This window comes from Gouania willdenowi, chromosome 8, assembly GCF_900634775.1.
Source record: "Gouania willdenowi chromosome 8, fGouWil2.1, whole genome shotgun sequence".
Taxonomy (NCBI): domain Eukaryota; kingdom Metazoa; phylum Chordata; class Actinopteri; order Blenniiformes; family Gobiesocidae; genus Gouania; species Gouania willdenowi.
Window position 1 is genome coordinate 24,041,922 of NC_041051.1, and position 72,089 is coordinate 24,114,010.

The following is a 72,089-nucleotide window of genomic DNA, read 5'->3' on the forward strand; positions in this document are numbered from 1 at the left end:
TTACAGAAATGTTGCACTAAAATTGTGTCACTGTTCATAGGACACTTTCAATTTATTGTCTTTCAGAGATATAAAATAAAAATTATATTTTTTCATTGAATCTTTTTTTTTTCTTGTTATGTCATAGATTATCGCAGATTGATTTCTGACCAAAATATCAATAATCGCAGTATTGTCATATCGCATACCAGAGGTTCCCACCCCTAAACAGAACCCTGTTATCAGATAAAGATAAGCAGGTATATAGGGCCCTATAAAAACCATTTCATTTTTTTCAAAATTTAGTTTTTTTTACTGTGATAACGGCGCTTTGCAGAGATTAAATTACAAACCTTCGTTCATTGTTTTCCCAAAATACGTTTGTGTTTTTGCACAAGAACTCTTGAAATGTTGCTAAAATGGAGGCAAACCCACTATCTTTACTACTGGTCTGGACAAGCGCACTATTGTTACAACCTTGGCATGGTGCAAAGCTGGAGTATAACCATGGGCGCGATATTGTTTCTTCAAACACAAACAGAAATCAAAGAACAAACATGTCGTTGTGCTGCAGTAAGAATTACAGTAAAATGTCACGTTACCTACACATCCGTCTGTTGTGTTCCTCCTGGAGGTGGTTACGGTAAACATGGAAGTCATGATGAACAGAATGTGGATTTCCCGTTGTCTGCTTTTGTCGTGTTGTGTTTTCGGTTTCTTTAATGACGTGTTTTTCTTTACGCAGACGGATGAGATTCCATTAGGGGAACAAAGTGTGACTCAGGTAATCTCTCTCCGTCTCTCTCTATCAAAATGTTTATGAACGTATGAAATTGACACGTGTTTGTACGTAGAAAACAACAACAAAAGAATCAGTAAAATTGTCAACAGTTTGACAATAAAATCTGATATTATAAAGGAGTAGACATGATTAACCACGAAGGACTGGGCATTCTGAGGACAGCAGGGCCTCAGAAAAGAGACAAAAGATATATTATGGAAACAGAAATGGTATTATTATTATTATTATTATTAATAATCATATTCTGTTTATGATGATGATGATTTTCATTAATAATGATAATAATAATGACAAATTCAATTGAGTGGTTACACTTGATTTAGTGTTTCATACATATTTTTTGAAAAATATCCCATTTACATGCAATTTTCACAATATGATGGGCCTTTTCTTCTAAAATGGAATTAGTTACATTATTTTTATTTCAATTAATCTATTCTGTTCAAACAAGCACAAAAAGTGGCTCCAACTGTAAAAGATATGGCTCATTGCAAGTTTGAGAATGGGCTGAAGGAAGCGAATCACACACCTTTAAAAAAAAAAAAACAATATTTTTCACTGTGAAACAGGTGTTCTAACAGATAAATGAGTTCAGTTCAATTAACATAATTATTTTAAGTCTCACAGACTTAAAACCAATGTTTTGCATTCGTCCATTGTAAAATGAAGGCATGTCAACTTAAAGTTTCCAGTAAAATACTGCTCCTCTCCATCTTTCCTTCCCTTCTGCCCTCTGAGAGGCAGATAGAGGGTGGACATCTTTGCTCAAGGGCCCAAAGCGATGAGCCGCAGTTGGGTTTGAACCAGCGACCTGGCCACCACTCCACTTCTAGACTTATACTATTGTTTATTGAAAATTACTCTTCTTTGTAGTAACCTTAACTTGTTATTAGGCAAACTAAACTTTAATTTGAGATTTCAAGTTAGCAGAAAGTATAAAAATAAGCAAAAGCAGATGTGTTTTTCCCACACACATTTTTCTAGAAAAGGTGGACGTGTCATTGCGTCAGACGCACAGCATCACCAGAAACCTACTTATTTCAAGTTGACGCAAATAAAAATAGCAGGTTGTAGAAATCTGAATGAAACTCACTCAGAACTTTGAGTTCAGACTGAAATGCCATTTTTAGAGTGAAACAAACTAAGATGAAAATCAGCATATGTAATGTCATCATGTTAAACACTGTTAACGGTGCAGAAATGTCTCATACACTTTTTTTTTTTTATGAGTTGTCACAAACATTCATCCTAATGTGTTTACGAACAGCAAAGATGGCCTTTGATTCTAAAGCTCCTCTCGCTGTTTGTTCTCTGCAGGACAAAAGTTTAGAAGTACAGTACATTTCATATGAATAAATCACAGATTTAATGGTAATCTGTGTTTATCTGTCCTGATAAGTAACTTTTTATAAACTGCATTCTCCAAATTCCATCTGCTGTTTAGAAGGAGAGCGTTGCTTTCTGTGTGTATCGGCTTTTCTTTTGCTCCATTTAAAGAATTACTTCTGCTTGGTTTGTTTTTTTTCTGCTTCATCCTCGACAGCATCTAACAGAGAAACTGGCTCTGACCACTAACGTAAGTGTTTCCTGTCACTCACTGCAACCCTTCGCTCTGTAACACAACATGTTTCACCTGAATTCTGACTAACAATGAGCAACAAGCACCCTGTGGGTTTCTTCTATTTGGTTTTCTCTCAACTAGTGGGTTTTTACTTCCATTTTGTGTTGTGTTTTTCTCTTCTTTTGTGTGTTTTGTTATTGTTTTGTGGGGTTTTTCCTCATTTTGTGTTGTTTTTTGTAGTTGTGTGAGTTTCTATTATTGTGTGTGTTTCTAATGTATGTTTTTCTCAAATTTTGTGTATCTGTTGATTTTCCTGTGTTCTAGGTGTGATTTAGTATATTCTCTAACTTTGTGTGTTGTTGTTGTCTTTTTAATGGTTTTTCTGTCATTTTATGTGTTTTGTTATTTTGTGGGTTACTTCTGTAATTGTGGTTTTTTTTTTTTTTTTTTTCAATCATTTTATTTGGTTTTCTCTCAATTTGTGGGTTTATACTATCATTTTGTGTAGTTTTTTCTCTGTACTGTACAAGGTCCTTCAGAGAGCTGTAGTAGGTTGTGTGTTTAAGGGAGAACATGCAAACTCTGCACAGACAGAACGTTTATCCCATCATCTCTTAAACTTGCCTAAATGCATTTGTGGTAGCTTCTTTTCCACCAAGCATCTGACAATCATGTTGAAATCACAGAAACAATTAAATTAAATTAAATTAAATTAAATTATATTTGATTTATTTTCCAGGTTCTGCAGTCGGCGAAGGAGCAGATCAAATGGTCTTTACTGAAATGAGGCAAAGCTTTAATATTTGAGATAACTGACGGTCTGTGTGCATGGGATGTTTGTTACATCATGAATTTGTTGTGAAGGAATGACATCAACCTTTTGACAGATAGGAATATCTATTATGTAGCTGAGACAGAAGTTACAGAATGAAGTAGTGTTGGTGTTGCACTGTTTGAATAAATGCACAGAACGACTTTAAAGGGAATTATTAATAACGGCTTTAAAAAAAAAAAATCATCCATCATTGTTATGACGAATGTTTATCATATAAATTGGATATTAAAATATGTTTTCTGTATTTATAACAAAATAAGAAATGTCTATTTTTACACTAAACAAACTGATGGTACCTGTGTGTGTGTGTGTTCTGTCATTAAACCAGAGGTTGAAGTTTGATCTTTGTCGTTTTTTCCCTTTTTAAAAAATACTTTAACCGCTCTAATGCATTTAAAAACTGACGTTTTCTGTTGAAGATTCCATTAATTTGTTATTTCACAAACATTAGTAATGAGCAACATTCATCCCACAGTGGATTAGTAGTTCTCAAGTTCATGTTTAATGATGTTCTGAACTGATTCATGTTATAATTTAACTTCAAACATTTAGCGTTAGCGTTAGCTCACTGGTTGGAGTCTTATGTGTCCGACTCTGGTTGAATTCTAAAAAAAAAAAAAAAAACACCGAACAAATTTTTTTTTCTAAAATAGCTGTATATAATCTTTTTTAAAACATAAGCGCCCCTGTCTAAAGAAAAGTTTCTTTCAAAATAAAAAAACAGGTCCAACATGAGAGATATTAAGTATTTATTTTTGACCAGCTGTCCGCGATCCACTTTTGGGTCCCGACCCACCAGTTGAGAATCACTGATTTGATCCTTAATACTATTTTTGTAAAATACATAACTTCCTCTTTACTTTCCTTCTTTTCCTCTCTATTCTAATCTCCTGATGATCAGATCGTGGGATGACCTTTGACCTCCATGTCCTGTGATTGGTCGAAAGGTCAGGCAGCTGGTTTCTCATTGGTTTGTCAATCAATACATTGACTTACCTACGTTCCTCACCCGTCATCCATCACTGTCACTATATGACTTCTATTAGTTCCATTATTAAAAGTTCATGAATTTTGGGGATGGAACGTGAACTTTAGATAATGATACACACGATAACGTGATCAACTATGGTTTGTAAGAAATAATGTCACATGATTACAACAGAGCTACACGACAAAAAAGAGCCCGACTAGAAAGAATCAAACTCATTCTAAATTCAATCAAAGTATCTTGTAACAAGCAAAAAATATGTATAATTTTTTACTCGGCAAAAATCCTTTGAACAAGCACAAATATTTTGGCCACAAAAGACTAAAATTGGGCTTAAAACTTGTAATAAATTCTTAAAATCTATCCAGAGGATAAATGAGTGATTCATCATCTTTATTGTCATAATGTACAAAACAAAGTCTGGTCTCTGCTTTTAATCCATTTATGAGGAGCAGTCAGGGTTCAGGGACTTAAACCAGCAACTCTCCAACTACAAGTCTGCTTCCTCAACCATTAAGCCATGCATGATGCACAGAAAAATATGTAGATTTATGTTATAAAAAAGATTATATATGTGTGTTTTTTAACAGCTATTTCTGATTTAAAGGATCTGATCTTTTTTTTTGTTTTTTTGATCAGATAAAGACACGGTGTAGACCTTAGAGATCAATAAATCATTTGGTTAAAATTGCTGTGTCAGCTACAGAATGTAAACACTCTGTAATGGACCTTGTCAGAATAGGTGCACTGCATTGTGGGATGTGGAGTCTCGTAGACAGATGAATAAAAGTGTTTTTTACTACAGTGTCTTTATCAGATGAAACATTATCATCCCAGGCAGTTTTAAATAATTGATTATTGTAAATAAAAGCATAGTTTATCATCAATGATAAATGTTTTATCTGGAAATTTCTTTCTGTTTAAAGAAAAACTGTTAAAAGAGAGTTTTTTCTTCCCACTGTCGCTAATGCTTGTTCATGTGGATTTGTTGTGTTTTTTTCTTTTTTATTACAAATTTGGTTTTTGCGAAAGTGCTTTGACACGACCTAGTATTGATTCTTTTTCCCACGCTATGACCAACCGTGTTATCATCATCTGTAGAACACGGACAATTACCTTTGACCCCTGTTGTTGTTCTTTACTCTCATTTCACAGCCACATTTGTCCTAAATTATATTATATTGTATCTGAGAGTCAGAGATCACACACACACACACACACACACACACACACACACACACACACACACACACACACACACACACACACACACACACACACACACACACACACACACACACACACACACACACACACACACACACACACACACACACACAGCTGCCCTCCTCCTCTGAAGGGAATTAAACAGTTCACCACCAGCTGAGCTCAAACAGTGTGTGTGTGTGTGTGTGTGTGTGTGTGTGTGTGTGTTATTTTGATTAATGCCAAACCATCCTCATTCCAGAGAGCGGGGGGAGAAACACTGGGTAGGAGTGATGGGGGGGGGGGGGGGGGGGCGGCTGTGTCTAATTGTGAGTTTGGGGGGCCTCACATTCTGTCTGTCTTGATTGATAGCAGATCCCTGATTGGATGATAGCAGAGAGAGAGAGGCGGGGCTTTGGGGGTTTGTTTAGAGATGGAAATGTAGAAAGACAGAGAGAGAGAGAGAGAACTGAATAAGATAGAGCAAACCAATCACCTTGAAGTCAAATGGGAATTCTTCAGTGGGAAGCAAAAGGGACTGGTTTAAAAAAAAAACATTGGGTGGAGCCTAAGCCCCCCCCACCCCCCCACCCTACCTCCCCATCCCCCCAGCCCCTACTCAAAAGAGACAGGCTTCAAGTTGTAATTTTATTGCTACAAAATAAGAGCGTAGTTGTAGGATTTGAAGCCAAATGAGGTGTAAACAAAAATAGCAGCAGTTAAAGATTAGATTAGACTGAATTAGATTAGACTTATTGATTAATCCCACAACAGGGAATTTCCCCTAATTATTCAGCAGCTGCAAACGAAAAAAGCAAATACGCTATTATTTACCCCGAGTAGAAATGAACACAGACATTATAACAATATACTAAAGATATTAAAAAGACTAATATTTTAACAATATGAAATAATAATAATATTAATAATGTGTGTGTATATACACACACATATATATATATATATAATTTTTTTTTTTTTTTGATTACGCTATTTATCTGTTTAACATCTACTGCTGATCAAACAGCAGTTTTCCCCTTTGTGGAACAATAAAGGTTATCTTATCTTATCCTAAACCTTTAGTGAAGTAGGAGATATGTAAATTAGTATGCTACATAAATAAATGATGTGCAATTTATTTAATTTTATTTATTGCAGGTATGGATCCAAAAAGGAGGATTTCAAGCCAAAGTGATATTTAACATGGATATGAATAAATAATATTGTGCATGATATAACAGTAGGGTGTGAAAAACACTATAGCATCCACAAAACAACAACATTAGCCCATGTTTTAAAGGTTTGTTTCATTCATGGATTCATCTTTGTTCATTTTCCTGCACCTTTCAGCCTGTTTGTGATGTTTCAAGCTGCTGAATCTCACTGAATGAATACTATTGTCGAAATATGAACTATTTATTATTATTTTTTATATTCTGCCCTTTTATAAAATCTGTTTCAGCTTGTAGTGAGTTAGAAACACAGACAAAGGCCTTCAATAATCAGGGCTGGGAGTGACATTTTAAAGGCAGTGGATATGATGTTATGTTAGAGACTCAGGATGAGCTCCCAACCCCCTTTTTTTTATTTCTCTTTCTTCCACATTTCCCACATCGCACACACGCTACACACCTCATGTCATTTAGTGACCAGGCTCTGTGTGTACCAGGGGTGAAACAGAGGACAAAGACTGCCTGATGGATGCCAATGCAGCGTGTCAGCTGAAACCAAGGCCCAACCCTTAGAAACAAAAAGCACACAAAGTCCCCCAATAATTGTTAGAATTAAAAGCTGTATGAGCAACTGGCGGCCCGGGGGCCACATACGGTCCCAGGACTAGATTTTTGCGGTCCTCAAAGTATTTTCAACAGAGTGAATGCGAAAAACTACATCAAATATACACAATATTACTACAAAACAAAAACAAAATAAAATAAAATAAAATGCAAAATGACAGAAAAAAATACACCAAATGAATGCATTCTCCTGTTAGCACTTAAGCATTTTTCTTTTTTTTACATTAATGGAGTCAAGCACATTTCTCTTATGTTTTTTCTACCATCCAGACTCCTGACACGCCCACTGCAAGTAAGTAAACCAAATGCGCGTAAGGCTGTGAATGAAGACGTTCTTTGTCATGATGTCATTTTTTCCCCAGCCTTTTCTGAAATCATGTTTAATAACACTTGTCATTGAAATTCATGGATAAAAAAAAAGTTACGCTTTTAATTTGAAAAGGCCTCATCTGTGTTACTGTTTCACACACATGATTTAGCTATTTCTTGCTCTGGAGTTCAGATCAGGCCACATTTGCAGTCAACCTTTTTGGAGCCAAAATTTCAAATTTGTTCTATATCTCTGTGAATATTTATTGTACAAGTTCGATGCTTACATTTATGAAAGGCTCATCTTAAGTGGAGTATTTTATTTAATTGGACCAAAGCTGTTCAACCCACCAGTAAAAAGCTCGGTAGGGGTCAAAGTTCTTGACGTCGCAAAAAAGACTTTTTTCCCTATAACTTGGCCACAAATCAAGATTCACTGCTCAGACTGCAGGTACCATTGAACGACATTTCCTTTCAATGTGCAACCTTGACCTTCGCTCAAGGTCATTCTTCTGTTTGTCCTGCATTATTACTTTCAATTTAATTAGTAAAAAGAACAACATAAAGGGACATTACTCAACACTAAAATACACACAATAAGATGTATTTCACACGAACAATTCTATTTGTCATTTTTCAATTGCCAAATACGTATTCACCTTGCAAAAGATGGTCTTACAGTTTTAAATTTGAAACATGTAATGCCTTAAGGAGCTGATGGGACTGAGCCCAACCCAAACTCATTTCTAAATGTGTGTCCAAACTGACCGTGTGTCTGTCGTGATCACCGTCTTGTACAAACCTTCATTTTTTCAGCTGAAAACCATATGTTTTTTTTTAACCATAACTGCAGTTAATCATCATTCATACCTCTCTGATTTTTCCATTACATTTGTTTAATAAAATGTGTGTTTGTTCTGTCCATATTATTAAATACATGATAATGTCACCAAGATAATCAGCTTGACTATTTACATTTTTTGTCTTGTAATGGTTTGCCTTCTTTTCTTCCTTTCATCGTTCTACACACACGCGCCTGCCCCGCCTCTGTGCACACACACAAACAAGCAAGCACACACACCTATACACACAAAAGGACCAACTCGTGCTTTGACACAATAATGAAGAGCCGAGTCCTACAGGCTGATTTCTGTTGTTGTGTTTGTGGAAACGTGGAGTGGAAGTTAATACTAAATGTAACGCGTGTGTGTTCTGTTGACACTAATGCAGCATGATTACATGACTTATTTAATTCTCCATCCCTTTGTCCCTCTGCACTATTGGCAGCAGATATTAGTCTGGAACTATTGAGATTAGATGGACCCATTTCCAACCACATCTATCTCTGCACAATCAACTAATAAAGTACATGTAATCTTGGGAGAAAAGGTTCACTAATCCAACAGTTATTGTGTTTCTCATTTGAAAAAAAAAAAAAAAAAAAAAAAAGGTAAAGGCCCAAAACATCCATCCCTGGCTAAAGTTGCTATACTGTTTTTAATGGCCTGTATTCTGAAGCTGGATTTCCTCTTATTGCACTCCCTGGATTGAGTCTGTGTGTTGTACTACGATGGTGGCTAACTTCTTACCGGGTAAATCACTATGGTAACTTAGGCTGAACGGCTAACCTGGTTACGAGTAGGTTAAGATGTGGATGAGATATGAGTGAGTATAAAGCTCCGCCTCCTGACCAATCTCTTGGAAAATGACCTGCAGAATGGATCTGATGTGACGGCTGACAGGAAAGAATCATTGTTAAAAACAAATTACCAACATCTTCATACAGTGTAGATGCAGTTTGTGTATTTTGTGGGTTTTCCTCTTAATAACTAAATTTTCGGCAGCCATTTGAAATCTGAACGCAAACAGCTGCTCTCTGGTTATACCTAAAATTAAATGGCCCAGAGCATTGCTGTATTTTTTTTTTTTTTTTCAGCCAGTTTGTGTCTGAAATAATATTCTGTGTATTTTTTTTATTAATATACTTTTGTGTATTTTTCTGGAAGTTTGTATTTTCTTTGGAGTCATTTTGTGTATTTTCATATAGTTTTGCTTTTTTTTTTTTGTATATTCTAGTTGTCCTTGTGTATTTTTTCTTTAATGTATATTTTTCAGAGACATTTTTTGTATTTTTTAACATTTACTTTGATGACGGCACCAAATTTGACTGAGGCCGCAAGCTGTATTTCTTTAGTATAACACACACACACACACACAAATGCACATGAAAATCAAGAGGTTGAATTATCTCATCTTTAATAACACATTCATCGCTAGGCTCTGATCTGTTTACAGGGAGCTTTGAACAAGTGTTGATGAGTTCTAAAAATCAGGCAGGCAGAAGGTGGAAGTTGAAATAGTTCAGTGACTACAGGCGCCATCTGGTGAAACAAGTGAAAACCGGCCTTTCCTTTTACATCACAGCAATGAAGTGAAGTGTGATCTTTGCATGAGACACAAAGAGTACAGGTCCGTTTCTCCTTTCACCCACAGCAACAACGTTGTTAAGCTAACAGGTCCGTTTGTGTTCATTACCTTTATATTTCTTTAATGCATTTGTAAGTGAAATGACACCAAGAGGGTTCACACGGGGCACTCCGACTTCTGTATGCTTTGACAAAATGAGGAAAATGCTCAATGCACCCAAACACAAGAGATACAATCTGCTGTCAGATATATAGAGTCAAAATTAGACACCAAAGAATTTTGATGCACAAAAATGTTTCATGAAATTAACTAAAACAAGAACAACTTTAAGCTTTTTTTTTTTTTTTTTTAATCCCATGTTCCAATAAATGCCAACTAAAAATAAAAATAGAGAGAGAGATCAAAATTATCTTTGGAAGAAGAATGTTTTCTCTTATTTTCACTATCTACTTCAGTATACAGAGGTGATGCTACTCAGCTAATCATTACCTATATGTCTTTCAAGCAACTTCATTTTTTGTGACGTTTTTTAAAAAAAAAAAAAAAAAAAATTGTCTATCTTTTTTACTAAGAGGTAGATCAAAACAATTACATGGTTACAGATGTCATGCCTCCTTGATTCTGGAGGGGTAAACTAAGGCAAAGTGAAGAAACAGGGCGAGCTGAAGGGAGTTAGAAAGAAGTCAGAAAAACCTTAGCGCGAGAGTCGAGGTATTGAGGTTGTATTTCAGCAGTGACCACTTTCAAACTGTCCGCGTTTAGAAAAGAAACTTTTCTCAGCCAGGAGCAAATAAAAAAAAAAAAAAAAAAAAAATCGTCAAAAGTCGAGGCTGGTTTTCTGACGGAAATCTTTCAGCTGCGCCGTGAGCCACTGCACTACAATGTCTTTACATCAGATCACTTGTCTTTCTGTTTGTCTGCATTTATGACTTTCGTTAACAGTTCCATCAGTAGGTGAGGTACACTTGCAAAGACTAGAACATAAATTAAAACGTACAGAATGAAAAATAATGTTAAAATAAAAAGTTCCCCCTTTCTGCAGACTGCCTGTGCAGAAGTCAGACTATAATTCCTCACTCGTTTTTTTTTTTTTTTTATTGAAACAAAATAAAGAGACGTCTGGTAGAGTTCGCGTGTGATGAGGTAGCGTTCCTGGTTATGTGTCAAGAAGGCATGATTTGCAATGGTGTACTGTATGTAAACCAAAACTGAAAATGTTCTACTGCAACAGCTAAGAGCTAGGGTTAATAACATTTGCTGGTTTTGTTAGATGTTCTTCAAAGACTCTTCCACCAATTACAGGCTGAAACAGTCTTTGTAGACAAGACAAAACGAGGAAAGAAGAGAGATAAAACCCGCCAAACTGTTTTCCATCCATACTTAAAGGACACCTGCAGTGAGTTTTATTGCAAACTCATCAAAAAGGCTGCATATGAAACTAGAAGTTTAGTCGTGTTGTATTAAAAGCTCTTGTCCGGTGATTTGACAAAATCTGTGACCACAATGGTGGTTCCGGCAGATCTGAGTCAGTTGGCCCTGACGCCACCATTTTGCTTGGTCACAGGTGTTGTGAGAAATACCGTGACTCGACAAAAATGGTGACTGAAGTCCTTGAGTGAGCGCGCGCCACCGTTTTTGTTTGGTTACACAACACCTGCGTACAACTTCACACGAACACTGTGACCAGACAAAATGGCAGCAGAAACCTCAGAGTAAACAAGTTCCTTATCCACTGGAGCCATCGTTTTTGACTGGTCACAGATTTTGTCACAACACCTGCGTACGGCATAAAACCCGACTAAACCTTTAGTTTCATAAATTATGTTTTGACAGAGCTTAACGTTTTTCAACAGGTTCCCTTTACCTCTAGTTAAGTTAGTTTTACAAGCGTTTCATTTAAAGTGATTTAATTACTATAGCAGTTTTGCCAGTTGGTCACTGTAATGTCGAGTCTGTCGTCGTCCTACGGTCAAATTATGTCATTCTGTTATTTCATCTTCTATCAGCAACAGTTAAGATTTTTAGATCGAGGATAGATAATGTGCTGAGTCTGACGTGACCAATTCAGAAAGTTTTTAGTTACAATCTCACTCTACAAATGAAACACTAAATGTTTCAAATGTGTCATTTGCCTCCGATTACAGTAACCCTCCCTATTCTTATAACAAAAGCACTCGGCTCAGGTCCCAGGAGCAGAGTTCACTCTTAGATCAAGAAATGAATCCAAACAAAAACCGAATGATGTTTATAAAGTCTCGTAATGTCTTTGAACGACTAAGAACGAGAGCAGAGAAGCATCGCCGTCTGCTGCTACGTCGTGAGTTGAATGATCAGAATAGGTGGAATCTGTTTCACTTTCCAAACAATGGATCCATTCTTTTTGTTGTTTGTCTTCAAACTGCCTGATGACCTGAGCCATTTCTGGTTCACATGGCACAGTTACATATAATGACAAAATCGTGGTGAAATATGCTTAAATTTGGGGAAAAAAATACAACAAAAAAACAAAAACATAAAACTTTTTTTTTTTAAATGATTCTAAAATATGAATAAAGAAAAAAAAATGTAAATGTCAAACAGAAAACAAGCAAATGAGCACAATGAAGACCAGCATAAGAAAGGTTGAGGGATTCTGATGTTCCCGACTGCTCCAAAAGAGGTTTTTAGTTCTTTATAAAATGACAGAAGGAATCATTAAAGAGAGGTAGGACAGTAAAAAGCCGATTGCCTCCACTTCTTTCCTTCTTCTTTTTCTGTCGCTATAAGTCAAATATTTTGCATCAGGTGTTCTTGGTCGATTCAGTAAAAGCTTAATACTGTCGACATATATCAGTGTCAAATGTCATGTTCTAAAAAGGCTTGCTGGATTGTCCAAACCCAAAATCAAAGCGTGAAAAGAAACGAACCGACCAAATGAATCCTAACATTTTACAGAAGTGTTTTCAAAGCTGAAGATCAATCCTAAACAAAGGTTCTATTTTTTTGAGAACTGAGGTCTGTGGTTGAGGAGGAGAGGATAAGCGTAAAGCTAGCACCTCTGGACAAAAGGAGTGTCGCGAAGCCAGCGCAGGCCGAGTCGGTGAACTCTCATTACTTCTCCACATGCAGACAATAGTTTTTTTTTTTCTCAAAAAATATAAAAGTATTGAAATCACCTTTTTTCAACTAGAAAACTACAGTCGTTGTTTCACACAGCTCTGCTGTTGTAACGTTTAAAAAGTTCTCTGAAACCTCCCCGGCTCCTCCGTCCACGTCCAGACGGAAAGCCGGGGTTTGTCATCCCACCTTTTTTATTTTTTTAAAGTTCTACCTAAACACATCCCCTGACAAAAAAAGGGGGAAAACAAACGGAAGTCAACGCAAACACACACACACAAACGCAAACACACACACACACAAACACAGACACACACAAGCAGCCTTTATGTAGCCCTGCATGGATCATTGGGCTTGCTCAAGTCAACATACATTTGGTTTGACTTTTAAGAGCCCTTTTTTGTAGATGAAAAAGCTCCGATTCCATTGGTGCTTTAAACGCTCCTTTAAGGGATGGATCGCAAGCCACAGAATCAAATTTGAGCTTTAAAAATGACCCTGACTTTCTAAATCAACCAAATATGTTAAAGGTCTAATTTGATCACAAAACAATTTCCAAGAGTTTTTTGGGGGAATTTTGAAAAATGGTAGCTACATTTTTTTGGAAAGTCGTGAGAATTATCAACGTGTCACGATTAAAGGTTAGAAAGATCAATCCAACGCCTTGAGCTCGTCTCGTTTTCTATTGGCCGACATCAAGGTCTGCTCCAGCGAAGCGTCAAGAAGACAGAGAGCACGTTTCCCCGCCTCCAAGGCAAGATGGCAGACCACCCGTTTCCACTCAGCTTCACACTCAACCCACACACACACACACGCTAAAGCAAACAACTGTTCGCAAAAACAAAAATCTTTTTTCTTAAAAAAATAAAAAATATTTTTGACTATCAGCTTTTCCTTCTTCAATTATACAACACCAGCAAGCAAAAGAAACGGTTAGAAATACTGAGGTAACTTTACCCTGAGGTAGGCGTTTCGTCTCATCTGTTCTACGCTCGGCAGAAGCTCGCCTGCGTCGCTCGCAGTGCGGAGGTTCACGCCGCAGGTTTTTCTGCAGATCAGGAGAGGGAACAAGGAAACGGCTTTCCTCGTTTTAGGAAGAAAAGAGCCGAGGAGTGTCTGGAAGACGTCCCTGACGACCGTTTATCTCCAACAAACTGACATTGGTTCTTTATAAAAAGGCCAATGGGTAAATGTTGGACTTCTATGATTGTTTATGTTTCGTTGGTACGGGTACAGACCAGCTGTTAGAGTGAGTCGGGATCAGAGAGCTATTATTGCAAACTTTAAAGTCACATCCTACTCTGTATTATTCAGTAGAGTTCACTCAGTTTTTATGAATGTTCTACGACTGCTGGCCATTGAACGAAGCCCTTAAAGAACGCCTGCAGGACCAGTTGAGTTTACTGGTGTGTCAGCCTCGATACGGTCGAGTGTAGAAAGAAACGCGTTTCCTTGGCTAACAAGGCTCGGGCTGGTTTCCGTGCTCCCCCTCCCCGCTCCCCCTCTCCCTGCATAGCTCTGAATCAAACACGTCATCATAATATCTGGGAAGACTTCCCACACCGTTGGATAGACAGGTGTGTAAACCTGTCCTATCAGCAGCAATGTTCCACCTTTATGATGATCTAAGACACTGTGGGAGGACACTGGTCTCACATCTATCACAGTCTCATCCAGGATAACATCTGGATTGAAGTTGACTTTTCATCCGAACCTTGCTTTTTAGTTTTTTTCTTCTCATTTTTAAATTTTATTCAACATCTCTCAATGCTTTTTTTTTTTTTTTCCTTTTGAGAGAAGTGAACATTGTCCCTCCATTCTATCACTCTCTTTCTATCGCTGGGTCTGTGTGTCGCTCTGCTATTTCCATTTGTCTGTCTGTTTAACCGTCCATGCATGTGTCCCGTCTGTCCGTCTGTCTGTCTGTCAGTCCATCAGTCAGTCTGGGGGCCAGCGGGGCCCCCTCACTTCTTGCGCGGCTGTTGTTCCTGAGCCAGTCCCTGCGTAGGGCTGCCCATTTCTGTGAAGCCGTGAGGCTGAGGGCCTCCTGGACCCATTCCCGCGCCTCCTTTCTGCGTCTGTCTCACTTGTGTCAAGATGTCTCGAATCTTTCTCTGAGCCAGCTGAAAGGTAACAAACACAGGAAATATGGAGACCGTTAAAATAAACATTTACCAAGCTAAACAGAAGAACGTAGATCAGTGGTTCTCAAACCTTTTTAGCTCAAGTACCCCCTTTTTTGTATTTCTGACTCCAAATACCCCTTTGTCTGTCTATAACATTTCACTCAGAATACTGTGAAAAAACAACTATAGATCATAATGATGGAATGAATGAGTGATAACACATTTTAAAGAGTCTCATTTTGTAAATAAGTGGAATGAAAAAGTATTTAGTACCTCCTGAATAGATTTATTTGTACAGTTTTTATCATTTTCAGTCATCTCCCTCCTGGTGTGACTGAGATTGATCATTGTATTTTCACTTCACGTTCCATTATTGATTATCATTTAAATAGACATTATAAATGCCCTTATTGTCCATGCTTTATATTTAATAATTTTCCTCTCTCTCAAAAACTGCTTGTGGTGCCACTGACTCAGGACCCCATCTTGACAGAAAAAAAACAGAAATGTAGAAATGTTGGCAAATTTATTAAAAAGAAAAACTGAAAAATCACATGGTCATAAGTATTCAGACTCTTTGCTCAGTATTGAGTAGAAGCACCTTTTGAACTAGTACAACCATGAGTCTTCTTGAGAATGATGCAACAAGTTTTTCACACCTGGATTGGGGATCCTCTGCCATTCTTCCTTGCAGATCCTCTCCAGTTCCGTCATGTTGGATGATGAACGTTGATGGACAGCAATTTTCAGGTGTCTCCAGAGATGCTCAATTGGGTTTAGGTCAGGGCTCTGGCTGGGCCAGTCAAGAATGGTCACAGAGTTGTTCCGAAGCCACTTCTTTGTTATTTTAGCTGTGTGCTTAGGGTCATTGTCTTGTTGGAAGGTGAACCTTTGGCCCAGTCTGAGGTCCTGAGCACTCTGGAAGAGGTTTTCTTCCAGGATATCTTTTTACTTGGCTGCATTCATCTTTCCTTCAATTGCAACCAGTCGTCCTGTCCCTGCAGCTGAAAAACACCCCCATAGCATGATGCTGCCACCACCATGTTTCACTGTTGGGATTGTATTGAGCAAGTGATGAGCAGCGCCTGGTTTTCTCCACACATACTGCTTAGAATTAACGCCAAAAAGTTTATTCTTGGTCTCATCAGACCAGAGAACCTTATTTCTCATAGTCTGGGAGTCCTTCATGTGTTTTTTGGCAAACTATGCAGGCTTTCATATGTCTTGCACTGAAGAGAGGCTTCTGTCGGGCCACTTTGCCATAAAGGCCCGACTGGTGGAGGGCTGCACTGATAGTTGACTTTGTCGAACTTTCTCCCATCTCCCTACTGCATTTCTGGAGCTCAGCCACAGTGTTCTTTGGGTTCTTCTTCACCTCTCTCACCAAGGCTCTTCTCCCATGATTGCTCAGTTTGGTTGGATGGCTGGTCGTCCCAATCTTCTTCCACTTCTTGAGTGCTGCAGAAATTCTTTTGTAACCTTGGACAGATCTGTGCCTTGCCACAATTCTGTCTCTGAGCTCCTTGGGCAGTTCCTTCGACCTCATGATTCTTATTTGCTCTGACATGCACTGTGAGCTGTAAGGTCTTATATAGACAGGTGTGTGCCTTTCCTAATCAAGTCCAATCAGTTTAATTAAACACAGCTCGACTCCAATAAAGGAGCAGAACCATCTCAAGGAGGATCAGAACAAATGAACTGCATGTGAGTGAGTTAAATATGAGTGTCACAGCAAAGGGTCTGAATACGAATGACTATTTCAGTTTTTCTTTTTTAATAAATTTGCAAAAAATTCTGTTTTTTTCTGTCAGGATCGGGTGCTGAGTGTACATTAGTGAGAAATAAAATGAACTTTTTTGATTTTAGCAAATGGCCGCAATGAAACAAAGAGTGTAAAATTTAAAGGGGTCTGAATACTTTCCGTACCCACTGTAAATTCTCATCGAAACTTACCACATGTTTGCCGTCCCTTTGCAACCCTGGTACAGCTCCGTGTAGTTTGAATGACTCATATTGTTTATCTCACCAAAGACTCACACAGAAACACAGAGGGTGGGATTTACCTGGCTGGCGTAAAAATGTCCATTGATCTTGACGATAACTTGGTCATTTTCATCAGGCGTCTGTTCTCGAGGCACAACCACCTCAGCAGCCGTCAGGTTCTGCAACTCGTTCACCTGAACAACGTTTGCATTGGTTACCTTAACTAGTAATAACTAGTAACTGATTTTTGTAAATTGATGTGCTCGAGCAGACTTCGACAACTTCTATCACAGCGGGAACACAAACATGGAATTGTATCTTATCTGAAGGTCACATTATCCACATGCATGCATTTATCAGCATTTAATCAATGACAAATCGGAGAACTGACACAGGAAACAACAAAAGGTTTGCGTGGTCATTTGTTTTTGCTTTTAGTGTGCTTTTCAGTCATTTTTGTGTCGTATTTGTTAATCTTTGTTGTTTGGTGTATTTTTGTGAGTTTTAGTTGTCGTTTTATGTGTTTTTGGAGTCATTTTGTGTATTTTTGTTGTTGTTTTGTGTGTTTTATGGTATTTATGTGTATTGCTGTTTTTTTTCAACTACTGTCATTGTTTCTATCTGTTCTGTCTTCGTTTGGTGTGTTTTTTTTGTCGTTGTGTGTGTTTTTGGAGTCGTTTGGGGAATTTTGTTGTTTAGTGTGTTTTTATGGCATTTTTGTTGTTTTGTAAATTTTCTAGTTAAAGCTGCAGTATGCAAAATCTGTGAGACTGCTATGGATTTTTTACCAAACACTTTTTTGGAGTCATTCTGTTGCATTTACTTTGGGGGCTGCACAGAAGGAGACTGAGGGCCGCATATCGTCCCCGAGCCACTAGTTGCCAATGTCTGTGCCAGTAACCATGCAGTGTGATTTACCGTTTTGCCTCCTTTGCCGATGACTCTTCCAGCAGCCGCTGCAGCCATCTTGATGTGAGTCTCCAGCTTCACTTCCTCTTTTGGCCCAAAGAAGTTTTCCTCCTTGAGTTTTCCGTAGATTCTTCCCTGAGCCTGTTCAGGACAATCAGACGCTCACATCATGGAGAGGCCAGTGGAGGCGCGAGGCCAAAGTCAAGTCAAGTTTCCTCTACCTTAAACTGAGCCTCCGGTGGTCCGGTAACAATCACCATCCGCATTTTAGAGTCCGGAGCTTCAGCCGGAGCGATCTGTAGGACACCAAATAATGACTCGACATAAAACAAACGTTGGTAATTAGTCCAATCTCCCTGTTCAAGTAGAGCCCCACAAACTATTCACTATGTTCAATCACTTCTGAAATTTCAATTCAATATAACTTTATTTATACAACACTAATTACAACAAAATCTCATAGCACTCATCACAAAATATGGAGTAATTATGAAAAGACCAAACATTTCCACATAAGCAGCATCAATTATGCTCGTATCCTGCTTCTATCAATCCAATTGTTTATGTTTTTTATTTTATATTAAAAGCCTTCAGACACAGACCTTAATAGATGCTCCAGCGAAGCGACTCAGCTGTTTGATGTGCTGTCCTTTCTTTCCAATGATGGCTCCCACTGCCTGTGTAGGGATGTACACATGGACCGTCTCCTGCTCCGGAGCCTTGGGACACACAAAATATTGATTCTTAATGTCCTCACAAAGAAAATTTTCAACTATTTTTCACAATCGCAGTAATTTCTGATTTTACTGTGATAGATGTTGCCCATCTCTGATGTAGACAAACTGCTGTAAAAGAAGATTATTCTTACCCCAAAGCATCCATAGGGGGCACCACCTCCCCCATTTCCGGATGGAGGTGGAGGCATGTTGGAGGATGGGGGAAAGATACCCAGAGCTCCCAGGTTGAGTCCAGGAATCAGATGAGTTTGTTGCTGTGGAGGACGACAATAGTTACCAACACAGACAATAAATATAGAAGTACGTAGGGTATGTGTTTCCAATGTAAAGCAGCAGAATGGAGTCAGACGCAGTGATAGCATCTACTTACAGGCTCACTATTCAATATATATAGACTTTACATGTACAGTGAGATCCATAGCTATAAGTTCATACATTCTACCAACCAACTTACGTTCATGGCGGCGACATCATTGTCGTAAGCCTCTCGGACCTTCTTCATGATCTCCACCTCGGCCCGACAGCATTCGTCAATAGATCCGTTGACTGTGATGGTTCTCTCTGGGTTGTACAGTGTTAGGTCTTGAAGGCTGAAAGTATGAAACATTAGGAGGGCGTCACATTACGATTATGGGACAGACATTTAGATTAAAGCAGCTGGAAACAATACAATTTGATCTGATAAAGACTGTCGGCCTCACGGTTGAATAAATCAAAGATTGTTTGCTCCAAATAAAGAAGGTAAAGTTTGAAATTGCTGCTCAAAAGTCAGTATTGTAAACAATCTCTCATATACATTCTTGGTAAAGTTTGGTGCATTGCATTGTGGGATGTGGAGTCCTGTAGACAGATGGATAGAAGTGTTTTTACGTCATTCGTACTGTGATTTCTCATGTTTGCCCCAAAAACTCTGACAAAAACATCTGAATCCAGCTGAAATTGAATGTGTAAAGTGATGCGATATCACTGGGAATACTGGGAACAAACTACAACAAAAATGGAGTCAACCAATCACTTTCCTTCTTGTCTGGTGAAGAAACAAGAAATCAATGTATGAATGAAGTAAAAACACTTCTATGTATCCATCTGCAGGACTCCACATCCCACAATGCAATGCACCAAACTATTCCTACAATGTCAACAAGAGCATGTTTACAGTTGAGATCAAAAAAGACTTAACTGTTTTTTTTTTTAGAGCAAATTATTTTTCATTAATTGATCTATGATGTCTTTATCTGATAAACATTGATCATTGATCATCTACAGCAGCATTAATGACATTAGGAGTATAGTCCTAAACAATTGTACAACCATACATATTTCTTTGTCTTTAATTACAAGTTGGAAACATGCTTTTGTCATGGTGCGTTTACTTACGGGGAAATGGTGATCTTGGTGTTTGTGTCCTGCTCCACTTTTTTCAGATTGCGTCCTTCCTTCCCGATCAGGCGGCCGACAAAATTGTTGTGAGCCAGAATTTTCAGAGGAACCTCCTCGGCTCTGCAAACAAAACTTCTGATTACTTTAAAAAAAAATATATATATATATATATATATATATATATATATATATATATATATATATATTTTTTTTTTTTTTTTTTGAGCCTCGAGATGCAAAAGGGTGTAAAACATTACTGGTAAATTTCTACAGAAACGGAATCTCTAGAACTTTGGGAATATTAAAAAATATAAACTTGTCATGGGAATTATTTATTGGAAGTAACCAGAAATTGGAAGCAACTTATAAATAACTGATACTATTTTAGATGAAATCCTAACTAGATTGTATTATTGCTGTTAAGGGTCAACCTTCAATTTCTAACTTTGAAAAGTCTAGAATTTTTTGCAAAACTACTTGAATTTTTTTTAACTGTATTATTTTGCATGGATGCTGTTGTTTATGTTTGGATATAATACAGTTATTGAGGATTACTCCCAATTTAATTCCAATAAACATCCTATTTTTGAATATTTCCAAAATACCCAACCTTAAGTTACCGTCGAAATGTACTGGTAGTTTTCCGTCCCTTTGTAATTGTAATTTTAAACAAGTTGGAGGCTTGAAATATGTGCAAAACCTACGTCTTTGTGTCTTTTGCTTCCTGGTGCATGATTTCCAGGATCATACGGCAGGCGGCGAAGCAGCCGTCAGGAGTCGAGTGGATGCTGATTGGCTTCTCAGCAGCTCCTGCATTTTCTTTACGATGCACATCAATCCTGCAGAAAAAAACAAAACTATAATCCCATATTCTTTCCTATATTGTTATTTTAGTTACATTTCAGTTTCATCATCTACATGATGGCATGTCTCTGGGTCTCAGGTCGCTCAATGCATACGAAAGATCCGTTTGTTTCAAATGAGAGCTCAGTTTCTACTCCGTCATGACTGGACTAGATAAAAAATAACTTTACAATAAAAACATTTACAACTATGCAGTAGTTTGATCTCAAGTGGGACGCAGAATTTGGGCAAGAGAGAGAGAGAAAAAAAAAAAGAGGTCTTTCCTTTTCGTAGCCTGGATTTCTTCCAAAAAATGTGGACATAAAAATCATCATGAAGTGGGTAAAAAGATAAATTAAATTAATAAATTTTGTTTTCCGTGAAAGTAAATGTTTCATTAACTAAGTCAGGGCTGTCAGACTCATTTTAGTTCAGGGAACAAATACGTTGCAGTCTGATCTAAAGTGACAGATTTTAGGCTGGAAAAAAATAATTTAAAAAAAAAAAAAATCCTTTTAAAAATTGTATTTTTTTTTATTATTATTTGATTTTTTCCAACATTGTGCCCTAGTTTGCACTTCCACCCATAAATAATATGTAAAGTATGTACAGTAATGCATTGAAATTATACAAACAAGTAACAGATATCAGTTCCTGCAGCAGCTTCACCTGAAATCACTTCATTTTGTGACCAATATTTATGTGATTTAGAGGAATTTAGTGGGAATGTTTGCAAAAAAATTGCAGGATTTTTTTTTAGTAAAATTGAGAGTTCTTGCTCCAGTTTCAGATTAAAAATGACTTCCATCATGTGATATAAGCATGGGAAAACTGTGAGCCTGCAAAGAATGTAAAGTTTTATTAAATTTGTATATACATATCTACAATAAAAAATGAGTTGGAAACTTACACAGTGATTCATATTGGATGCTCATTTTGCCCCGGTCATTAAATCACGACCTACTTTTTTTTTCAAAACTAGCTGCTGAAAACACACTTGTATGATCTTTTTTAAAACCTAAATCTATATATTTTCTTGTGCAACATGCATTTCACAGCATGCCTGTCAAAAAAAAAAGTTTCTTTCAAAATAAAAGACAAGTCCAACATGACAGACATTAAGTATTTAATTATTTTTTACCAGCTGTTCATGACCCACCCAGTACAGGTCAGAGAACCACTTTTAGGTCCAGAATCACTCTAAAAAAACAAGTCAAACTCAAGGTCCGGGGGCCAAATCCAGCCCTTTAGAGCACATATTTTGCTTATTAATAATTTGTTATAAACATTTCCACTACAGGTACCGTTTAATGCTGACTTTAGATTCTCAGAATGTGGCCCTTGGATCAGACAATCACATTTGTGTGTGTCCAGGTGTGATAAAAGTTTCCCCATCTTTGCTGTACAACAATAACGAGGATTCCACAAACCGTTGATGGTTAAAAATAAAAAATAAAGTGGTTGACATGATAAATAATAAAAACCTTGGAACTCACTTGCTCTGCGTCTGTTTGGTGATGTTGCGAATCGTGGCCCCTTCTTTACCAATGATGGCTCCGACGTACTGCGTAGGCACCAATAATCGAAGAGGGATGTCCGCATGAAGCGGTTTGGCAGCCATCCCAGAACTGGGGGAGCCTCCCCGGGGTCCCCCATGAGGCCCGTAACCAGGGCGACGGCCGTTGTCGGGCCCCCTCTGTCCTCCTTCCAGCTCTGAGTTCTCCTCTGGGATGAAGGAGGCGCGCAGGGCGTTGCTCTCCAGCTGGTATCCATTCAGCTTCTGGATGGCTCTGAAGATAAAGATTAGAATGTAACACTGACAGACGGCTTCTGATTCTTATTCTGGTTCTTCTGCTGCACAACATCAAGGTTTCATCTCACTGTGAGGCACACATGGGCAGCTGGGGGCCAAACAAACACACAAAATGACTGCCAGAAAAACGTAGAAAATAACAGAAAAACATACAAAAAAAACTAAAATGCACAAAATGAGAGAAAAATATAGTAAACAATACCAAAAACACACAACAACAATACACAGAAGGACAGCAAAAAAAGCACAGAAATGAGAGAGAAAAAAAAACTGAATGGTGCCAAAAACAGCAAAAAGACACAAAATAAACAAAAAAACATACAAAACAACAACAAAAACACACGTAATGACTCCAAAAACACTCAAACAGCAATAAAAATACACAGAATGAGAGAAAAATATACTACATGATACCAAAAACACTGAAACGACAACAAAAATGCACTAAATGAGAAGAAAAATACTAAACACTGCCCAAACGCAAACAACAATAAAAAACACACAAACTGCAAAAGAGTGAAAAAAAAAAATACTGAATGATACTAAAAAACATACAACCACACAAAAACACAAAATGACAACACAAACACATGAAATGAGAAAAAATACACCAAATGACTATAGAAACACATACAAACAAAAACACACAAAATAACAGTGTGAAAAAAAGACAACAAAACCGCTCATAAAAACAAAACAAAACACATTTCTCTCTTTAATCCAACCAGTGTTGTGTTTTGATTAAACTCCACTGTAACACTTCCTAATTTATGACTACAACTATAGGCAGTACGATGAAGAGCTGGGATTTATTACGTAGTTCCCATTAATGGCCACTAGATGGAGGACATATGCCATAAATTCCCAAATGGAGAACGTTTTAAAAATGCCAATGTGATTAAATAAAAAAATACTTTATATTTTAAACTGTAGGTTAGTAGCAGTAAGTGAGTAAAATGAAAAAAAATCTGCATTGCATTACTAAACCTTTAAAAAAGGATAATTGCATAGAATAATTTATGTCTATCTTTTAATAGTTTAACAAATGATTTAAATAACGAAAAAAAGGATAAACTTACTGCCTGGCGTGCTCTCTGGATGCATAGGTGACGTTAACCACTGCAGTCTCACTGTCTGTGTTGACTGAAAGAGAAAAAGCATTTACAATCATATCATTATAACTCTTATTATTAGTGTCTACATTCTGTATCATGCCACTTAATAACCATCAATTCAATCATAAAGGAGCTGAAAGAGGGGTTGCCTTAGGATCGAGGGGGTGGCCGATTCAAAAACACACGTATATTGTATATATATATTTATATAAAGTGTCAGCAGGAATAGTTGGAGGTGTGTGTGTGTGTTTGTGGAGGAATGTAAGCACATGGAGTGTTTAGGACTCTCACCTTGTTCACAGTTTTCTACCGGCCCCCACTGAGCCAACAGACCATCCAGCACCTACAGAACAACAAAACACCCAGAAAATAGTTAGACTTTTTTTTTTTTTTTTTAAGATTTCCTTTATTTTATCCCACAGTGAAGAAATTCACATGTTACAGCAGCAAAGACACAAAGCTAAGTACAAATACAGGGAAAAAAAATTCAGGCAAACATAAAAAGAACATGAAAAATAAAAAGGATAAGAGATACAGTATATAAAAGCGATAAGTGGGGTTTTACAATGAGTATGAGTGATATTGTACATTATTAAGGCTGTGGATGATTTAAGATAAAAATGCTAACAAACAGAGGCTAAAACACTGAAAACAAGATTATTCAGGTGCAACGTTACTCTTCAGTGAGTTATTTATTGGCCATGTTGTTTTAGGTGACACTAATCTGAACCTTTATATTGAAAACATATTCATACATACTGTATATATTACAGAATTAAGGCATCATTCTTTCACTCCACACTTAGTGGTGGTAAACTACTATTGTAGCCACAGCTGCCGTGGGGCAGACTGACAGAAGCGAGGCTGCCATAGTGCGCCATCGGCCCCTCCGACCGCCCACCAACACTCACACACTACATTATTACTAGGCAATGTGAGTCAAGTGCCTTGCCCAAGGACACAATGACAGATACCACTGGGGCCGACTGCCACCCCACTGTGGCACCAGGAATGCGCACACAATAATAACTAAAATATACAATAATGCAAAACTAACTCCCATACAATATGTTTTGTCTGAAAAGGAGTAGGAAGAAGCAAAGGTGTTTCATGTCCTACTCCTATTTAAATCTAACTTCCAATCAGACATATTGTGTATTATAAATACGGCAAAAAGAGAAATAGAGAGGACGGTGTGAGGAATAAGTTCCCCATGTGGCAACAGTCCAGCTTACTGTTAGCTACTAGGCTAACAGGCTAACAGTGAAGGAAAACTGGAAGGAAAAGAGTCGATAGACGGCAGGAGAAGAGAAAAAAATTGATTCAAAATATATCAACACTTTAATGGAGACTACTTTTCTACTCAGAATCGATTTATGCTGTCATTTTTTTTTTTTTTTACCATGTCTGCGTAGATTAATTCTACCTGTAGGGTAGCACACAATAAACTGACTTGTGATTGCACATTAATTGTTTCTAGAAGAGTTTGATTCAACTTTTAGGAAAATTAACCAAATCGCAAATAATAATGATCACAGATCAAGTTTGTATAGCGCTTCTTTTGGACACTTTGGTGATAAGATCGATACGGGACTAAAGCGGATCGTCTCAGCCCTAATAGGAATTCTGAGCGTTGATAGGACGAGCAGTAGGAGAGGAAAGGAGAGAGAGCTCCCATGATGTACAACAGCTTAGTATTACAGCTGAAGTGTGTGTGTGTGTGTGTGTGTGCGCGTGTGTTTCGTATTCCCTGTGTCTGCCCTGACAGGGAGTGATGATGAGGTGGTCACTGAAAATGAGGAACAGAGACCGACAGATAACAGAACATTTAGTTCTGGTAAATAGTGACTGTTATAACAGTCGTTTCATTTGGTTTTTCTTTTTTTTTTTTTTGTTCTTTTATTTTCAGTCTTTCATTGAAAAGCTAACATTTTATTTACAACAAAGATTTCATTTTGCTGTTCCTATTTATTTTCAGTTTAATATGAAGTAAAACGTAGCTTCATTCTTCCTGTGAGGGGGACAAGTAAAAACAAAGAACAACACTATAGGTCCCTGCTGACATTCTACAAAATGAAATCCGAAGACTTTTAAATGGAAGGTAATGAAGGATGAACTGACCTCCCACTGCAGGTGAGGTGGAATGTTCCGGATCTGGAGTTTCCTCGTCCTGTTGGGAGAACAAAAAGAACCATTAAAACCAAAGAAAAAAAGAAATACAAATTAAAAAAGAGTTGTCGGTGACAGAACATCACACTCACTCCCTCTTTGTTATTAATATTGGTAGAAAACTAAGGGTTTGTTGTTGTGGATCCAAGCACACACCAGCTTCTTTACACATCTGTCATATACGTCAGTAAACGCACGCCTCGACCCAAAGAAGGTAAGAAATAATCATCTTTAAAAGGGTGAAGAGAACGAGCCTTTACGTTGGTGTAACAGTCCCTGAGACAGTGAAGCCTGTGAACTCATTTATGCTGAGCTGGTTTTTAAACGTGCTCGCTCCCATTTCTATTCTTAATTAATAATAAAATCTAACAAATGTACAGATTAATGCATCACACAGCAGCTCCCTGTTCTGTTTGTCCAAAGGAATTTCAAGAAGTTACCACATTGACTCCAACACAGACATGTATAACTAGGGGCCCTGGGGGCCACGTGCACAAAATGACTCCAAAAACACACAAAATGATAGAAAGATACACAAAAGGTCAAAGACTGCAGAAACCACAAAAATACACCAAATAACTACAAAAAAAAAAAAAAAAAAAAAAAAAAAAAAAACACCAACATAAAATGATGGAAAAATACACAAAAGAACAACAAAAAATGACAGAAAAATACTACAGGAAATAATAAATATACCGGTACAAGAGAATTACTGCAAAAACACACAAGATATAATTACACATAAAAACTTCTGCCAAAACAACAGATATATACAGAATGAAAGAAAAATATAAAAAATAACAAATATGCGCCCAAATAGCCACAAAAACTAGACAAACAACAACAAAACCACACAAAGCCTTTGTTGTTTCATGTGTTAATGCTCTGATTGGTCTTTATTTTAAATGCTGACATAAATGTTGATCATGTGACCCTTGATACAGATATAAATGCACACTTAAAGCCATCCCTATCAAATCAATTACAATGAAGTATTGTGGTTGTGATTTTAAAAATAGATTGAAAGCATGATGTACGTGTGTAATAACTCGTGTCAATCTTACTAAATAAATCATTGCCATTGTTTGGTTAAACATTAAAATATGGAAATGTTTTGTAGTGAAGGATGTACTTTTGTTTCCTGTCAAAAGATGATCAAATCTTTTTTCTTTGAAAATTACAATATAAATACATTATTCAAGATTGTCACGTTAATAAACTTTGGCTTTGGAGCCGACACCACGGCTGACAACAAACGCCTCCAACAACCTTTGTAAACTGGTTTAAAGAGAAGTTCAATGGATTTGAACAGTAATACAGAATATTACAGTAATTACAGTTCATTTTTCCCCTTTTACCCAAAAATGTAGCGATTGTTTTAAAAAAAAAAAAAAACCTTTTTAATTTTGAGACGCAAATTATATTTATTTCATTTTTTTTATTTATTTACTGTATATGATAACACAGCCTGATCTATTGCCATGTTCCATGAGTTAAATAATAGTTAAACAAATAAAAATGACATTTAGTTGATGGGATTAAAGTTCAAAGGAAAAAAAAGAACAGACTTTCTAGGTAAGCACTTTTAATAAATTAATAATAATAATAATATTAACAACAACAACAATAAAAACACAAGATCGCCTTTTTTTCTGCCAAGCCAAATTTATAGTAGCACTGAGTTCTTACTGAACTTCTGGGTTCTCATCCATGAGCTGAGAACCTTTGCTCTACACATTTACAACTGAAGGCCCAGGGGCCACATGCGGCCCTCAGTCTAATCACTACTAAAAACTAATAATAATAAAATTATTATTATTATTAGTATTATTATCATTATACTAAAACTAAAGTCCAACACTGAATGACTCGAAAAACACAAAATAGTCAGAAAACACATAAAATAACAGACATGCGCAAAAATTACAAAAAAATTGCAAAAACAACGTGCAAAATGCACAAGAGGACTGCAAAAATACACAAAATGACAGAAAATCCCACAAAACAACAAACACAAAGACAGAAATATAATATACAAAACGACAACAAAGTGAAAACACACAAAATGACACCAAAAACAGAAACATTTACTCCAACCCCCAGAGATCAACAAAATGAAAGAAAAACAAACAAAACGACGACAATGTTGCACAAAACAACAAAAATCTACTAACAACCATAAATGCACACAAAATTAGAGACAAATATGCAAAATGAATATATATACACCAAAACTAAAAGTGCAAAAGTGCACGGGTTTCATATTTTATAAGCAGCATCGAGTAAGCATTTGAAATCTGATTATTTTTTCCGTGTGACCAAAAGCAAAAGACCAATAGCTAATCACAGTGATTTTTGTTTCCAGAAAAACACTTTTAACGAGGCGTTCAGACATTAACATCTTCCCCTTCAGCTCCACTTTAACCCTGAATTCCTCCTTCAGGATCAATATAGTACATCAGTCTAACTGCATGGTGACAAAAACACACAAGTGGTCAGTTTTAGGAGCGATATAAACAAACTGCGGTGGACGACCCAATAGGCTAGAGCAGACGTAGGCATAGGGGCCTCGTGCAGCTATTTCATTTTGCGGGGCCCCGATAAATGCACAAAAACACTCTAAATCATGTACAAAATGTTTGGAAACACACTAGGCAACTACAAAAATACATAGAATGACAGAAAAATATACAAAATGACAGAAAATAGATAAATCAATCATTGGAGTGAATGCACCCATCTTATTTGGCCCCTGGACTAAACTGGTGTCCAACGTGTAGCTACCCACCGTCCCAAAATTTAACGCAAAAGATTAGATTACTCCACAAAATAAAATATTACAAGAGGGCAGGAAAGCAAAAAAACAAAACAGAAAATGTCTCAAACGCAGACAAAGTTACAGAGAAAATGAATGCACCAAAGGAAAACAAATGTGTGCAAAACAACAACAGCAATACACAAAAAGACATTACAACAAACAAAATACACAAAAATACAGAAAGATATACAAAATGACATTAAAAAATACACAAAACAAAAAAGCATATAAAATGCGTAACAAACATACAAAATTACAACAAAAATGTACAAAATTACTCCACAACCACAATAAATAACAAAACACGCAAAACAACTACAAAACTACAAAAATGACAGCGTTTAAAGTATTTAAAACCCGCTCTTTGTTGTTTCCTGTGTTAATGCTCGGCTTGGTTATTATTCTAATGCTGACATGAATGTTGATCATGTGACTCTCAGATCAGATACAATCACATGTTTGTGGCCCTGCTGTAATAAAAGTTGCACATCCTGAGCTTAGCAGCACAAACTACCAGCAGTAACATTGATAACACAATATATGAACAGCCATGAAACCAACGTGTGTGTGTGTGTTGTAGATATTTTGTTTAACTCACAGGCAAACAAAACAAAAATTACACAATGGTTTCCTTTGGAATACATATTTGTTTTTAACGATCAGCACCAAACAATAATTTACATTTCTTCAAACCTGTGTATTTTTGCATTAAATTTTGTATTAAATCAAAGTCAGCCTTTAAAAGACATTACATACATTATGTATTAACGTGTTGTTGAAATGATAACAATGACATCCCACATAAATTGCATCGGCCTGTGTATCAGATCATTGTGTCAGTTAATTTGCAGTGTAGAAAACATTAAATAAATATTTATTTTTTAAAACTAAAATTGATTGATTTTAGGAGAGGATTTAGGTTTGAGAAAAAATTATATTCAATTTAAAACACAACATAAAAATGCAATTTTTTTTTTTTTTTTTTTTTTGCAGAAATAGTGACCTTTTGATTGGAATAGAAAAAGTTATTTTTAATTGTTTGTCCTTGCCAACATATTGAATTGGTGGCGTTATGATTATGGATTTGACTATAACTCTGACGTGTTTCTCCTCAAAGATGAGCTGAGACACATATCCGTTGCGCCTCCTCCTTCCTCTATTCACACGCCATTTTGTGCCTGTGTAGCCATTTCACGTTAGACATGTATGTGTTACCAGCTGTAGACTCAGACCAAACGGCGTCTGACTGACGTGCATTTACATTTCTAAAGACGAACGATGACTTCACAATGGAATTGACTCGTTTTTGGCACAGTTTGGGTTTAAATCATCATCCATACTACAGTACACACACAGGTAGCCGCGAGCGTCCTGAGCGGGCAACGCCCACTTAAATAGAAGCAAGAAAAAAAAAACGGGGGGGTCACGTGACCACGGAGCAGTCACCAGAACGCGTGGCTCCGCGTGGGGGGGGGAGGGGGGAGGACAACCCCACGCACCATTTTACCAGCACACCATTTTTTTTCCCCCTTTCGTTGCTAACGTTCAGTGAAGGCTGAGCAAACACGTGATACAGCCGTGTTCATGTGAACCTACAACGTGTCAATGATGAGGCAGGCCACGAGCTGCTGACTCCATTCATAAAGAGACGAGGCCTGTCCACGCGAGCACGCGCCCCAGCAGCTGAGCACGAGCCCAACGTGTCATGCATTCACCGTGTGTCACTGCTAAACAAAAATGAGCTCCAACTTAGCTCTAACTTAGCTCCAGCTCCAAACAGAAACTCTGTGCTCGTGTTTGTTTGAATGGAATCCCCATTAGCTTCAACTATAGTGGATGGGAGCAGGGTTGGGGTCAATTACATTTTTTCAGTTACAATTTCGTTTTCAATTACGTTAACAGTGACAATTTCGTTTTTTTTTTATCCTCAGACAGTCAAATACAATTAAGTTCTCAATTACTAAAGTTCAATTACAATCACGGTAATCGCAATCACTGAGCCTGAAAGCCTAATAATAGTTAATCTTCCTCTTCTGTTAGCATCCCTTATAACTGCTCCTAAATCAGCTGTAAAATACACTAAAAACAATTATCTATCATCTCATTTCTTTCTAGTCTATTGTTACCTTGTTAGGCTCCCTAATCAATAAAAATATGGGCATCTGAGCCTTTTTTCTGTCACTATATTCCTCAATTTCATTTTTTTTTTTTTCTAAATGGTAAAATTTGTGAACGCTTGATATGTAACATTTTACTACATATTTGTAGAACTGTACACAGAACTATAACATTGGTCCCCAGTTTTGCATTGTTTTGGTGATTTTTGTGTGTTTTATTGTACTTTTGAGGCATTTTACATCATTATATTTCATTTTCCTTCCTTAAACATTTGTAATTGACTTCAGGTAATACAAATTACTTTACCATTTCAGAAAGATGGTGACAAAATGGAAAATATTACTGATTATATACTTTCTGAAGCTCTCAGTTGGTTAGTTAGTTAAATGTACTATCCTTCAAATAAAATGTTGACTAAAGGCTTGGAAAAACTCAGTGAAAATATGAGATTTCCACTGCCAAGAGGTGAACTTTTTATTTATTTTCATTGACAAAACTTTATACAATACCCCCAGTTCACTACGCTGACTGTGCACATAATCATATTATTAATGGTTTCTTCTCAACAGAAAGTTTAACCACACGGTAAACTGTTTTATTTTGAAAGCTGAAAAGACAAACCAGTATTATGACAGAAAATTAAAGTTAGCAACTAAAACCACATTTTATACACATTTCCCCCCCCCCCAGTAATTTAATATTCCTCTGCAGGTTTACACACAAAAAGCAGGTAGGAGTGTTTTAATAATGAATAGTAAGCCCTTATAATGGAGTCTAAACAAGGATCAAGTTTAGAACAATATTTCCATTAATCAGGCTGGATTAATAACAACCTCATTTTATGTTAAAAATTAATCATCATACAATAACGCAAAAAAGATTGATTAATAAATGAATATATTATTATTACTATGTATTACATTTAAACACTTGTCACAATTATTGTTAAAATATATCTGAATAAATACAAATCTGTATACGACTTTTAAAGTATACAACAAAAAAAAGAAGAATAGGTAGTGGTTACATAAAGACACATTAATGTGACATTTTTAAAATAAAATAATAATGTTCAAATAAAGATTCCCAGATTGTTAAACTTTGTGTTTTTCAGGTTCATTTTGAGAAAGTAATTACATTTCTTTTTAATTCATTTATAGTAAAATGTGAAAAACAGAATATACAGCTTGAAACCTTTTTAAATCTGTTAAATATATATATATATATATATATATATAGTTTAATGTAATAAATCTTCTTAAAGAACTCAATCAGATTTAATTTGGGCTAAAAACACAGCGCTGACATTTCTAAACGCACACAAGTAATAAATGGCTAAACAATGTTAGACGATCTGTAATGTATTATTATTATATAAATCTTTGAAAGTCTAAAGCAGAGTTATTAAAGCCTCACGTCAACATTTAAATGCACTATCCTTCAAATCAAATAGATTGACTCAAGACTTGGAAAAAAACACTCAGTGAAAAGATGAGATTTCCACAGCTAAGAGGTGCATTTTCTATTTGTTATTAATTTAAAAAAACTTTATAGAACCCCCTCTGTTCATTAGGCAGAGTGTACATCACCATATTGTTTAGCGTTAACTGTCATCGAGGTGAGAGAGAGGAAGAGACAGCTCGTGCCCTGACGTCATTGGCGGAGAAAGTGGGTGAGGCCAGCGGCAGCCAATGAGGCGGCTGCATGAGAGGGGCCTGTCTGCCCTGCTAACCAACCTCTCCTTTAGCTGCAGGCTTTAGTTTGTCTCTCTGAACAGCAGAGGGCCCACAGAAGGAAAGTGGACATATTTACTGTACATGTACAAGGATTAGAGAGGAAACGCATACATTACACAATGCAAAACACTGCCATCAAACCAGAAAGTACAACAAAAACATTTTTACACCTCATTTTACTGGATCTTCCTCATGCCGAAATGTACACATTTCCAAAAGATTAGTTTAAAGAAACATGTTAAAAAACATTTACATCTAATCTTTAAAATGACCAAACGTGTCTTATAGAAATGATAAAGTCAAACAGTGACGTGAATACAACAGAAAACCAATAAATATAGAGAAATGTCTACATGTGCAGAGTCTGCTTCACAAATATTATGAATAGTTTAAAATAAATTAAAAAAGTAACATAACCACGTTCTTCATTCGTTCTGATTTATTTACCTTTTATTTATTAGCAACAACTTTGGTCCCGTCTTCTGATCTAGTTTAGATTCTAATTCCCAGTGTTTTTAAAGTTTAGATCAAAAGTATTTAGTGGTTTATACAAATAGAAATGTTTAGTTATGGATATGTTGTTTCTTTCTCAATGAGAGTTGCTTCTTTATTGTACATGTGGCACTTATTATTTAAAAAAAAATTTGAGGCAAATCATTGTTTGTGCCGTCTTCATTTATTTTTGCCAAACTCTTTGGACTAAACACCTGATAGAAGCTTTAATGATATTGATAATATTTATTATATCAAATGTTGAAGAGCAGCAGGCCTCAATAATTATTAGCATTAAAACAAAGCCAACAAACATTAAAAACCATCGGATTTGAAAGGAAGTTTTATTGTGAGTAACTCTCAAATTAAAGCTTGTTTTTTTAAACCCAAAACATTAATTTCATGAGCTAAAGTTGACATTTTATGACATGTTTTAATTAATTCCCCTGTCACTCATCATTCATAATAGGGAGGCTATAGATCTGTTGATGTAGATCAGACATCAGCAACTTTTGGCCCGAGTCGTCTGACTTTGTTCAGCAAAATGACTCCAGAAATATACAAAACAACTTCAGAAACATGCAAAATGACAGAAAAATACACAAAACGAGTCCAAACCAGGGTTATTATATTTAACTAAAACGAACAAACAAACGAAAACTAGTAGAAAATAAACATTTACATTAACAAAACGAGCGTTTAAAACAAAACTATAACTAACTGGAACTGTATTACGTGTATACAAAACTAACTTCAACAAATTTAAATTATAGCAAAGGTCTTTGTAAATGTATTTTATTGACACGCTTATCAGGTTGATCTATTTTTATTGGCTCTGCTGGTTTATAATTGTGCCAACGATAAAATAAGTGCCTTGTAGTAAAGCAGGTGATTTTTACTCTAACCTCAGTGCAGTATGTCACACATTTTATAACATTAAGGCTGCTACTTTATGTACGGTTGTATTTGATTTGTGTGTAGCCACTCATCACTTTGGAATACATCTTTAAAAACTTTATATTTTCTTTTCTACATGTGCTGACGATTTTAAAATTTGCACTCGACTACTATCTTTATTTACAAAAACGAACACTAAAACTAAGCATTTTCAAAAAATAATATAAACTACCAAATCTGCTCTAAAAATGGATGAAAAAAAAATGAACTGAATTGAAAAATACACAGACAAAACAAAATAAGAATTCAAACTAATGGAAAAATTGAAAACCATTATAACCAAACGTGCAAAATGACCAACAACAACAAAAAAAATACTTGACAAACACACAAAAAGACAACATAAATACTGAAAAATACACAATATGACTCTAATGGACTTCAAATACTACAAAGCTGGATAAATATATCCTGATATCTCTGTTAGCTTCACTTAACCAAACATTCTCCATCACAGAGCAGCTGTACTATGAAGCAGGTTATTAACATGTTCACTTAAACCCGGTGATTTCAGCCTGACTGCATGCACGCTCACATGAAAGATGCTGACTTTGCAACATCTGACCAATCACAATCACAGGGAAACAACTTACCATGGAGGAACACACAATTATTCTTTAAAATATGAAGAATTAAAATCCATAATCCAGGCAATCAACACTGTTTCTGCAGCAAAAGTAAGAAGGAGGCAGATTATCCAATTTTGACCAGTTTAGTTCAGCCTTAGTTACCATGGTGATTTACCTTGATAAGAAGTAAACCAGGGCCGTAATACAGCACACATTAAAATAAATCCAGGAAGTTAGTGAGATAAGAGGAAATCCAGCTTTGGAGTAGAGGCCCCACATGTCACAATCCACACAGGGTGACCCATGACATACAAAATGACAAAAAATGACTTGGCAAAACAAAAACAGAAATGACAAAAAAAAAAAAAAAAAAAAAAAGTTAACACGCCAAATGACAGGAAAATAAACAAAATAACTCCAGAAACACAAAACGACAACATCAACAAACCCTTTGTTGTTTCCTGTGTTAATGCTCAGGTTGGTCATTATTTTAAACGCTGACATTAATGTTGATAAGCAGATCTGATTTAATCACATTATGTTTGTGGCCCTGCTGTGTTTAAAGTTGTCCATCTCTTTTCTTTGTGTTGTTGTCCATCTCTGCTGTGGAAAGCTGACGTGGTTTTGAGAAACACTAACAAATGCTGGAACAGTGGGTTTGTTTTGCTATGCCTGAAATGCACAACTTCTCCAATTGACTAATCCAGATGTGTGTTCTTGTTTTCTGGATGAATCCATTTATTTACAGACTAAAAACAAAAAGCACTCCAGATTAAAATGGTTTATACACGTCTGCCTATCGCAGCCCAATCCCCAGCTTCACAGTCTGCACCATGTGACCACGTTACCCAATCAGATATGGCACACACACCCGCCCCGGACAGTCCCCTCCCCCACTGGTGGGGACTCCTTCTCCTTGTGCAGGCTGAAGGCGCTGCAGCACAAGCTGTGGCTGCATGTGACTAAGCAGGGAAAGCCTCCATTTTCTACCAATCCCAGGGAGGGGTGGGGTGTTCCACACACACATTACTCACGATTGTCTCCAATAAGGCACTGGTCGGTCTGTCATTTAACGTTCTACAGACATGCAAACACCTCCCGAGTAATTAGCTTTATTAATAATAATGGATGACTTATTCCTACAACATGTATTTCCACTAGAGGTGCCGTAATGGTTGAACACGTCTCAGAACTGCAGCTGTTCATCTTCACTATAAGTCATCGTTCTCATATGATCGCACGACTCAATTCCAGCATGCACAACAACCCGTTTCAACTGGGCCCCCAAAAGCCAACACACAAAATGACTCCAAAAAACACACAAAATGAGAAAAATACACAAAATGACTCCAAAAAACACACAAAATGAGAGAAAAATACACAAAATGAGTACAAAAAACACACAAAAATAGCAGAAAAATACACAAAACCATATAAAAAAATGCACAAATGACAACAAAATCATAAAATAATACCAAAAACAGAAAACAAGAAAAATACACAAAAAAGTCGATAATGTTGAGATTGGTTCAATTCCAGACGAGGATCCCATTTTTGTGTGATAAAAGTTGCTCATGTCTGTTTTATTATCCATGCTTATTGTTATGTTTTCATCAATGAAAACAAGAACTCCACTCGATCATTTAGAAATTGCTTCAACAAATAACAAATTACATTTACATTACAAATGTAAATATTCTGTCCAAGGCTTAAATCAAACTAAGAGTTTCTAGTGTTTGTCCTCTGCTGAATGAGTCTAGGCACTGTTTTTCATTGGACTTTTTTTTTCAAAAAAGAAGATATTTCAATGTTAAACATGTAATGACCGAATATTATACAGCAGTACTGTAACCTTTAATATACTGAATAAAGCTGCTTTAATAAGATGCACTGCAAAACACCTTCTGCAGCTTCATCCTCTGCTCAACAACAACATCAATGTAGCGAACATATGAAACAGTTATTTATAAGCAGCCATCATAGTGGCAAAAAACTCTGCCATAGAAAATGTAACGTACCATTACTGTTAAATACATAGACTCCTCATCTGCTTCCTGATGCATCTTATATACTGTATTTGTACTTTCACTCAGGACTGCTTTAATGTGCTCGATGTGATGCAGGACAAACATCATTCAGTCAAAAACCTGTTAAACAGCAGTGCTGATGGCTAGTTCTGTGCGTCGGTGTTTCCCCCAAAGAAAATGAACAACATAATTACACAAAAATCAATCCAAAGACACACAAAATGACAGAAAACCAGTTAAAACTGCACAAAAAAATAAAAAAAAAACACGTTAAATGACTTCAAAAACCCACAAAATTATAGAAAAACGTATTAAAAAAATTACCAAAAAAAATATGCTAAACAAAAAAAAACTCTCAAAATGGCTCCAAAATTACACTTTGTTCTTTCCACCATCAGAGCCAACTGAATTTAACAGCTCTTCTGTTAATCTGGAGTCCAACAGAAGTGTAATAAATAAACTCTTTTCCAGGGTATAACTGTGAATATTAATCCTTATTATTATTATTACCGGTATTTAGAAAAAAAAAAAGAATGAAACCGACCGATGAGTAGGGGTGTGTATTGCCTGGCATCGAGAGATACGATTCATATCCCGATACATAGGTCACAATACGATATGTCCCGATATTAAAGTATAAGACGATTATTGCGATTCTTTCTTTCTTTTTTTTTTATATATATATATATGACTTAAGAGACAACTAATCTGTAAATGTGTACACCTTCATGAGAACATTATGTCTGAAATATATTTTATTGGCATATTTTACACTCAAAACATTGGCTTTACATGCCATGTGCCAACAACTTCAAATAAATAAAATAACATACAATCTGCCTGTGGCTTTTAAACCAACATGACTTTAGTGCAACTTAACTGAGGTATATGCTGAGAACAACAAATAAATGCATAAAGTTAGTACTTTCTTTTTAGATTTTATTGAAAAAACACAAGCTGGGCAACATGCACAGGTTTCAGCACTTCTTTGTGCAGTTACAATGACTGCTGCAGTGGAAAAGACTTTCCTGGTTAAATAAAGGTAAATTTTTTTTTTAAAAAATCGACATGGATGCATTTTGAATCAATCAGAGAATTGCGTGACGTAATATCGTGATATATCGCCGAATCGATTTTTTTTTCAACACCCCTACCGACGAGGACGACCAATGGGAAAGGTTTTTAGAACAGGCAGGAAGAGGACAAAAAGACTTTGGAAAACCATTTTAAACATCTTACGTCTTGAACACCATCAGATTCAAAGAAAGAAAATAATGCTGATATCCGGTAATAAAAGAGCCAAATGATGCTCGGTTTGTCAGTAATTTATAATTAAATGTTGTAATTGTCACTTTCACACAGCAGCTGGTTTCCAACGTATCCAAAGCGCACAGAAGTTAGATTTCTGAATAAATACTTTTCAACATATGTTTAGCTTTTCTGCTCGGATGCGAGTGAATGTCACTCGGTGCGCCACAACACATACATGGTTATTCTACGAAAAGCTTACCAGCAACATGTGAAAAGCAACAATATAATGTTACATTAAATATTAAGACGACATAATGTACAATTTTTCAGGGAAGCAATATTTAGGGTTTGTTGTTACATTTAGCACAAAAAAAAAAAACTGAGATTACTGATATAAATAACTGTAAGTAGTTCGCATTTGTATTTGCTCACCTTTGCATTTTAACAATTTGCACAAATGTTTTTTTATATGGTAAAAACACCAAAAATATTGCGACTTCTGCAAAGAAGTGAAATAAATCAAATAATGCATTATGACCGGCAAGCAATGGATTTGGGTTATTAAGAAAGTGTTAATGTTTCATTGTTACTTGACATAATGCAGGCATTTAAAAAACAGTGGTTGGTTTTGGGTTTTTTTTTTAGCATAAATGTAGCCATTTTGCTTTCACGTGTGTGTCATGAACAGATACAAACACACAACGTTGAATTTGATCCTTATAAACCAGTGTTCTACTGGTTAAAAAGGACTGGTCCTAATAAAGCCACTCATTGCATATAGAAATACTGCATTTGTTTGTTTTTGTTTGCCAACCAGAAGCTTTACAGAAAATAGTTAATCACACCAAAACATGTTGAAAATATGCACAGCACACAAGTTTGAGACAAAACAAATGCTATAGAATTGATTAAGGAAGATTGGACTCCTCACACACACATGATTCATAGAACTCTGGACTATTGACGAGCACAAGTCACATTCTAACATGTGCACATGTTGTTTTAATGTTGTTTGTGTCATTTTATTTATTGTTTAAATAACAGTAATATTGATGATTGTTTTAAATATTGTTAATCAATTGATTTAAGTGTAAACTAACACTGCACTGTTATTGCTGTCAGTGCTGCTGCTTTTGACACTCACATGAGGTAATGAGTTTCAATTCAGGGTAATAAATAATATTTTCTGAAAGACCTAAAAAACTTGAATTATTGTGAAGTTCTACTTAAAATCCTTATTTTGGATTATTTTTGCATGGATGCTAATGTTTATGTTTTTGGATATGATACAAGTTTTTAAGAATTGCTCCCAATTTCCGGTTAATTCTAAAATAATTTCCATGAAAACGGCCTATTTTTGAATTATTTCTTGCCGTTTGCAACCCTACTAAAGTCTGATGTTGACATTGCTATCTGTGTATGTCGTATATTAGCATGATGATGACGTGTGTTGGAGGGAAGGGAGAGTGCAGGCCAACAAGGAAAAGGGGGGTGGGGGAATTCCGAGGGGCCCCCCATCCCTGTATCCAGTAAAGCCAGCCCCTGGACTGCACTACTCCGGCCTCCCCCCTTTTCTTCGTCATTATTTAATTCCTTCTACTGCACTGATCCCTGATCCTCATCTGTGGCATATGTTATCTGATAATCATCTTTAAAGTTTACACAAACGATCAGATATGGAGAGACGGAGAAATGAGCAGAAAACCACTGCGGAAGAGCAAGAAGTGAGAGAGAGGACAGATGGCTGCAGCAAGAGGAGAAACAATCAGAGAAAAGAGGTAAAGAATGGAGAGGTGGGGGTGGGGGTGTGGTTAGAGGCGGTCCTTCTTAAAGAGACAGCCCTTTTACCCCTTCACCTACATAAAGCTCCTATGTACAACATCGAGGGAGAGTTGGAAAACTGTTATCAGAGCAGGGCCATAAACATGTGATTGTATTTGTTCTGAGGGTCACATGAACAACATTAATGTCAGCATTTAAATAATGACCAATCAGAGCATTAACACAGGAAACAAAGGCTTTGTGTGTATTTTTTGTTGATCTTTATGTTGGTTTTTGTGTGTGTGTGTGTTTATTTTGTTTGTCTTTTTGTGTGTTTCTCCATAATTTGTTTAGTTTTTTCTGTATTTATGTTTTAAGACACATTTTGTGTATTTTTTTCCCATTGTTTATTATATGTATCTAATATCTTTGTAGTCGGTTTGTGTATTTGTGTTATCCTTGTCTTTTTTTGGTATTTTTGAATGCTTTTTAGAGTAACGTTTGCGTATCTTTAGTTATCTTTTTGCACATTGTTTTGTTATTTTTGTGGATTATGGGTATTTTTGCTGTTCTTCCATTTGAATGATTACTTTGGGGGCCCTCGGTCTAAATTTGTGTGGCCCCCGAATTAGAAGCACAAATTTAACCTGAGCACAAAGTGACGGAAAATGACGACAAAAATAAACATAAAACCCATAACCTAAATAAATAAATACATAAATCTACAACAACAACAAAAAAAAAAAAAACACAGAATGTCTCCACAAAACAACAAAATTACAGAAAATGGGGCCAAATTTTCATTAGGGGCACATCTGGGAAAAAATATGTCCAGGCCCGATACTTTTTAACATATTGTTTTCAGGAAAATTATTTATCAAGTGTGTATCGCTTAATAAAGCAGAACAATCTTTTCTACTTCTTTGTAATGCAGGTTCGATTGACAATTTTGAGCAATTTTCCTTTGCACTCCGTTATTAACCGTATCCATGGAAACCCAAGAACGACTTTTAGATGTCAATTTTTTTAAAGGCATTGAAGGACATTAGGTATTAAAACAGGAAACATTGAGTCATACTTCATGGTGTGTTGACTGTGACCAACTTTCATTTTGTCCATTCCACTCCGTTACCTTTTTGTGGTAAAAGATTATCATTCAACCATTTATCATCCAACTAAAATTAGGAAGGATTCAGCGCTGCTGCAACTGATCATACAGCACAGCTAATATGGAAAATTAAGTGAGCGACTACACCCTTTAAATTCCATGATTTTCAACAATTTCAATGTGCCCCTAACAAAAATTTTGCCCGAATACACAAAAGGACACCAAAAATACATAACAAACAAGACCACAACTAAAATACAGAAACACTCATTAAAAAAAAAAAAAAAAACACAAAACCAAACAAAAACCCACACAATTTGAGAACAATGAATGCTGATCATGTGACCCTCAAATCAGATAGAATCACATTTTTGTGACACCCTCATTGTGATAAAAGTTGCCCGTCTGTTGTAGAACAACAACTGTTTTGACAACACAAAAAGACTCTTCACTACAGTAATTATTAAACTTAGGTCGATCAATGAACAATTCTAATTCAAGTGGCTAAACATGGGCAGGAGATTCCTTTAATAAGCAACAACAGACAGAAGCAAAAAAATAAAGTAACAATAAAGTCGTTTTTTGTGCATCAGGGCCTTTCTTTAAAATCAATAAGTCTTTTCACACTCTCGGAAATCTCGCCCTCGTTCAGTTCTCGTGCATGAGTTCAATGGTCCAGAGGAATAATCTCACCTTGGCTGACAACAAATCTGACAGATATTTAGATTATTTTTACCATTAGAGCATTGATTTTTTTGTGGAAACGTGGTATCACCTCCAAGGCAAAAATGCCGAGTTAGCTGCTAAAGCTAATGCTGCACACGAGTGGAAAATTCAGGTTTTTCCTGCTTTTTAAACAGTGGCAAATCAGCGGATCAGCGCGGTTTCACTTAACGGCCTAAGTTCATCTTGTGTACTTCCTTCAAATTTTTAAATTTAAATGAAACAATAGCTTAATAAAAAATAATCATAGACCTGGTTAGTGGTTGGTGTCACTCGTAAATTTACCTTTTCAAAGTGAGAACTCATACTGTCCTTTTCACACAAGGAAATCTCACTTGTCCCATCAATAATAATTATACATTTTATTTATAAGAGCTTTTCAAATTTTCAAAGACACTTTACAGTTGTTAAAACAATTACAGAAATAAAAAAGAACAATAATGAAGGTAAAAACAGAAGAAAAAAACATAATCACAAGTTAAAGGCTTGGGAGAAGGAGTGTGGAAGCAGAGGAGGTCTGTCGCTTTGATACTGCTTCTCTCATTGGTTTTATTAAAGTGCTCGGATATGTGCATCATTCTAAAGTATTCCACCCGGTGGAGACCCAGGTAGTGGTTGTTTACGTGCACCAGGTGTAATCTGTGTGGAAGCGAGGGGACTGCATTCCTTCGATACTGCTGAGCTGCTTCCATCGGTTTTTAAAAAGGCCGAAAGTGGCTTTAGTGGAAAACCCTGGTTCCCCCTCCAGTCTGAATATGAGTAATAATAATATAAACACTAAAGATCTCTGGAATAAAATTACAAATGCTGTTAGGTTGGAAACATCAACAGAATGAACAAGCTTGTTTACGTTTACATCCCTCTCGACCTATGACCCCCCCGCCCCCCCCAGGTCGTACATGCTCAGTTCCAGAGTGTGAAAAGGCTTTTAGGACTGCAAACATGTTGAATACAGAAAGGCTTTCTTTTTGAATAAATGAGCCTTTCCAAATAGGCAACCAGCATAAAACACAAGAAAAAGCTAAACCCAGACAGGACAAAATGAAAACAGAAATACACAACGTGACAGAAAAAAGACACTAAATGAATCTTAAAACTGCTGGAGAAAAAAAAAAAAAAACACAAACAAAGATGCTTAAAATGATGCCAAATGCACAAAACGACAACAGAAATATACAAAATGATTCCAAAAACACACAGAACACAATGAAAATACACAAAATGACTCCAAGAAATGTTGACAATGTGACCCCCAGATCAGATGCAGTCACGTTTGTGGCCCCCACTGTGAGAAAAGTTGCTCATCTCTGAAATAAACTAACCAGTTTAAAATAAGATATACTGAATCCTTTAACTTTTATTGTAACCGTTAGAATTTGGGATTGTGGCTCAGGGTTTATATAAGCCATGCTTACAGACATGGAATTAACTCATTGAGTGTTTAAATAAAGCTAACATTACAGCCTACAGTGGGTGTGTAGATGGTTAGTAAAGGTTGTCATTTATTTTGACGTCAAGGCAGGAATGATAAGATAGAAAAATTGACTCAAAGGGCAAGACCATGGCAGGATAATTAGCATTTTTACTTTACTGCACTTTTAACTGCAAACATGAAGTTAGTGTGTAAGTGGTGTCAGGAGACGGAAGAAGGTTTGACAAAAATAGAAAAAACTTGCACTAAAACCACACGAGAAAAAAAAGCACACTGCACACAACCGAGAAAGAGCAAAGACAAACCATAACTAAAATAAACCCATAGGACAGGGAGTCGGAGCATGCAGAGCGTGGAAACAGGGGGCGGGAGGTGAAGAGCCCCTTAACCAATCCGAGTCACTGCCTACAACTGCTGCTGGCAAGTGATTGGTCACACCCCCTGACTTGCCCCACCTCCAACTCCCCCTTTTCCTCCTGCGACAGGAGAGTGACGTCACATGGAAGCAGCAGCGCTTTCCTGACTCCGCCTCTCTGCAGCCGAGCCCAGACCGCTCCTTTGGTTCTAGGACGTATCCTAGGACTGTTATATTACACTTCATGAGAAGGTCCAAGTCTAATAAAAAGTGTGAGGATGTATTACTAAGAACCACGGTCAGAAGAAACTAAATAACAAGTTTGAATGTGTGAGTCAGTCTGTGTCAAACCCTTTGATGTCATGGCTCTCGCCTCAGTGATCTTTTTAGATCCATAGGGGACCACATGTGGACCGCAGGCCACAAAACAATACACAAGAAAATAGAGAAATCACACAAAACGGCAATAAATAAAAAAAATACACTTAATAACTCAAACACACTAACAAAAATACATAAAATGACAAAAAAAACAACATACAAAATGAGAAAAAAAATACATGAAATGACTCACAAACAGAAAAATACATTAAATTTCAACACATACAAATTAACAAAAATACACAACTAACTTCTGTGATTTAATCAGTGTGTGCTGTCCTACAAAGCTTGCTAACATCTTACGGAGCTAAATCACCATGGTTACTTAGGCTGAACGATAGGGATGTGAATATTTGGGTGTCTCACGATTCGATTCAAAATCGATTCTCGTTTTAACCGATTCTCGTTTCTAACAATTCTTGATTCAAACGATTCTTGAATCAAAAATGTATGCAATGTAAAGTGTGTTAAGGCAAATTATGGCATCAAAACAATACAGTTTGTATTAAATAATTTTAAATAAACTGATTCCAATGATGTAATCACACAAAGACAAACTTAAGACAAAAGGGAACATTTATTCGTTGGGGTCGCTGTTCTTTCCTATTGGGATTGTGTCAGATTCATTTTACAGTATATGGTCAAATAGACTGTAAAGGTCTGGGTGAGTTTGTGTTTTGGCCTAACACTGTTGATGTAGTAGTAGGAAGTCACCTTCTTGAAAGCCCATGGCCTACTGGTCTCTACTAACTAAGTTCTTGTATTTTCGGCTTGAAAAAACATATGTTTGTGAGTATGTTTAAGTGTACTGCTTGATAACACTCCTAAGACTGTTATATAAATCACCGCCGATTGCGGTAAACGTTAGCAAGAGCATATACACAAGTTTTCGCATAGACGTTAGCATGAAGCTAATGGACTCTTTGTACAGTGCTATTTTCTATTACGAGAACACTAATATGTGTTTGTATGTTCAGTTTACAGTGTCTACTGAGCAAAGACTCTAAGCGGATCTACTGAATCAGAGTTTTTCTTTAAAAAAAAAAAAAGTAATTAAAAACAAATTTATGTTTTAAGTTTAGAAATCGATTCGGAATTGTAGAGATTAGAATCGCGACTTTTATGTGAATCGATTTTTCCCCCACCTCTACTGTACAACTAGCCTCGTCTGCACCAGGGTTTGTTCTGGCTAGGATCTTAGCGAGCGCGAAAGCCCCGCCTCCTGACCAATCAGTTCTCTTAGAAGTGAGCTATCCAATAAAAGGTGATGTGTGAACACGTCACTGTGTGGATCTGACAGCTGACAAGAGAGAAATTATTTAGACATTGATGCAATCCTTTCATTTACCGATGACATCCTTTGGGAAAGATATAGATTTATATCTGATGGATAATCTATAGTCAGCTGATGAAGCCTGTGTGTCCGTATGCACAGACGGGTGAAGTCATTAATTAATTAATACGCTAGTGACACTGACAACATCAGCAGGAACACACTACAGTGAAACAATGTGCTCTCATCCCAGTGTGTGTGTGATAAATAAGTCTACTTGAATAGAAAAATGTGTGTGCTATAATAAAGAGAAACTGATCAGAGCTCTGTACGTTTATTATCCCATCCAATGGATTAATATAAATAATCTCATGCTTTTACGCATTCACAGAGTCCGGAATTTACTGCCAAGGGAATGCTGGTGCGCTACACTAACACTGTTGCTCTTCGCTGTCATCATGGATTTAAATTCAATATATTTGTTTAAGATTATAAGCTGTTCCTCCAATGTAAGATGGTCACCCTGCCAAGTTCTCCATTGATTGGTCAGACGCTGCAATCTCCACCCCTTTTATGGGAGCACGCACGTACCGAAGCTGAAATCACTTGGTTCAAATTAGCGCGTTGTTATCGACCTTCGTAGGGCAGCTTCTCTCTGACAAGGAATGTTAGGTTAGGCGATGCCTGCTAACGGAGATTAATCCAGGATATAATTATCTCGCTTCATACCATACCCCTAACATGACTCAAACACACAAATAAAAATACAGAAAAAGGCAACAAAAACATACAAAATGACAAAAGACACAAAATGACTCAAATACAGAAAATAAAAGATACAAAATGACAGAATACACAAAATGAGAGAAAAACACACAAACCATCAACACAAATGGACAATATTCAAGTGTTCAAGAAAAACATAAAATAGCCCTCCAAAAACAAACAAAACGACAACAGAAATACATAAAATGACAACAAAAAACACAAAACAGATTTTAAAAAAAGAACTACACGAATGCACAAAATGACTCAAAACAACAACAGACATAGTGAGAAAAACACGCAAATTTAGTCTAAACATACAAAACCTTTGTTGTTTCCTGTGCTAGTGCTCTGATTGGTCATTTATTCTAATGATGACATTAATGTTGATCATGTGACCCTCAGATCTGATACAATCACAGTTTGTGTGGCCCTGCTTTGTTTAAAATTGCGCATTTCTTCTATAGGGTTTATAGGTTTCCACCATCTTACAACAAAGTGGGGTTCTGGAAGACGCCCCATTACATAAGTACAAACAATGGTTTATGTGATTTAGATATGAAGTCAAATCAGAATAAGATCTTAATACTCACACAACAGTGATGACATAAGAGTGTCCCAAGCAAAAGAGAATCACAATCATGCACAAGCAAATTATTAATAAAGTTGTGACGACTGAAGAACAAACCCAAAGGTTTTACTCTCACTATACAAAAGTCAGTCATGTTTCTTTGACATTTTCCACTAAAAACTTAATGTTCGTTTTAACCATTACAGGTTTGTTTTTAAAGGTTAGTTGAGCGTAAAGCAACAGTCAGCGGGTAGACGTGGGGCGGGGCCTGGATCATATTGTCTAGACTCTAGCTCCACCCGTTTTTCAAAAAGAGGCTCGTTTCCTGGAGATGCAGACATCCCGCACTGACGTGGAGCCCATCCTATTTAAGAAACAAACTAAGACAGCAACGTTTACACAAGTCTTATCACTTTAACCAAAAGTCTTACATTTTAACTCCTACAAACACGATAAACTACATTTGTTTCACTTCTGGTAAACTTAGCGATGCCCAGTTAAAACTGTACATTGAACTGCTTTTAGTTCATGTTGAGATGTTAGTCATTTAAAGATCGATTTTAGTGTGACAACCAATGGATGAGCCAATATGTAAATAAGCTTTCTATCGACCAACCCATAACTTTTACACTTCTCTTAATTGTCTGTGATAATTAACGCGAGGAACCGTTTTAAAGTAACGTACATCACAGAGTAATTCCAAAGCTAATCCACAGAAGTGGAATAAGATGAAAAATTACATAACAAAAAGCAGCATGAAAAAAAACTCAACGTCCGTTTGTAAAATAAGCAGTTTGGCGATCAAACTGTTCAAAGGGTGAGGGAATAAGATCCTACCTTTGTTTCTTGGGAACGGAGTGCTCCACTTCAATACGTTTCCCTTGAATTTCCACTTTGCCTGCAAAAACAAATGGAGTTTCAAATCAGAACATGACGGAAGAGTGGTTGTATCCTGTTTGAATGTAGACACAGATATGGAGCCTCACATCCAGAACGAACTCAAACGTGATAGAGCACGAGTAGGGAGGTGGAAACATTTAGGAAAATATTTACCTGGAATTTAAGAACTGGAATTTTGAGAATAATCAACTTTTTATAAGAAATATTTATTGGAACTAACTGGAAATGGGGAGCAATTTCAAATAATTGATGGTAATAGTTTAAAATATGCTCAAATATACTTTCGTAACTATATTTAATATGCAATCCCCGTTAATTTCCATTGAAAGCTAACAACTTTGAAAATTCCCAGAATAGTTAGAACTGTTTATTTTTTTTTAAATTGTATTATTTCACACGGATGCTAATATTTATGTTTGGATGTGATACCGTTAATTAAATTACTCCCAATTTCTGATTAATTCCAATAAATTATTCCAATGAAGGGAAATTTCCTTTTTGAAACCCTATAGAAAAGGTAAACCCAGAAAAGTATGCAAGGCCTTCACGATGACTCCAGGAATTTAAGGCAAATAAAAAGAATCAGAGATACTTGAAGCTAAACTGTGACTTGTAGTAAAGATGTGTAACATGGGTCTCATGACTGAGTGAGGAGGGGGCTGCTAAGTGGCATGGCGACCTTGCCTTTGCATGCTCCATGTGTAAAAATCACCATGAATGTCTCAACATAGACGCCACATGTGAAAAGCAGATTTATCGCCGCACAAACAGGGACTCGTGTTGGGTGTAAAACAGCGGGTTTGTGGACTTTTACACGTGCAGGTATGTTGGATCTTTGTCATAGAAAGAATGCCAGCGGTAAGGGGGAGGGGTGATCACGGAGCACGGCTTCATTTTGTAGCACTCAGCGCGTATGTTGGGGTGCATTGAAACGCAGACGTTGAAACACTGTTTCAAGTTGAGCGGACAAACATAAAGTGATCTAATTGTTCCAAAGTGATTTGGGAACGGTATAGAGCAGATGTATTGCCACCGTGTGTGTGTGCGCGCTCTGGTTTTTACGGTGGAACAATGCGTTACACGCCTCTTCCTCTTACAAAAGTTGAATGGCTCCCTTGGGTGTGGATTTTCTCGAAAATATCCGATTATTTTCGATGATATCAATTACAGCTCCGGTGAAGGCACACTGCGTAAAAACGCATGGCGTGTTCGGGAGCCGCTTCATCATCCTCAGCCCTGCGCCTTCATCACCATGCAACGAATGAATGAATAAAGCCACGCTACGATCAACTCACCAGAGATCATTTCGATGGCTTTCATCGCCCACTGGTCGTCGGGACAGTCCACGAAGGCATAGCCGCTCTTTAGGAGAAACTGTCCAGAGTATGGGATTTTGTGCTCGTCAAATGTTTTTCCCAAATCTTCGGCTGTAACGGTGTCTCCCAGGTTCCCAATGTACAGCTTGTGCATGGCGAAATCTTTCTTTATCCAAGCTCGAAGCCAAAAACTAAATAAAATGAATTTTGAAGCAAGAAAAAGTTCATAAGCCAAACGCGGCGAAAGCGCAACAAGATCTGAGCAAAAACCAGTGGACGGTGGAAGTCAGAGTCGGTGGTTAAAAAAAAAAAAAAAAAAAAGACTAAATGTGAGTGGTTTATCGATCCGAAGCCTCTGGTAACCAAACTAACGGAAAAAAACAAAGAAAAACGAAAGCGTAAAGACGGAGCGGATGGTGAGGCTGCAGCGGTCCGAATGAAGACGGGGGGTGGAGGGAGGAGGGGGGGGTCCTTTGGCTTGTAGTGAGTCCGAGGAATAAACGGCTGAGTGAGGAGTGACACCGGGGATGAGATCAGCTGTTCGGGTGGATTTGGTGATTTGATGGAGGGTCAATGGTGGAAGAGTGAAGTGTGGAAAACGGACGCAGGAGAAGTGTCGGTGTCTCCCCGCCTCTGTGTGTGCGCAGCGGGCTGAGGAAGGGAGGGCGGTGTGGGGGTGGTACTGGAGCCGCTCCTTCCTTCACCTTCCTTTCCATTCGCTTAGAGGAAACCACGTGATCAGCTCGGGGTGGGTTCTTAAAAGGAGGAAGAGGAGGATGCCGCCCCGCCCCCTTCTGTTACTTATAGCCTACTTACTGCCTTTGCATGTTTTTCAGCTCTCTACAATGGTTCCCAAACAGCGGTACGGGAGCACATGGCAGGGGGTTCTCGAAAATACTTAAATAATTTGAAAAAATAATAGGGAAATGTTCCTTTTTAGGCATTTTTTTTTTGACAAATTCACCACAAACAAGTCAGTGAGTGTATGTTTTGGTCATTGAAATTTTCCTTTCAGAAACAGGCATTTTTGTTTCTTTTAGTCCTAATATTTCTGTTTTAGGTTTTAGAAACAAAAATTGGTTGAAAACCAACCAATTTTGTTTGTTTATCCCGTTTTGACCCTGATAAATAAATATGCCTTGATTTTAAATCTTCTGTTTTTCCATTACCTTTTCTGAACAGAAAAGTCAATGACCAAAACATACAATCCACTATATTTTCTTGTAATTTATTGTCACAGGATAATTTTTTGCCATTTGATCCCACTTCTGAATATAGGAGACATCAATTAGCTACATTCTACAAAATAGATTATGTTGACTTGCTACTGAAGTAGTCACAAAAGTGCATTGTATTTAAAAAAAATTAAAAATTGCACTTATTGTTTTGAAGTTGTAGATTAAGGCTTAAGGAACCAATGTTTGAGACACAGTTGGGGGTTTAGGAGGGCACACTGTTCCAGAAAAGAAAAAGCACATTCAATTATGGAGGGGGCACACATGATTTGACAAAATGGTGTTATGACCCAGCTTGAAAAGGTCACAAGATAAAGAGAGAAAAAAAAAACAAGACCATGGCAAACATTCAGTAAATATTTACTGTTTAATTAAGCAAAATCAAACATTCAAGTTAAATAAATGAAATTAAAACAAATACCAAAGTAAAAAAAAAAAAAAAAAATAGGCCAAATAAAACCAAATTCCATCAAATTAGATATTTACATCATGGAGTGTGTATATCAGTAGTGTAAAATGTGCATGAGTGAAGATAACGTGAGTGTTGTAAGGTGTAAACAAAGTTAAAAATCTAATTTTATCCAAGCCAAACCAAGGTGTGATGTGTACCTGTGTGGAGACCAGAGGAGAGAATGGTTGAAGGAGTCCATTAGGTTAAGTAACACTGGGCCCAGGTGTGTGATATTACCTAATCAGCAGGATGGAACACTGAGCAATCAGCACATGATGCTATGGGCATCACAGAGGAAAATGGGGTCCATGGGACAAAAAGGATTAGGAACCACTGCTCTACAGCATTATTATGTTTCTATCCATAGTATTCTAACACAGGGGTTTCCAACCTTGGAGTAGTGACCCCATGTGGGCTCACCTGAAATTTAAATGGGGTCATCTGAAATGTCTAGTAATTGATAATAAAAAAATAATTACTGGTAAAAAAATGTAATTGTTCTTCCTTTTCAAATTAAAACGCTACACACAATCTTAAACAAATGTATTCTATACTTTCACTTTCTGAAATATAAATCTACTTCAAATAAAATGCAGTATAAAAATATTTGAGCTGGCACAACTCACTAAATCTGGCTACTCTCTATTTTTAACACAGAAAAACAAACATGATCAAAAAGTAATTATAGGGGAAAAAAAAGTGTATTTGGGGTCACAATCCAAAAAAAGTTGGGAACCACTGATCTAACAGAACGGTTACATTCACTCTATAGACATGGGCAAGTGGCGGCCCGGGGGCCACGTGAGGCCCTCTGTTTATTTTTGCGTGGCCACCTAAAGTAACCACTCAAAATGAGTCAGAAAACACTCAGAATGACACAAAAACAAACACAATTAAAGCTGCAAGCAGCGTTTAACAGGCCCTCGCAACCACACGCATGTTGGGACGTGGCGTACGTTGAGGTGTGTTGCATGTCGGGGTGTGGCAGAAATTTTAAAGTGTTGAAACGTAGCTGACCATTTTCAAAGATTATATCGCAAACTTTCCGACAATGTTCTGTGCGAATATAATGCCTATGATTTCCTTTTACCAATAGGTGGAGCTATGACTATGAATGACGGTTAAGTTAAACCATGGCTCATTTTTTTGGCAAACTCTTAATAACTACCATAAGCTTCACACTCGCTTGCGTGCCACGTGATCTCCTTATGCTGTGAAAAATTCCAGGTGAGAACCCTGTTGTGGTAGTGTGGTAGAAAGAAACAGCAGCACTTTCCCAGAATAGAGAAATCCTCAGTGTACTGAAGTAATAGATCCATTTTAATGTGGACAAACATGAGGCACGTGACTGACGTGCGCGCGCATACTCGGTGCAGAAACCATGTTGTTTACATATGTGATGCTTGAAAAATGGCAATGAATGAACCGCTGTTAAGGCTCGTAAATAGTTTGTCGTATGTAGAAAGCTTTTCACCTGAGGACACGGTCACTTATTTAAGGAAACTCACTTTAAGTACAGGTGAACGATTGTGGGACCCATGCAGCATTCCCAAAAACGAAAGGTCATCAGATGTGCGCTCCTGGCCCGATCTTCAATGACCAGATATTTATACATATTTGATAGAAAAACCCAGTGTATATACCACAGAAAACCTAAAAGCATTAAGTCTCTAGATGCTTATAAATACTTGTTATGAACGGGCAGGTAGGCGGGCTGCTGTACTCATGTTACCTAAAGTTTCCGTGTATTTCCGCACCTTCTGATTAGTTTCAACAGATGACTTTCCATCTCGACAATAAAGTCTCCTCCTCACTGTCCCATGTCTGCAGATCTGTCCATTTACAGCTTTTTATGATCACTTTTTACCTGATCCAAAAACGCTCCGTCCGCTCCGCGTGCACCATCGCCTCAGCAGCGATTACGTTGACACGATCGCTTCAGAACAAACGTAACGTGGTTATTTGGCTACTTTATGCTGTTTATTTCTATCATAAACTGGCTGATTTTTACTTTATCCGGAATGTTTCAGTGCTCTCTCTCCGTGCGTGCGTGCTTGTGCGTGCCAGATACGTCAGCTGTCAGCCTGTTAGATAGCACGCAACCATAAGTCTCGTCTATTCATCTGAAAAGGGTGCCCACCAGCCGGTATGTTGTCAAATTTAAGTCCTGGATTGTTGGTACTTCTGTTTGTGCAATCAACAACACAACACAATGTCGTCGTGTTGTTTTTATGCGAAAACAAAAGTGTTTCAATCGCGTGCCGATGCTAGTACAATGCAGTTCTCCGGTTGTTTTGCACCGAGCATGCGCGCGCATGCACCTAATTTAGTATGCATACGTCACATGAAATGGGTCTATAGTTCTTCAGTACACTGTGGAATTCTGACATCATCACTACACATGGTGTGTGTTGGGTGTCGGTCTTCGCTTCTTCACCTCAGGAATGTTTTATCAATTCATTTGTACCCCCTTCATATCATATCTTAGGCTTTTTCATTTGTGGAACAGCGGGTTTTCCTAAATCCCTAACTGTATCACATTGGTTCAAAACATTGGTTCCCTCAGACTTAATCCACAAACTTGAAACCATGAGTGGAATTTATATATATATATATATATATTTTTTTTTTTTTTTTTTAAATACCATGCAACTTTTGTGATTACTTCAATAGTAAGTAAATACAGTATCCTTTTTAAAATGTTGCTAATTATTGTCTCTTATTGTCAGAAGTGTGATAAAATGGCCTCTATTGCATAAAATAATCCTTTTCTCAATAAATTACAAGGAAATATAGTATTTTATTGAGCAATAGTACTGCTAGTTTGTGATGAATTTGTCCAAAAACTGCCTAAAAAAGGAACAAGGAACATTTCCTGATTATTAAATCTTTCCGAGTACCCCTGTTTGGGAACCACTGATCTATCTATCGTCATTGACCCTAATCTGTTCAATGTACCGTAGAGCAAGGTTGTCAAACTCATTTTAGATCAGGTGCCAAATATGAAGTAGTTTGATCTTACGTGAACCGCAGATTTTAGGCGTGAAAACGAGCAATAATATCATTAATAATAAGAATAATCTCCCCAAGTTGGCACATAATACTGCTAATAAAAGATAAATAAAGTATGTAAGGCGCCGACAATATTCAAGCAATAGGTGACAGATACGTATTTGTCTTTGAAGAATTTTCTCTTTTATGTTTCATTGATTTTGAGACCTTTATTTAATTTGGGGGAAATTATGTGAAATCATTTCAGGAAAATTGAGTTCTTTTGAACAATTTGAGATTTAAAATGACTGCTGTCATGTGATAAAAGCGTGGGAAAATTTTCATTCTCCAACTATTTGTGTTTTTAGAAAGGCTGAGATATCTACAACTGAAATATTTGGTTATTTAGACAATAATTTATGTTTTTTCTGTCTTTATAACCAAATTGGATGGTCTAAAGGGCCAGATTTTGCCCCCGGGCCTTGAGTTTGACACATTTCATGATCTTTGGGACTTGTCCAAGGTAACAAAATGCATTTAAATATGTGTACTACATTATATTTGTAGGCTACTCCTATTGTACAGGAAAGAAAAAACTTTTTTTGACATCACGGCCCCCCCGTTTGGGTGTTTCAAATGATTTAAAAAGTTTCAAAATAAATTAAGTGAAAATAAAAATATTTTTTCAATTGTAACGTAATAAGGTTAAACTGATGTGTGTCTGTTTATTGTCCGATGGCATATTAGTGTATTATCTCACACATTTACGCATTGACAGTCGTCAATTTTCCTGCCTACAGATAAGAAAATACAATTAAATAATAGGTATGTATCCATAAATATTAATTCCACTCACACTTGTTTGAGTTATTCACACATCTGATTTAACGCATTGGTATTTTTGCGGAAAGAAGGTTTTTCAGGCAAAGCACGGGCTTGTAATCAATATTGAAATGATTGGATGTCTTACTCTCACTTTGACAACAAACTGTTTTCTGTTTCTAAATAAACATTTTAATAAAATTAAAAGAAAAACCAGTGATGCAGTTGTAATCCAAATGGAAGAGTTTGAGTAAACGTTCAGTTTTCCGGCACTAATTAAAATCTGAAACTCTCAGCCTCACTTTCTGTGTCTGTGTCAGCTTTGAGTTTTGGGGGAGGAGCAGAGAGGTCGGGGTCAGGGGTCGTCAGGGGCCGGATTGGGCGGGAAGGCCAAAGGATAAGACAAACAGCTGTGGTTAGCATTCTTTCTCCGCGTTCAACTGGTTCCAGGAAACCGTGTGGCTGCAGATTGATTATGGAAAGATAAGAAAAATACACACGGACTGAGGTCAGAGTCATAGAGAAAACAACAATCAAAGGGATTTTTTGCTTAATAAGATTCTACTTCTATCACAGCAGGGCCACAAACATGTGATTGTATCTGATCCGAGGGTCACGTGATCAACATTCATTTCAGCATTCCGAAACAACACAGGAAGCAACAAAGGATTTGTATGTTTTTGAGTTATTTTGTGTCATTTTTGTACATTTTTCTATCATTTTGTACATTTTTTTTGATCGTTTTGTACATATTTGTTGTTTTGTTCATTCAGGGCCTGTACTACGAAGCTGGATTGCTTCTCATCGCGATAACTTCTAGGATTTACTCCGTGTGTGCAGGACGTAGGGGTGTGAAAAAAAATCAATTTCACAATATATTGCGATTTTTTTTTAGGTGCCAATTTTAAATCGATTTTTTTTTTTATTTAAAAAAAATTAAAATAAATAATGCTAATTTTTTTACTTTTGTGTTTTTCTTAAATCAGTATTTTTGTTCATTTTTGCAGTATTTCAGTGGTTACAATGCTTTCAATGTGTTGCAATGGTTACACTTGATGCACTTGATTTTCTGATGGCAGTGTGTAATGCCTGCAATATTTATGCATTTTATTTTATTTATCTTATTTTTGTAAATTATCAGTAACTCAAGGTGATTCATCCTTAATGGTCTCACTTACAGTTGTTACAATGCAGTCATTATGTTGTCATGGTTACTTTATTTTACAATGACAGTGTGTAACACTGCATTTTCCTTTTCTTTCAGTGAAAATGTGCAAAAACACTAATAATAAATAATAAATAGGATGTTTTGAAGCAAATAGTTTTGACTCAATTTGTCCTCTGAAAGATCACTATCTTCTGATGAACACATACAGCAACTTGATTTTTCATCTCTACGTTTAATTTTGATATTAACTTGGTAAAATATTGCGATCTGTCGCGATATCGTATCGCGACCCAAGTATCGTGATACGTATCGTATTGCGACATCCTTGCTAATACTCACCCCTAGTGGTACACTGGATAACTTATTATTATCGGGGTAAATTTTCTGTTCCTTCATGTTACGCAACGTTGGCTACCCTGGAGCCGGGATCTCCGTTTTGTTTGATTGGTGTCACTCTGCGAACTCCGCCCCTTTTATGTAAACACACACACAGCAGGTTGAAATCACCTACGCAAAAAAAGGTTTTCATAGATCGCTTTTGTACCAAAGCATTTTCCGCTGAGTCACATTTACCTGTTACACATTCACAGCATGTTTGATGATCAGATGGAGACAGAGACAAACATGAAGCCTAATGTGCGCCATCTGAACGTCATATTTTGCAATTATTATTATTATCATTATTATTATTTGTGGTAGTAGTAGTGGTATAGCATTTTCCGTCTCTTCTTTAATCCGCGTATCACTTCTTAACACACCCACAGTCAAGCATTCAGCCAACTGTGTGTGTCTACATTAATGTTACATTAATTCTAGAATTGAATGTAAATGTGGGCGTGGCCAGGGAGAGGACATATGTGCGCTCACATCCAACACTGATTCAGATGTTCAAAGGACAGATGCGTGGATCCCGTCCTACACACAGATTTAAACATCGTAAGCCTGTCTCTGGATTGAGACGCACGCTTATTTCACACCATTTTATACGTAAGTCTTTTTACATTAGGCCCCTGGTTAAAGTTGACATGTTGATAACCTGCTTCATTGTACAGCTGCTCTATAATTGAGAATGTTTGGTTGAGCAAAGCTAACGAAAAGATATTTAGATAGATATATTTATCCAGTTTCATAGCAGAGGCTATTTGTGTTTTTGGAGTCATTTTGTGTATTTTTTGTTGTAGTATTCTTGTACAATTCTCTCTTTTAGTATATTTCATAATATTGTTTTGTGTGTCACAAGTCATTTTGTACATTTTTATGGCAATGTAAATGTTTCTTTTATTTTTTTTTTAATTTTTGTTGTTCTTCTGTATTTTTTCCAGTACTTTTGTATGTTTTTAGAGTCATTTTATGTATTTTTGCTCTTGATTTTGAGTGACAGAGATCAGAGCACATTAGTCCAGTTTGGCTCCCAGTCAGCCTCAGAGTAGACTTTAAAGTTCTGCTGCTGGTGTATAAATGTGTGACTGGGTTTGATCCAGAATCCATCAGTGACATGTTAGTCAGGTATGAACCCAGCAGGTCTCTCAGATCTATGGACTCAGGTCAGATAGTGGAGCCCAGAGTTCACAGTAAACATTGTGACGCTGCTTTTAGTTGTTATGCTGCAAAGAAGTGGAACAAATGCCAGCAGAGTTGAAGTCAGCATCACATGTGAACATTTTTAAATCCTTTTCTCTACTGCCATTGACTGAGAGGCAGATTTATAATCATTTTATTTGTTGATTTCATGTTTTTACTGTTGATTTTAATCTTGTTATTGATCTTTAAACTGTATTCTGTTGCACTTTTTAATCATGTAAAGCACACTGAATTGCCTTGTGTATGAAATAAATTGCCGTACAAATAAATTTGAAAGAGTCATTTTTGTGTTTTTCTGTTTTGTTTATTTTTGGAGTAGTTTTGTGTACTTACTGTTCATGGAGTAATTTTCTGTGTTTTTTCTTGTCTTATGTGTATCATTTATAGTCATTGTATATATTTTTAAAGTTTTGTATTTGTTTTTTATCCTTATTGTGCATTATTGCTGTTTTGTGCATTTTTTCTGTTGTTTTGTATGATTTTGGAGTATTTTTGTGCATCAATTAAGTCATTTGTGTATTTTTGTCACTGTTTTTTTTTTTAAAAATACATTTTACTAGTTTGGTATATTTTTGTTGTTGTTTTGCACATTAAAAGTTTATTTTTATTTTACCTTATCGGCACATGCTGTTGAAGGTCAACACATGTAGTGCAATCTTTTCATGACAGCAATGCATGTTTTGATATTGCAATTAAATAAATGAATTTATTATTATTATCGTTATTAATAACTAGATTCATAGTTGACAAAGTGAAAGTATAAAATACAGTTGTTTAAGATTGTATGTTGTCTAAACTTGAAAAATTATATATGTATAATTCTTATTTATTTAAAAAATGTATTCGAGTATATCTTTTTTTAATCAAATGCTAAACATTTCAGGTGACCATATAAACTCCAGGCGACCCCACATGGGGTCCCAACCCCAAGGTTGAAAAACACCCTGATTTAAACAAAGACAAAGAACAAACGTGACTGAATCACCACAGTTAGTTTTTTTAATAAGGGACTTATTTTCCTCAGGTAGTCACTAAAAGGCCCAGAAATAGTGGAATAAAGTTCGGTCCAATATCGCCCCCACCCGGTGAGCATGAGCACTACAGGGCCTGCGTAGCGGGCCGTCTCGGGCCTCTGCTGTTGCACATTCCCTTTATTTCTCTCTCCCAGTCAATAAAAGTAAACAATTATGAACCCATAATAACGAAATAATTATTCTAAGAGCAATAGAAGTGATTTAAAAACCAACCGTTTGTCCGTTTCATTGCGCGGCCCGTTCTCCGGTTCCGACGACGTGGTTGGGAAACGTGAGAATGAAGTTCCGGTGATTGATCAGAGACGTGATAGGTTCGCGTCTCCATCCGCACACTTTGTAATCCAAGTGTCGCTTGTTTTAGTCCGTGGTGTTTAAATCACTTCCCGTAGGCCTAACGCGCTGCTCAGAAAATACACGGCTCGTTCTTTCAAAAACCGTGCACAGTTTTATCTAAATAACCAGTGAAAATAGTGACAGAAGTATGAAAGCAGTAAAAGGTGGACATGACGTCAGATCAGTCCGCAGAGGGGGGAGAGTCTGGGCCTATAGTGCGTCCGACAGGGACGCGTTTATGCTCAGGTAGTTTGTACGGCCGAAAAACGGGGGTAAAAATCTCTATTATTAATAATAATTAACATTATTATAGTTTAATTCTGACCTTTGTCTTGTTAGAACACGTGTGTCTTTCTTGTAAATGTGACCTTCGTCTCAATGGGACTTACCTTTATGAATAAACGGTATAAATTACTAAATAAATAAAATATATAAGCCGTGAGTTATTTCTACAATTTCGTCTCTTTGTGATGAACTGCATTTTTGGACTGAAAAAAAAAAAAAAAAAAAAAAAACCAGACAAGTATTATTCATGTAAAATCCCTAAAAACAAGGAAGGAGCAACAAACCATTGATCACTAGAATAGAAGCTGGTCTTTTCCCCTTCCTTCTGTGGCATAAACCTAAAAGTTAAAATATGTACGACACAAACCAAGCAACACTAGAATTTAGCCAAGAAATCAAACTTAGAAAAAGTACCTTGGTCCAAAATGCTGGGGTTAAATACAGACTTTTAATTTGGTAGCAAACGACAGGAGCAACTCACAACTATTGAAACAGAGGCTTCGTCCATATTGATCTTGTCATAGATTAAATCACTTCATTAAAGTGTTCACTTTTAGATTGTGCAATAAGGGAGCAGTTTGAATCCAAATTATAACAAAAAAAAAAAAAAATCAAAATTCTTAACTAATAATAAAAAAGTATGATCTATAAATGCAAAGTGCATTATCAGCGACATTTTTCAACAAATATAAAAACGCATTTTAAAAAAGTGTAGATGATTTCTTTTTATGATTATCAGTAATAATGATACAGGGCTGTGGAACATTTGGACTTAGTTGATACATACTGTATATTCTTCACATTTAAACCAATAACAGGATTTCTGAGGTGAAATACTTATTTGAAGTGGGACTAATAAATTGTGAAAGAACACAACTGTGTTGACTTATTCAGCTTGTGTGGCTTCATTTGTCAACGTGTGATGATCAGTTACTGATAAAGCAATAAAAACAGAGGCTTCTTTTTAAGTTTAAAAAAAAGCCCACATTTAGTAACAACAGCGGCCTCTGGTGGCCAATTATGATCAGAGAAGAGTTTACTGTGGACTAAGTGAAGCCTCTACATCTATATTCTTACTAAATGTTGTATTGATTTTATTCATTTAATCTGTTTACTTTTTTTTTTCCCTCGTCTCTGTCTTTGAGATGATTATATGTAACGTGCGTCACAAATTAAAGTTAATTTAAAAAAAATATTCAACTGTCAAGTTGTCCTGAACAAAAACGATTAAAAAACATTCATCAAAAGGACTTGAAATCCACAAAATATTACTCCCAACACAAAATGACAGAAAAAATACACAGAAGGAAAAGATAAAAAGCTCCCAAACCCAAAACAAAGATACAAAAAGGACTCCAGTTACACACAAAATAACAAAAACACACAAAGACAACAGAACCACTCCAAAAACCTAATAACATGAAAAGAAAACAAAAAAGGCAAAAACAACTCCAAAAAAACAGATATAACAAAAATACACAAAAACTCCATATACCTACAAAGTGACAGAAAAATACACAAAAATGACTCCAAAAAGTCTAAGTACAAAATGACAATTTTTTTTAAACTATATCAAATCACTCTGAAACACCAAAATAAAAACAGAAATAACATAAGGACAACAAAAATGAGTCAAAATAACAAAAATCTCCCCAAATGCCTACAAAAGACAACAAAAAAGCCAAAACACTAAAATGAATCAAAAAAACACTTGTTTTAATGCTCAGACTTGTCATTATTCTAATGCTGATGTAAACGTTGGTCATGTGACCCCCAGATTAGATACAATCACATTTGTGGCCCAGCTGTGCAGCAGTAGAGCTCAGGAGGAGAACATCTCTTCGACTGTTCAGCTGAAAATAAGATGAGACGAAACAAAGCACTTCCTCCTCTTTTAAAACATCATCATCATCAAACAATCAGAAAAAAACCCACGTGATAGTAATAAAACATTTTATTTGAATAGCACTTTTCTAAATACTCAAGACACTTTACAAGGAGGGACAAAGTAACAATGAAAAAACATGAATAAAATAGAAACAATTGAAAAATAAAGTACAATGGGAATTTTAATGAACACCACAACAGCAAGATAACCTAACGGTGACATGCTGGGTTCATGAGTAAAAAACTATTATCAACTGACCGTTTTACAAGACTCTCACTCGGACATGTGCGCTCAATCCCAAGTGGTAGTAGGGGTTGGGTTTTGTGGCAGTGATACAGAAAAGATATTTCCCCACAGGGAACTGAGGCTGGGTGGGTGTGTCCAGATGTAGCCACACCCCTAAAACAGCGCCTGGTCGTGGATGATGCAAACAAACAGTCAGGGTAGGGACAGTAAGACGTACGCAGCACTTCAGTCCTTCAGTGCTTTGAGTGAAAAGGAACAAATGTAACAGTCCACGACATCAAGAGAACAAGATGTAAACCACGGCCTTTGATTTCCACTTCAGTCAATATTAGGATACCTGAAACAAGCGAGCAGCTCGGAAATAATCCTACAAAAACACAAGGCTGTTGTGTAGTAGGGATGTCCCGACACAGAGCAGTGTACTCATCATCTGATCGACATGAATGTTTTGACGCATTGGAAATGTTAGGCGGTTTAAAAGAATTCTTATCTCTCCTAAGAGATCGTGTGGGTGTCAGGGGGACTGCGTTAGAATGGTTTAAGTCCTACCTGTCGGGGAGGTCCTTCTCCGTCAGGCTGGGGGACTCCACCTCTTCTTCTGCCTGACTTCATTGTGGAGTCCCCCAGGGATCTATCCTGAGACCCATTCTTTTTCTTTGTACCTTCTCCAACTTGGAGAGATTTTAAGAAGCATGACAAAGCACTTTACTCGGGCATCAGCCATAAAGCACGTTGACGCTTGCAGTAAGTCCAGAACGCTGCAGCACGACTTTGAACAGGGACCAAAAAACGTGATCAAATCACCACAATCCTTGTGTCTTTGCACTGGCTCTCTGTTAATTTTAGAATTGATTTAAACATTTTGTTGTTTGTTTTTAAAGCTTTGAATCGACTGGCCCCTCAGTACATCACACACCTCATCCAAATTTATCAACCTGCACACGCTCTGAGGACCAGCTCCAGCTTGACGTTCCTAAGATGAACCGTAAAAACCAGGGGGCACAGTGTGGTCTCTGTTGTCGGCCCTAAGCTGTGGAACACTCTGCCCTTACACGTCCTAACAATGTGGAGTGTTTTAAATCTCATCACTTTTATTCTCTGGCTTTTAGCACCGCGTAAGTTGTGTGGTCCCCTGTGTGTTTTTATTTCGTTTATTGTTGTTATTTATTTTATGCTTTGTTTTTAATCGGTTTTATTTCTATTTATTGTTTTTATTTCTATTTGTAGTTTAATACTCATTTAGTGGTGGAGCTCATTTGTATTGTTTTATTGATTTTATGATCTCGTGCAGCATTTTGGAAACGTTTTGTTATTTAAATGTGTTATATAAATAAAGTGGATTAGATAAGAAAAAAAAAGCAAAGAGAAAAATATTAGAGTGGAATAAAGTCACAGCTCTTTGTCTCATTTTGAAAACACATTTTAGACGACTTTGTGCGACGTAGACTGTAGTGCCATCGCGTACCTCACCCCATTTAAGAAACACTGGTTTAGAGCACGTGTCAAACTCATTGAAAATGACAGACAAAACATGAGTCATTGAGTAAATCACCAACTAATTGAGCTGTAGACATCTCAGTCCCTCCAAATACACAAACTCAATGAAACTCCACAAATTTTTGCAGGGACTCAATCATTTTTAACCTCGAATTGTTGAAAGTACTCTCAATTTTTCTAAAGTCCTGCAATTTTCCCTAAATTAAATAAAAATTTGGTCGCAAAATGAAGGAAATGTAAAGTAAAGACCTGTCACTTATTGCTTGGATAGTGTATCATATAGTTTATATTTTAGTTATATGTGGAAGTGCAAACTAGGGCACAATAAGTTTGAAATTACTCATTTTCACGCGTTAAATCTGCAGCTCACTTGAGATCAAACTGGTTCTTATTTGAACTAAAATGAGTTTGACAGCCCTGACTTAGTTGATGGAACATTTACTTTTATGGAAAATCAATAATAAAATTAAGATATCACACATTCCCTGCATATATTTTCACTGTAAAACAGGTACCGTATTTTTCGGACTATAAGGCGCACATAACATCCTTTAATTTTCTCAAAAATCGACAGTGCGCCTTATGTATGAAATTAATATGTCAAAATGTTTTAGTACAACTTTGGTAAACTATGAAGCTGCACCACTTGATGGATTTTTGGCACTTCAGGGCTACCGGTGGTAGAGGGTCGTCTTCTGATCGAGAGGTTGGGGGTTCGATCCCAGTACCTGACTATGTGCCCTTGGGCAAGACACTGAACCCTAAGTTGCTCCCAGTGCATGGCAGTCCTGTCCCATTGGTGTGTGAATGTGAGAGTGATTGGGTGAATAAGATGTTATGTAAAGCGCTTTGGGACTGCTTTAGTGCGGGGATAAAAGCGCTAGATAAATCAAGTCCATTTACCAATGATAAAATTAAGATGAATCAATTATCGGTGTTTGTCACCCCAGTGTAACAAACTGTATATATCATTTAGAACAGCCCTCTTCGTTTAGTGTTTGTGTTATAAACTTTGCCATGCACGACACGTCAACGGTGTACACATATCCTCTGCTGCTTTTAGAAAAGGTCAATGAGCTAAATAAAAAAAAACAGCAAATCATCAGAAGTAACGGTGAGAAACAAAGGAATGCTGAGAAAATGTGTTTCGATAATAAATTCTTAACCCTCCTCTTATCCTTTGAGTTAACTCAACCCCATCCAATGTTTATCAATCAAAAGATAGTAGTTGACCTTTTTTTTTTTTTTTTTGCATTTTCATGACTTCTCCTATTTTGATGGGTACAATTAAGCATAAAATAATCATAATATTTTTTCAATGTACTAAACACACATTACACTTGAGCATTAACGTTCCTCTGGGGTTCAAGCTGTTCTAGCTTGATATTTTTCAGTTGATACATTAAATTGGGGGGTTTCATACTCTTGTGGTCATAAATAAAAAATATTCAATATTAACAATATTAATTCTAATTTCAAAGTTTAGCCTGATCTGGTGTTAGAGAACAGGTCAAGGTTTCATTATCAAGTTATTTATGTATTTATCAAATAAACAAAGTGCCTGACAAAAAAACTTGGTCAACAATTTTCTGGAAATCATTTTCTGAAGGTAAATATCCCTGGGGCCAGATCAACCCCAAGGGTAAATTGTGTTATATTTGAGGATAAATAGGAAGATTAATGGAATCCCAGTCTCTCGTAATGAAACCGTGAGGTGTCTAAGGTTTCCCAGCCCTAGGGTTAAGCTTGTTTGGCACAATCTCCGGAAGTTTATTAACCTGTAATGACATCTGATCAGGGAAACACAGAAACGGGTAAACTGAATTTTTGAAATGGAAACTGAGGCTCTAAATCAATACTAGCCAATGAGGAATAATCTGAAACCAGCTGCTGGTTTCAACATTCGGACTGGGCTCCAGCTTCACGTCTACGTATCTGTAACATGCAGTTTGTGTTGGACACACAATGCAGCCAGATTCACGTGTGAGCGAGATTCCAAGGCTTCCAAACCTGTACAACCAGTGAAGACTCCAACCAAGGGCACCCTACGGTGTGATGTCGCCCCCAACGGCTTGTCATGTTTATAACTCTACAGGTATCATTCTAAATGTGCACATATGGACGTGAATACTGTCGGCTTAAAAAGCAACAGCGCTGTGCAACCTACATGGTGTATTTAGTGTAGACTTGTAGCCATGTATTAGCATTAAATGCTACTTATATCAGCTCTTGTATCAGTGAGTACAGAAATCTAGAACAACAAACGCTGTATCAGGACATCCCTACAAAAAAAGTAAGTGTGAACACGATCAGATGTCAGAGTGTTTGTCCGTCTACACAAGCATCGTCACCAATGACTGGTTCTCAATCGTGTTTACATTTGTAACATGAGGTCACACCTCTTCCTTCTTTTTCAATGCTGGCGGCTGAGCTCGACTAAAATTGCTCAGCGTGAACCTGAGATACTTTTATTTTGAAAAACCTTATTCCCCAGGACTCCTCTTGGCTCCGGTTGGGAACGAGTTCTTGATGAAAAACAGCCTTTGATGATTATAACATGTTAGAGGGAGAGGACACGCTATTCATAAATGGAAGGATAGATATTTATTAACTAGAGCGGGAGAGAACGACGGGGGTAGAGAAAGTCTTAGTGAAAGGACATTTTAACTTAGATTCAATACTTGGCATACATAATACATGAGGGTCAAGGCAAAACATTATTTTAAAAGTATCTACTCTGTAATCAATCTCAACTACTTCTTAATGGTTACCTTACTTGTTCTCCGACAACGTTCCAGAGGGAGAGAGTAGTGTGTCTGTTACTCCGCTCGTGCGGCGCCTGAAAAAGGCCGGTGAGGGAGGAAAAGGAAGAGGAAGCGTTCAGTGGATGTGAGGTGAGAGGGAGTTTGGGGGGGGGGGTGGCGGTGGTGAGTCTCATTGATTGTAGAGTGAGCGCTGTTCCCAGGGCATGGCCTGGATGCTGCGTGGCACGGCGGTAGGCTTGAGCGTGGGCGCGCTGTTCGGATGGAGAGTGTGACCGATAGGGTTGATGGCGGTGAGGGGCCGCTGCGACGTCATGGAGTACGTGTCCTGGTGCTTTGGCTTAAGGAAAGATGGGAAAAAAGAGAGAGAAAATCTTTAATAAAATGATGCTTTTCATACATGAGACACACTGAGATGAATGAGTCAGGGTGCAATGAAAGCGTCTGACATTACATGTAGAAGATGTAATAAAAAATCGAAATACAATTGAGTAAACTGATAATGCCATTATGTCACCAAATGATTTCCAGAAGACTATAGCTTGGTAATGTAGCTCATACAAATAAAGTGATGATGAATCCCCCATGTTGGAGATGTCAAACGATTTCACACCAACTCTACATTTAGTGTTCTTTTTCCATTCTACCCTGACTCCCTCTTCCCTGTTCCCTTTTGTGTAACACTGCCCTCTCTTTTTAACTCTCCCTTTAATAAGTTTTTCATACTTCCTAAGGAGGGGCTGGTAATGGTCACAATTATTGCAATAAAATAAATCAATTTCATTGCAATAATACAACATGCATTGTCGTGGTGAAACAAATTGCACTACGTATAGCATTGACCTTTGACAGGACGTCCAGACAAGGCGAAAAAAAACATGATAATTTTTTTTTTTTTTTTTAATGTTTTTGCAATGGTTAATACACCAATATGTAGAAGTTTCTTTTAACAGAAATTATATTTTAAAAGCTAAAATATAATTATTTTTCACTTGCTACACATTATTATTTGAAATTAAAGTTGGAAAATGGTAAAATGTAACAACATTTTTAGGCTTAAACAAGTTTTTAAAGGCTTCTAAAACATTTGTTTTCTCGCTTTTATGACAGAAGGTCTAATTAATGTGTTAAGAGTTCTGTCAAACAATCATGAGAGGCATTTTGATGTTTGCCCTGCCTTTTTTCAGATTTTCTACTGATTCTTTTCTTAATCTTTAAATTTTTTTATAATTAGTACAACTGCCTTCCCTCTTATCTACATCATATATATTTTACTTATATTTATCAATATCTTTTTTAATTATTTTGTGCAAAGAAAATATTCACAATTTCAATTAAAGAGTAAAACACATCATCATCTTTATCATTGTTATTAACAGGCATCACATTAACTAGTTCTTCTATAAAGATGTAAATGAATGTAATTTAAAAGGGATGAAAAAAAGTCAAACATTCGACAAAAAATGCAGCAACATAAGGAGTAAGAAATTAAAGCCCACAGAGCAAAAGCAGACGTAATGAAGTACATCCCAAAGACAGTCGGAGAGCTTGTACTGCCAGTTTGCATCCCACAATAACAAATAGCCTCGCAGGCGTCTACACTGGGAACAGTGGTAACGTCTTTAATGGTAGTATGGTAGTGTAGGTGGCGCTGCTCGCCAACATTGTTTTGGTTTAATATAAAGGCAGTTCTTAATGAAAATAGAAAGTAAGCCACTGCCACTTCCATATTTAACACTTTTCATTCATTCTCAAAGTTGTATTTGTGATGCTGGAACCAGTGCTTGGACTGGGCTGACTGGGCGGGTGGTTAGAAAGTTGTTTTTTGGGGTTTTTGTTTTTAAATCAGTGGTTTTGCCTGTTTCCTTTTATAATAAACATTGTGCAGCATGTTCACTGTATATATATTTAAAAAGAAGTAGTGCAAATAGTTTCCCAACTGTTAAAATATAAATTTCAAAATTTAACACTGATGATCAACAATTTTAAATTTTCCATGACCGCGAAAAACTTCAAGGAAAAACTACAGAATTCACTTCCTGAAAAAAAATTATTATTTTTATTATTTCAAATGAAGTCAAACAGAAATTACACTATGACACTGAATATAATCCCCTCACAAGCAACTTTTGGGACATTATCACACATTTATTTGTGATATGATGGATTTCATCCTTCTGAGCTGGAAGTAGCTTTATGCAGGGCTCCTACACATTTAATTTTTAAAAATTTCATTCAATATGCTTAAAAAAAATAAAAAATAAAAAATGGTGACATTTGAGTAAATTCATGTGTATTACATAAATTGGCTTAAACGGGTTGGAGGAGAAGTAGAGCTGAGGTCGATCTGCCCAAATGTCTTCTGGGACGCGGACCCTACCTACTGTGTGTCCTTACACAAACACAGCTTTGTTAGCAAGAGCTTTAAAAACCAGATCGATCCAGTTATTTTTTTTTAGATATTCACAATTTTTTTTAAATGTTAAAAAACAATTAATAACAGAATTCGAAACATGACATCCCCCCCATATATTAAACTCAATATTTCTAAAATATAATATACTTTCCAAACTTTCATATGAACCCAAGGTGGACTAGACCCTCACTGACATATTTTAGAACAATATCACACATTTACATTAGATTTTTCACTGTAAAACCAGTGGTCGGATTTCCCAATCTCGGGCTAAATCTTGTGTGATTTCAACACATGCTTTTCGGGTGCTGCAGCACAGAAATATGAAATTAATGACAATATTTAACCTCATTAACCATATTAAGCACGTTTGGCGCGATTTCAAATTGTTTAATATCCAGTAACGTCATCTGATCAGGGAAAGCCAATGAAAATGGAAACGTGTAAAATGACGCGGAGAGGTGTAAACGTCGAAACGGAGTTGGGATAATTTGGAAACAGAAAATCAGAGGCTTTACTAAAGAGGACAAGTAACAATCAGGCTTTTGTACGCTCACTCCATGAAATATGTCCCAGTTGGACACTGGAAGCTTTCATTATTCCTTCTGGGATAAATTGGGACACAGAGGAGGAATCTAGCCAGTAGAAAGCAAACGATGGGTGTGTGGCAGTGCTCTCTCCTACCATGGGGTTGGCGCTCAGCCTAGTGTATCCCAAGCTCATCTCCTTTACCTCAGGGACCAGGGGCTGGAGCAGGGAGTAGGAGGAGGATGGGGCAGCACTGGATGAGGAGACGTGTTTGTTAGAGGACGAGCTCCTCATACTGCTACTCTGAGAGGATACTGAGCTGGATCGGCCCTAGGAACACGCACACACACACACAGAGAGAGGTCAGCATGACCCCGAACAACACATTCCCTATACATATCCCACTTCCCAGAGACAGGCTGCAGCCAGCTCACCTGGTGCGGGTCAGACACAGACCGACTGTTCTGGGACATTGGTGACACGTAGTGGGGAGGGAGGGGATCCTGCTGCCCGTGTCCTCCATGCTGTGGCGGCATCATGGACTTAGCGTTGTTCCGCTGCTGCTGGCGACGAGGTGTAGAAGCGAAATTTGATCGACGGCCAGCCGGCTGGATTGGAACAGAAGTAAAGAGAAAAGAGAAAAAAAAAAAAAAAGAGGGAAAGAATGTTAAAATGTTCTGCAGAGAGAAAGAAATCTGATAAAGTACAGATTCCATGAGAGGTGAATGGTGGTGATGATGCTCATTAGAACAGCTTCTTCAAAGCTGCATTTCACATGTGGCTTAAAAACTTTCCACTTTCCTAAGACTTTAAAAAATATATATATATTATGAGAAGGATGGAGTGTTTTTAGGCTATGCATACATTCAAACATCATCCAAGACACACATTAACATCCAGCAATGTTACCCAAAACAAAGCTTGCATTCATCATTAAAGCTGCTGTAGACCATATACAGTATATACACATATACGGTACCGGTATGTACAGTATATACCGGTATATTTATATATATATTTTAAATCAGACAGACAGAGTAGGCCTTATAGAGCATTAAATAAAAGATAATTTGTTCAAGAATAAGACGGAAAAGCTTGAAATTGCTGCGCACAAGTTTGTTTTCATCTCCACTGAAAACACTATCTTATTGGCATTGTTTGAAAAGTTTGGTGCATTGCATTGTGGGATGTAGAGTCCTGTAGACGGATGCATAGAAGTGTTTTTACTTCATTCTTTCTGTGATTTCTTCTCCAGACAACGTGCACAGTGATTGGTTGACTCCATTGTTGTTCAAGTTTGTTCCCAGAATTCCCAATAAGATCACCTCACTCACCACCAGACTTTCAACTTTCATCAAAATTGGATCATTTCACGTAAGCCCCAAAAATAAACATCCTCCATTGTTTTGCTGCAACTTTTCATGAAAACGCCAGAAATGTGTTGAGAAGTCAATTTTTTCAGAATTTTCAGGGCAAACTTTACCAACAATGTCAATAAAAGAGTGTTTACAGTGGAGATGAAAAAAACCAAATTTCAAGCAATTTCAACCTTTTACTTTCTTTTTTTTTTTAAAGCAAAAGATCTTGGATATATTGAGGCCTACACTGTCTCTTTATCTGATAAAAATGGATTGTTGCCAACAGCTTTATCCTTTATTCAGCTTTGATCCTTTTAATTTTATTTTTCACATTTATCCCCAATAGCATTTTACTGCTTTTACTTTAGTTTGAATGAAGCTAAAAAAAAATAAAATAAATACATTTTTGTCTTAAACTGTTTCATTTAATTTGAATTGAACGCTACTTGAATTCAGAGTGAATAGATGTGCTAAATCACACCAATGATCAAACAGGAACTGAAGCACAGGAACCAAACTATTGACGCTCTGCCCTGAATTCAAGTCATAGTGACAATTTGTTTTAGCAGCAGCAAAGAAGAAAAAAAATAAATAAAAAAATTAAAAAAAATACTCTGCGCCCAAAGCACATTATTCAAAAAACTGAAAGAAAAGATTTAGGACATCACACAAACTGCAGAAAACATGCAACGACCGGCATTACACTCTGTCCACGTTAGAGCGGCAGGTCCTTCAAATCTAGACGAGACGGGCACGACTTTGACTCTGTGATGGGTTTGAATGAACGTCCGATTGTTCCCCCACACATTCACACCTCTTTACTTCTTCACACTTCAGACGGCTCATACAAACACACAGATGCGCACTCACGCTCACACCAACCTGGTTTTTGGCCGCGGCGCTGCAGCGGTGCTGGGCCAGGTCCAGCATGGTTCGGTAGCTCTTAAAGCAGGAAGGGCAGTTGAACCGGTTCTTATGAACCAAGCCCACACACACACACACACACAGACAAACACACACACACACATATAGGTTTCCATTACTACACTTGTTATTAAAGTCCAGTGACCGACATTAATTCTCTGACTGGGTCTGTCTTTAATGTGAGAGTGTAACGTGTTACGCACACCCCTGAGCACGATGGTAGAGGTCCAAAAAATAAAAATAAAATAAAATAGGGACTGGAAGGAGGAAACCATTCTGCAAAGTAAATAATACTCAATATTCTACATAACATTACATGGTGCAATGTCTCCAGCATGTCTGATGTCACATTCAGACTGCTATATTCTCAGCAGCAGCGCTCGAAAGCGGAAAATACGAAGCTAAAGGTTCAATTGAAAGTTTACGGACAATCTAAACATTGTTTGTAACGTTTATTATTTATTTATTTTTACAGGTGCTGGTCATATAATTAGAATATCATGAAAAAGTTGATTTATTTCAGTAATTCCATTCAAAAAGTGAAACTTGTATATTATATTCATTCATTACACACAGACTGATATATTTCAAATGTTTATTTATTTTTTTAGGATTATTACTAACAACTATAGAAAATCCCAAATTCAGTATCTCAGAAACATAGAATATTACTTAAGACCGATACAAAAAAAAAGATTTCTAGAAATGTTGGCCAACTGAAAAGTATGAGCATGTACAACACTCAGTACTTAGTCGGGCTCCTTTTGCCTGAATTACTGCAACAATGGTAAATGGACTTGATTTTATATAGCGTTTTATCACCACACTGAAGCAGTCTCAAAGCGCTTTACATCAGCTCATTCACCCAATCACTCTCACATTCACACACCAGTGGGACAGGACTGCCATGCAAGGCGCTAGTCGACCACTGGGAGCAACTTAGGGTTCAGTGTCTTGCCCAAGGACACTTCGACACATAGTCAAGTACTGGGATCGAACCGCCAACCTCTCGATCAGAAGACGACCCTCTACCACCTGATTCACGGTCGCCACAATGCGGCATGGCATGGATTTGCAGGGCACCAGGTGTCTTCAATAATGAACCTCTCCACAATATTCTAATTTTCTGAGATCCTCAATTTGGGGTTTTCATTAGTTGTCAGTCTGTGTGAAATGAACGTACAGTATACATTATTCAAGTTCCACTTTTTGAATGGAATTACTGAAATAAATCAACTTTTTCATGATATTCTAATTATATGACCAGCGACTGTATATGAGCATGATTTCTTTTCATAGAATAAGATGGTGTTAAAAATGTCAGCTGTCAAAAGTGGTGTCGTGTGCCCATTAATATTTATCATGATTGCTGTTATTCTATCACTACTGTTGTGATTATTATTCATTTTCACCATCCCTTATATATCATTAATATCACTGTTGTAATTGTTTTGTTTTTATCGTATTATTTTTCTGAAATAAGGAAAAATAAAAAACAATGTCTGTAACCAATTACTCTGGACAATTCTTTGGTGCATAAGCTGCAGTTTGCCTTTGAATTGTCAGTCTCGTGAATCTTAAAAACCACAAGACACCACTACCCATATACATAAGCAATTTACAGCAACAACAAACTATTTTTTTTAAATTAAAAAGCACTTAAGTTGTAAATAGTAAATAAAAAAGAAGAAGAAAATAAAGGACAATCACTCACAGTCAACCTTATGTCAAATATCCTCCCAAACATACACACACATACAGATCTATAGGAAAGATTTAACAATGACAAGTGTGAGCTCCAGTTGTTTCAAAACTTTGGAATGATTTTGAATATTTTTTAAGCCCAAATTAAAAAAAAAAATTTCATTTGTTTCGACGTACATGCACAAAAACAGGGACTGAAAAATGTGCATAATTACTTCCAAACAAACCATGATGGGACA

The 72,089-nt window shown here is 36.8% G+C and overlaps 3 protein-coding genes across 5 annotated transcripts in view; 1 reads left to right on the forward strand and 2 right to left on the reverse strand.

Moving 5' to 3' along the window:
• The window catches only part of copz2 (COPI coat complex subunit zeta 2), a 12,228-nt gene extending 8,711 nt beyond the window's left edge, over positions 1-3,517 (forward strand). Inside the window, exons 8-10 of one of the 2 annotated variants that reach the window (XM_028454844.1) lie at positions 725-763; positions 2,325-2,357; positions 3,082-3,517. In XM_028454844.1, the coding sequence (XP_028310645.1) occupies positions 725-763; positions 2,325-2,357; positions 3,082-3,129 (120 nt within the window). In that variant the 3' untranslated portion in view covers positions 3,130-3,517. The remainder of the gene's footprint in view (positions 1-724; positions 764-2,324; positions 2,358-3,081) is intronic. The other variant, XM_028454845.1, reaches the window with a different exon arrangement.
• Positions 3,518-14,819: 11,302 nt separating this feature from the next.
• Positions 14,820-48,781, reverse strand: igf2bp1 (insulin-like growth factor 2 mRNA binding protein 1). Its single transcript, XM_028455190.1, has 15 exons — positions 48,607-48,781; positions 47,249-47,309; positions 26,027-26,075; positions 24,197-24,248; positions 23,870-23,933; positions 22,474-22,767; positions 20,839-20,973; positions 20,132-20,254; positions 19,209-19,344; positions 18,886-19,008; positions 18,620-18,736; positions 18,239-18,313; positions 18,027-18,158; positions 17,189-17,302; positions 14,820-15,122 (listed from the first exon to the last, which is right to left on the reverse strand). Exons 1-15 carry the CDS (start codon positions 48,779-48,781, stop codon positions 14,964-14,966), a joined length of 1,809 nt encoding a protein of 602 aa, XP_028310991.1. The 3' UTR covers positions 14,820-14,963.
• Positions 48,782-63,107: 14,326 nt separating this feature from the next.
• LOC114468041 (zinc finger protein 652-B-like) overlaps positions 63,108-72,089 on the reverse strand; it is a 15,457-nt gene continuing 6,475 nt past the window's right edge. Inside the window, exons 4-6 of one of the 2 annotated variants that reach the window (XM_028454672.1) lie at positions 68,299-68,472; positions 68,069-68,194; positions 63,108-65,260 (exon numbers count right to left, since the gene is read on the reverse strand). In XM_028454672.1, the coding sequence (XP_028310473.1) occupies positions 65,093-65,260; positions 68,069-68,194; positions 68,299-68,472 (468 nt within the window). In that variant the 3' untranslated portion in view covers positions 63,108-65,092. Of the gene's footprint in view, positions 65,261-68,020; positions 68,195-68,298; positions 68,473-72,089 lie in introns of both variants that reach the window. The other variant, XM_028454671.1, reaches the window with a different exon arrangement.

What these genes read in the sequence shown, in the direction of transcription:
- igf2bp1 (XM_028455190.1), bottom strand. Translation starts at nt 48,781, where the DNA reads ATGCACAAGCTGTACATTGGGAACCTGGGAGACACCGTTACAGCCGAA. An exon ending in AGCCATCGAAATGATCTCTG is followed by an intron (nt 47,310 to 48,606) that starts GTGAGTTGATCG and finishes TTGTTTTTGCAG; the next exon opens with GCAAAGTGGAAATTCAAGGG. An exon ending in GAAGCAAAAGACACAAAGAC is followed by an intron (nt 20,255 to 20,838) that starts GTAGGTTTTGCA and finishes TTTTGTTTGCAG; the next exon opens with AGCCGAGGAGGTTCCTCTGA.